The sequence below is a fragment of the Arachis hypogaea genome, chromosome 5 (assembly GCF_003086295.3).
Source record: "Arachis hypogaea cultivar Tifrunner chromosome 5, arahy.Tifrunner.gnm2.J5K5, whole genome shotgun sequence".
NCBI classification, from domain to species: Eukaryota; Viridiplantae; Streptophyta; class Magnoliopsida; order Fabales; family Fabaceae; genus Arachis; species Arachis hypogaea.
This window is the reverse complement of record NC_092040.1, coordinates 113,964,285-114,020,900: the sequence shown is the minus strand read 5'-3', so window position 1 is coordinate 114,020,900 and position 56,616 is coordinate 113,964,285. Positions and strand designations below refer to the sequence as shown.

At 30.8% G+C, this 56,616-nt stretch overlaps 6 protein-coding genes across 10 annotated transcripts in view; 4 read left to right on the top strand and 2 right to left on the bottom strand.

Moving 5' to 3' along the window:
• Positions 1–6,684: 6,684 nt before the first annotated feature.
• LOC112802949 (ABC transporter C family member 10) lies at positions 6,685–13,635 on the top strand. 5 transcript variants are annotated; one of them, XM_025846386.2, is made up of 13 exons: positions 6,952–7,108; positions 7,707–7,777; positions 7,951–10,035; positions 10,155–10,475; positions 10,565–10,651; positions 10,771–11,358; positions 11,458–11,622; positions 11,733–12,027; positions 12,126–12,340; positions 12,413–12,718; positions 12,798–12,861; positions 12,950–13,189; positions 13,265–13,635. In XM_025846386.2, the coding sequence occupies exons 3-13, from the start codon at positions 7,984–7,986 to the stop codon at positions 13,375–13,377; spliced, it is 4,446 nt and encodes a 1,481-aa protein (XP_025702171.1). In that variant the 5' UTR covers positions 6,952–7,108; positions 7,707–7,777; positions 7,951–7,983; the 3' UTR covers positions 13,378–13,635. The 5 variants fall into 5 exon arrangements, with proteins under 5 accessions (XP_025702170.1, XP_025702171.1, XP_025702172.1 ...); XM_025846387.3 differs by lacking the exon at positions 6,952–7,108 and adding an exon at positions 7,283–7,377; XM_025846385.2 differs by lacking the exon at positions 7,707–7,777 and having other exon boundaries at positions 6,685–7,108.
• Positions 13,636–14,192: 557 nt separating this feature from the next.
• On the top strand, positions 14,193–15,929 carry LOC112802950 (uncharacterized). The gene is made up of 2 exons (XM_025846390.3): positions 14,193–14,763; positions 15,627–15,929. Exons 1-2 carry the CDS (start codon positions 14,360–14,362, stop codon positions 15,730–15,732), a joined length of 510 nt encoding a protein of 169 aa, XP_025702175.1. The 5' UTR covers positions 14,193–14,359; the 3' UTR covers positions 15,733–15,929.
• A 1,116-nt stretch (positions 15,930–17,045) lies between these two features.
• Positions 17,046–18,406, bottom strand: LOC112802948 (acidic endochitinase-like). The gene has a single exon (XM_025846384.3). It carries the CDS (start codon positions 18,366–18,368, stop codon positions 17,277–17,279), a length of 1,092 nt encoding a protein of 363 aa, XP_025702169.1. The 5' UTR covers positions 18,369–18,406; the 3' UTR covers positions 17,046–17,276.
• A 1,784-nt stretch (positions 18,407–20,190) lies between these two features.
• On the bottom strand, positions 20,191–24,748 carry LOC112802947 (plastidial pyruvate kinase 2). The gene is made up of 12 exons (XM_025846383.3): positions 24,250–24,748; positions 23,584–23,862; positions 23,246–23,411; positions 22,966–23,100; positions 22,725–22,835; positions 22,547–22,635; positions 22,326–22,388; positions 22,051–22,226; positions 21,752–21,854; positions 21,464–21,612; positions 20,969–21,077; positions 20,191–20,532 (listed from the first exon to the last, which is right to left on the bottom strand). Exons 1-12 carry the CDS (start codon positions 24,484–24,486, stop codon positions 20,425–20,427), a joined length of 1,725 nt encoding a protein of 574 aa, XP_025702168.1. The 5' UTR covers positions 24,487–24,748; the 3' UTR covers positions 20,191–20,424.
• Positions 24,749–30,290: 5,542 nt separating this feature from the next.
• On the top strand, positions 30,291–31,844 carry LOC112802946 (probable membrane-associated kinase regulator 6). The gene is made up of 2 exons (XM_025846382.3): positions 30,291–31,328; positions 31,428–31,844. The coding sequence occupies exons 1-2, from the start codon at positions 30,605–30,607 to the stop codon at positions 31,439–31,441; spliced, it is 738 nt and encodes a 245-aa protein (XP_025702167.1). The 5' UTR covers positions 30,291–30,604; the 3' UTR covers positions 31,442–31,844.
• Positions 31,845–53,327: 21,483 nt separating this feature from the next.
• The window catches only part of LOC112802945 (receptor-like protein EIX2), a 4,205-nt gene continuing 916 nt past the window's right edge, over positions 53,328–56,616 (top strand). Inside the window, exon 1 of the mRNA XM_025846380.3 lies at positions 53,328–56,616. This exon is cut by the window's right edge and continues 510 nt beyond it. Within this exon, the coding sequence (XP_025702165.3) occupies positions 53,773–56,616 (2,844 nt within the window). The 5' untranslated portion in view covers positions 53,328–53,772.

Sequence of the window (56,616 nt, the reverse complement as noted above, 5' to 3'; positions counted from 1 at the left end):
AACTGTTCTTAAGTTTGCCAATTTAATGTTAATAATTTCGCATTTAATATAAAGGACTCGTATCTTTTTTGTGGGTTATTATTATTACTATTTTTATTTTTAGTCAATGGTTAATAACTTCTGAATTGAATATGTTGTATACATATCACTATTAAGAATTGAATTCGAAAATGATGTGTTAGTGACTTAACAAAAAAATAATAATAAACCGCAATTATTATAGAAAATCTTTTCTTAGTCCAAGTGTTTTGAGTGAAAAAAGAAATGACTGCACGTAGAATCTATAAGTACTTAAGTAGTGTAGAGAAAAAATAGCGACATTGAAAGGGATTTTGTCTCGTATCTTTTCGAAGCATCAAAGGGGAAGAAACGTGAAAGAATTTGATTGTGTTTTGTTCCAAAATTAATTACTAAATATGAGATATATATTGAAAATAATATATAAATATATGATGATTAATTTTATATATGTTATATACAATATTTTATATATTTATCATAATTTTAAATTATGAATTATTTATGCACTAAAAATTTAGATGAATGAAAAAAAAAATATTATTCGTCATCTAAGATCACTTTAAATTATTTAAACTTTATAAATGTTTGAAACTTGGTTCTTTCATATTAAACATTAATCTTAGTAAACTTATTAAGATGATCTAATCTCTATCTAATTGTTGTAAAATGTGAAATTGACTTTGAAATTCTTGACATGTTTGTTTCATATATATTAACACAGCAGGTAACTTCTTAAGGCTCATAGATAAGTTTGGATGTTCGAATACTTCTTTAAATATCGTGCAACAAAAATAATATAATAAAAAACAAAAAATAGAAAAGCTCTACATCCATTTAAAAATTATATGAATGATATTCAAACAACTTTCACTCCACGTCCCACTCCCCTGTTTGTTTTACACGCACTTCTTATAACCTATATAATGGATCTTATAACCTATATAACAAATACTTATTTTGTATTATCAACGTTTCTCAACGTAAATCTTTTCACACAACGTAAACTTCTTCTTCCTCTTCTTCTTCTTCCTCTTCCTAATTAAATTCGTTGTTCTCCTCTTTCGCGTTTTTCTTCTTTGCATTATGGATATGGATTGATTTAATTAAATCCGATGTTCTTCTCTTTCGCGTTTTTCTTCTCTGCATTATGGATCTGGATTGATTTAACGCAATTAGCTTCGTCATTCATGTTCTTCTTCGTTTTCTTCTTCGATTTGCACTTTTGAATTAAAATAATGAATAAATCAACTTCAAATCAGTTGAATGAGTACGATTTTGATTATTCTTCTGAAACGCATCAATTTGATGAGGGTTGGATTATTGAATTCTGAATCGAATTTAATGGAATGAAATTGCTAATTTTATTTGAAGTGAATTGAATGGACTGAAGTGATCTACATCTGAATTGAATTGATAATATGTAACTGTGAGTAACTGTAAGGGTCAGTAACTGTGAGTAACTCTCAATATATGTAAGTAACTTTTCGGTTTGGTAAATACTAAAGAAGTGGTTCATCACGTTCATGTTTTCGGTTTGGTCCACAGAAAGGAGTCTAACAAAAATTAGACCAATATGTTCTATTTTTTTTCCTAAGCACTATATAATTGTTTTACCATAATTAAGATTTCGGTTCATCGTAATTAAGATTTTGGTTCACCATAAAATTCTCTCCATATATGCCGATCCTCGTACAGCTCTGCATACCAAACCAAACTTATAAGGTGTGGTGAACCGAAAACAATAACTACCAATGAAAAATCACATTCCAATATCAACTACCACGCACGAACTGTGATCGATTCAGCAGAAAATGAAAACAGTTAGAGACGATGGATGCAAATATCTTATGGTATTTATAAGATAACGATTAATTTATTAAAATAAATTAATAATTAATATTTAATTTAAAAATATAAAATAAATATTTTTTAATATTTAAATTTTATTATAAAAAATAAATTAGATTAAATTTAAATAGCAAGTAATAAGCATGTAAAATTGATCTAAGAATAAATAGTATTATGTCTATTCAGTTCACCATAATTAAGATTTCGGTTAACCATGAGTACTATATTCGGTTCACCATGAGGGTTTAGCATTCAGGGTTTAGAGTTCAGTATTTAGTGCTCGGGTACAGGGTTTAGGGTTTAGGGTTTAGCGTTCAGGGTTCAGAGTTCAGAGTTCGGGTCCAGGGTTTAGGGTTTAAGTTTTAGGGATTTAGGGTTTATGGATTCAGGGTTCAGTGTTCAGTGTTCAGGGTTCTGATTTTAGTGTTTAGGGTTTAGGATTTAGGGGTTCAGTGTGTTTCTACCTTTCGGTTCGTCCAGTGTATTAATTTCGGTTCACTATATTCTTTTAGAGTTTGAATGTATTGGTAAATACAGTGATTGCAATCATTGAGAACTTGGAATAAAACAGCAGCCAGACAGTTCCAACATATATATAAATTAATATCTCAGATGAGTAATCCATCTTGAATCAAATATAAATATTAACAATTTATACAAACATTGATATTAAGAATAGATATATACATTAACATTGACATATATACATTTGAAAGAAGCATTGTTTGGTTCACCATCTTGATTTTATATAATAGATTACGTTTCGTTCACTTAGTACTATACAATTGTATTATATTCGGTTCACCATGAGTACTGTATTCGGTTCATTCTGCACTATTCAAAATTCTTCTTCCTCTTCTTCTTCACCTTCTACTGCTTCTTCACCAGAGAGAGAAAGAGGAAAAGACAAAAAAATATAACAGCAACAACAACAAAAGAATGACGATAAGGAGAACATACGTGAAGAAGAAGGAACGCGAAAAAGGAGGAAAAAGAGGAGAAGGAGGAATACGAACAAGAAGGCGAAGAAGAAAACACTCCGTGCATAAACGAACGTGAGAAGAAGCAGAAAAAGAAGAAGAAGAAGAAAAAGAAAAAGAAGCGCAGGAGAAACGTGATGGAGAAGAAAAGAAGAAGAGAATAAGCGTTTCGTGATGTTGGACGCATGTATTTCATATTTTATTTAATTGTATTGATTTTTTTTGTATTGAAGTAACTTAATTATATAATAATTACATGAATGTCTAACATCTGAATAAAAAAAAAAAGTGTATCTCTTAAAACTTCTCAGATGAAACCAATATCTTCTTTCTGAGATGGACATTCATTATTTAAGCTAAGGCTGTTCGTACATGCTAGAAGTCTAGAATTTAATACGAAAAATAATTAAATATCATTAAAAATATTTGAAGGTTTCCTATTCATCACGATACTAAAGTATCGTTTTGACTTTTTTTGGTAGCCATGATGATATTAGAGCAACTTCTTACGTGTTCTTCCTCTTCCTCGTCTTCGCTTTACTACTATTATCATTATTATTAGACACACAAATAAATTAGGAAAATATTAGAACATCAGTATTTTTAGTAGAAAAACTTTTTACAAATAATTTCATAATGCACTAAGACATCTCTCATGAAGAATGAGAATAGTCAAGATTAAAATATAAATTCATATACAGTTATTTTTATATAAATTTAATTAAATTATTATTTAAAATTATTAGTTATTAATTTCACATAAAAATAACTATACATAAATTATTATCCAAGATTATTCTCCAAGAATAAAAACTTCACCGATTACAAGAATAAAAATATCATCTAACATTATATATACAAAGAAAAATATGAATATATCACATCATTCTAAGCAGAATATATATGTATTATATATAAATCACGTGTCTAGCGTGTAAGATATATATGTATATCATCAGGGATGGATTCACATAATCACATATGATCGTATAGGAGTAATCGTCTCCATTGAATTTTAGACAAAAATGTGTGTATATATTATCCCCACTTTAATAATGTGTTTGCCACTTTGCCCTTATACAAATTTTATTTTAAGTATGTTTTATGGTATATAAAAAATTAATCACATTTATAAAATATATATTAAAATACTTTTTTGTTAAAAATAAGTTGTCTACTTTGATTAATTAATTTTTTATGTGTAAATATTATTTTTTATTTTATTTATATGTAAAAAAAATGTTATATCAACACAATAGAAAAGATTATTATGTTATATAAATTTAATCCATTGAGATTATGAAAACAAAATAATAATAGTTTAATTAACTAATTATTCAAAATAAAGCTTAAATTCTCAAAATATAAATAAGACTAGTAATTAGTATTTAATAGTTTTTTTTTAAATTTAATTGATATAATATATATTTAATGAAAACATATTATGTAATGTTTTTAATTAAAATGAAAAAAATACTTTTAAATTAATATAATTTTTAATATGTTAATTAAATTATTAAAAATATAACTAATATATTTTAAATTTTGAATATCTAAATATACATATTATTTTTTGAGCAATGTTAGGGGCCATCAATTTTTGTGATTGTTAGCCATTAACTAACCATTAATGATAATTTGATGGTGTGAGATTGGTGTAAGATTTCATTTAATGGCTCACTTTTTTCTGCTGGTTACTGGCCAAAATTCAATAAAACTGCTGGCCCTCTAAACTTTTCCTTATTTTTTTATTATTTTTGCATATTATTTTTATCTTCACTATTAAAATTTTTTGAATCTGTATACCATGAACCATTAATCTGAAATCATATATATTAAGGGTCACCATACTTTCCAATCTACTATAAGACAACCATTAGCTCCTACACATTAAATCAGAATTATGAAACAATAATTAAGACGACATAATCCTAATAATAATACTATTGTTTTCGTTTTCTTACTATGATCTTCCACACCGTCATATCCATTAATACATTGTGTTCCATAATCACCGCTTCAATTCTCTGGCCAAGAAAGGAACGTATTATTGTCTTGTTTCTTTTGTGGTTTTCAATAAATCCATGCATGTGTATTTCATTATCAAACAACAGTTTCACACAATAAAGAACTTTTCGTTCTTACGATGAGACAAACACTTCAAGTTTAGTTTCTTAAGTTAATTGTCTCGGGTTGCGTGGTGATCCAACCGCTTTCATTTTTTTTATTTGAATACAATTAAAATAACAAATAACTAAGAAATATAAGATAATAAAATAGTTTTGTTGTGATTTTCAGTTTGATAAGCATATGGGTCACTGGTTAATATCATCTATGATAAAAATTTAGTTGCAGTTGACTTTACGTAAAATTAATAAATAAGAGCAGTTAGATAATTTAATTGATTTGATTAAATTTTTATTTAATAATTATCAATTATCAACTTTAGATAAAATTAATTACACTAAATTTTTAATATCATTTATATATACTTTTTATCCGAGTAATATTTTCTGCCCAATTGATCGCTGACAACCAATAAGATGGAAGACTAAATATATATAAAAAAAGTAGTATTAATGTATTATACTATTATTCAACGATTAGAGTAATGTTGTCAGTTGTCACACATTTATGGTAACTAACACCGAAATTACACGTGAAAATTACTAGTTTAAAGTTTAAACAGCTGTAGTGTAGACATGTAGTGGTAGTATATACTATTGTTTTTTCTTTTTGGTTTTATTTCTCATTTTAACTATTAGATATATGGTGTTAAATTCATAAATAAAATTGTAGGACAAATCTATATATAATTTAGAATAAATGATCAAATTAGTTTTTGATAATTAATTCTTTAAATTAGTTTTAAAATTATTTTAATTAAATTCGTTTTTTAAAAATTTTAAGTTAGTTATTTTAATTTTTTCATCACTTTCATTACTTCGACAATAAATATAACACGTTAAATAATACCATAACACATATTTAGTAGTTTTAATTGGTGATTAATATGATAAATTTATGAAATTGGATTAAATCAATTTTAAATTAAAAAATTTCAATGCTTCAAGTTCTCTCCTCAATTAAGTTTTGATTTGATCTAATTTTATAAACTTACCGGACTAATAGTCAATTAAGACTCCTATATATATTATAGTATCACTTAATATGCATGCAACACTAATAAATTTTGGCGCTGTTAACAAAGAAAATGACAGAAGAACTTACACGATTAGTTTAAAATTTTTTAAAGACAAATTTGATTAAAAAAAATTTTCGGAGACTAATTTAAAAAAAAATTTGAGACGAATTTGATTATTTATCTAAATAATTTATTATTTGTGTACATACACCATTGAGTATTTCATTGGGCCTGGGGTCATTACTTTGGAGTTATTATATTATTACAATTATATTAGCTATATACAAAAAATTAATAATCAAATCAACTACTCATAAAAAATATATGTTAAAATAAAAAAAATATTAAAAATAAATTAACAATATCTATATCTATATACAAATACATAATAATTAATTTGGTTACTAATTTTTTTATTTCTACAAAACATTTTTTTATTTTTATATATTTCTATTCATATTTATATAAAATTGTCGCTAACATATAAACAAAAGTTTAATTAAATAGTCAAACACATCAATCTATTTAATAATTCTTAACTATTATTTGTATACAAAGATATTTGTATACAAGGAGCTATATTACTATTATTTAGTTTTTTTGTTTACACAACCGAAATATCTACTGTTAAAATCTGTGACTTTTTTTTCTTGGGTTAATTTAAATTTCAATGATTGAAACAACTGGTCCAAAATTTTAATGTTGATGTTTGCCCGAAATTAAAGCAATGGGAGACATAATTTTATGGTGGAGTACCTATTGTGTATAGATATATAAAAATACTAAAATTAGTCACTATATATTTGAGTATAAATATATATATTGGTTAACTTATTTTCAATGTGTATTTTATATTTCAACACGTATTGTATACTAGTAGTTAATATTTATAACTAATTTTAGTATACATATAACATAGTCGAGATATATATATATATACACTAGGCAGAGACCTGTAATATTTATTATTGAAAAGGTCTTTGCAGAGAACTCAGAGAAGTGATGAAGTTTTCTTCTTGATGAACCAATTATTAGAAGCTTAGCTTGTTGCTCATCCTGAAGATAGATCAAACCTTGAGACTTGAGTCACAAAGCTGCTTAATAAATTAAACAGGTAAATAAGTTCTTGTTGCTTCATCATCTATCATTGTCTTTCTTAGCACTTAATTAATTATTTTCTTCACAAACTATATATATAAGTATTATTCTCATCATTTCTTTTCTTAATTATGTCTTTCTCATATCATCACTATATATATATAACCTTGATTTTAATAAAAAGAAATCTACTCTCTTTATTCTCCTCCCTTAAAATCAGTTTCTCATGAAGCTGGAAGTGGTTCCCACTTCAGAGAATAATGATTCAATCATTCATACTCTATGGTATTGCTGATGCTTTTGAATGAAGTAGTTGCTCTCAAATATTTAATTTTCCATTCATCAGGCATATCATATCTATGTTGTAATAATGTTGGTATCCTTGTCTCCACTTTAATCATTTTTTATTATAAAGTTTGAGGTGTTTAGCCTCTCAGAAAAAAATAAAATAAAAAGTTGATATGCTAAGTATTTAATAGCTCATAGCAACAATTTTTAATTGTTTCATTTATTTAATTATTTTTATTTTTCACTCTAAGATAGTACTTCATAAGAATTTCAGTTAAGATGCTATGAATATCAAGAAGTTATTAAAGTGAATTATGGCCTTACAGATTGAGACTTTCTCCTCAGTTTCTCAAGAAAATGAGTCAACCAATGAAGCAAGTTAACTTTTTGAAATTATGTAAGCAATTAATGAAACTAATGAATAGAATTTTTTTTATGATGAGTCATTTAATAGTTAATACTGTATTTATTTCAAAGTTTGAAACACGTATATTCTAAATAAAGTTCATTTATGTTACATCATAGAACCGTTGACTTTATCTGCTTACTGAATGTATGTTTTTGTAACAGAATTTAAGCAGAAAAAGAAAATTTACAAAGAAAATGGATGATTTTTGGAGCCTGATTTGTATGGACTATGATTGTTCCAAGGCCAGAGAAACTCCTTTCTGTAATGATTTCAAGTTCTTGCAAGATCATTCCAAATGCATCAACAATTTGTTGATCATTTGCTTTGATATCTTGCTGCTGATCATGCTGTCATTCACTATGATCAAGAGGACTTCATCAACTCCATTTCATGGCCAAACGCGAGCCGAAAGATATTCAAATTTGCAGCTGGTTTCTGCCACAAGCAATGGAGTTCTTGGCTTGGTGCATTCATGCTTAGGAATTTGGATTTTGGAGGAGATGATAAGAAAAAACCACACTGCATTGCCTCTTAATTGGTGGTTGGTAGAATTCTTTCAAGGAATCACATGGCTTTTAGCATCCTTCACAGTATTAAGTCTTCGGCTTAAACATTATCCGGTAACATCATTGCGCCTTTTCGCTGTTCTTCTACTTTTAGCTTCTAGCATACTATGTTCTTTGTCCTTGTTCTATGCAATTAGCAGCAGAGGACTCTCCCTGAAGATAGCTCTAGATGTTCTATCTTTTCCAGCATCAATCTTAGTGCTGTTATGCACATTCAAAGTATGTCATTGCGACGAAAAATGGAAGGAAAAGGATGAAAGCCTTTATGCTCCTTTGAATGGACAGATGAATGAAACTGATTCTGTTGGTGATATAGTCACACCATTCGCAAAAGCTGGATTCTTCAGCAGGATGACATTTTGGTGGTTGAATCCATTGATGAAAAAAGGTAAAGAGAAAACACTTGAGGATGAGGATATCCCAAAGCTGCGCGAGCCGGATCGAGCAGAAAGTTGCTATTCTGTGTTTATAGAACAACTTAACAAACAGAAACAAAAAGAACCAACACTGCAGCCATCAGTATTTTGGACTATAATGTCCTGCCACTGGAGAGAGATTTGGATTTCAGGATTCTTTGCATTTATTAAGGTAGTTACTCTGTCTTGTGGTCCCCTGCTTTTGAATGCATTTATATTGGTTGCTGAGGGTAATGAAAGTTTCAAATATGAAGGTTATGTGTTGGCCATTTCACTTTTCTTTGCAAAGATCATAGAATCCTTGTCTCAAAGGCAATGGTATTTTCGATGTAGACTCGTTGGTATGAAGGTTAGATCACTTCTCACTGCAGCCATCTATAAGAAACAATTGAAGCTATCCAATGCTGCTAGATTGGAGCATTCTGGTGGTGAGATAATGAATTATGTGACTGTTGATGCATATAGGATTGGAGAATTTCCATTTTGGTTTCATCAGATGTGGACAACAAGCTTCCAAATATGCATTGCTTTGGTGATTCTTGTCCGAGCCATTGGAGTCGCGACAATAGCCTCAATGGTAGTAATAATTCTCACTGTACTTTGCAATGCTCCATTGGCAAAGCTACAGCAGAAGTTTCAAAGCAAGCTCATGGTGGCACAAGATGAGAGATTGAAGGCTAATTCTGAGGCTCTTGTGAATATGAAAGTTCTGAAGCTATATGCATGGGAGAAACATTTTAAGAAGGCTATTGAAGGCTTAAGGAATGTGGAACTTGAAATGTTATCAGCAGTGCAATCAAGAAAGGCCTACAACATCTTTCTCTTTTGGTCTTCGCCTATTCTGGTGTCCGCGGCTTCCTTTGCTGCATGCTACTTCTTGGAGATTCCTTTGCATGCAAACAATGTCTTCACTTTTGTGGCAACACTGCGCCTTGTGCAAGAGCCAATCACAACCATCCCAGATGTTATTGGAGTGGTTATTCAATCGAAAGTTGCATTCGCTCGAATTGGGAAGTTTCTTGAGGCATCTGAACTGCAGAATGCAAATTGCAGGAAGAGTTGTGTTGATGATAACCTCAGAGGCTCAATTTCAACCAAGTCTGCTGATTTTTCATGGGAAGATAATGTGTCAAAACCAACACTTAGAAACATAAATTTGGAGGTTAGACATGGACAAAAGGTAGCAATTTGTGGAGAAGTTGGATCAGGAAAATCAACTCTCTTAGCAACAATTCTTGGAGAAGTTCCAAATACAAAGGGAACTGTAAGCTTTCATAAAACTTTCATATTCCTAGAATACACTCTTAAAACCTTGTTATGCTCCAAATTAGCATAAACTATCACATAAATTTAACTCACTATGGTAAGTTTCTTGAATTGCAGATTGAAGTTTATGGGAGTTTTGCATATGTTTCTCAAACAGCATGGATACAGTCAGGTACAATAAAGGAAAATATTTTGTTTGGAGCAGATTTGGATCCACAAAGATATGAAGAGACACTTTATAGGTCTTCACTGATAAAGGATCTTGAGTTGTTTCCCTATGGAGATCTTACCGAAATAGGCGAGAGGGGAGTTAACCTGAGTGGAGGTCAGAAGCAGCGAATTCAGCTCGCTCGTGCGCTTTATCAGAATGCTGATATATATCTCTTGGATGATCCATTCAGTGCTGTTGATGCTCACACAGCCACAAATTTGTTTAAGGTAATCACATCTTAGTCTCCTTCAAATAGTGTTCTTAATTATATCTACAATGTCATTCTCTATTGAAAGATTGCTTCGGAACTTGGCAGGAATATATCATGGAAGGACTTGCAGGGAAGACTGTGTTACTTGTGACTCATCAAGTTGACTTCCTACCAGCTTTTGATTCTGTTATGGTAATTTCTTTCATCTTAATGCAGTGCTATTAATATTCATGTTAATATGCTTGAATAAGAAACAATGGAATCATGCTTGTTTTAATTATCTTTAGCTCTAACTTTCTTTTCCTTAAAAGTTGATGTTAGATGGAGAAATTCTACAAGCTGCTCCTTATCATCATCTATTGGAATCAAGCCGAGAATTCCAAGAACTCGTCGAGGCTCACAAGAAGACTGCTGGTTCTGACCATCAAGTTGACACTCCTTCTGCCAAGAGAGATTCAACTTCTGGCAGAGAGATTAAGCAAGATTTCTTGGAGAAGAAGTTAGAAGCTTCAAACGAAAATAAGTTGATTAAGCAAGAAGAAAGAGAGATAGGAGACACAGGCTTGAAGCCTTACATTCAGTATCTGAATCAGATGAAGGGATACATATACTTTGCTGCCGCTACTCTTTGTCACATTTTATTTGTAACTGGCCAAATAATTCAAAACTCATGGATGGCTCCTAATGTTGACAACCCTCATATCAAAACTCTGAAATTGATCTTAGTCTACTTGTTGATAGGAGTTGTTTCAATTGTTTTTATGTTAATCAGAACTTTTCTTATAGCTGCTTTAGGTCTTCTATCATCAAAACATCTATTTTCACAGTTGATGAACTCCCTTTTCCGCGCACCCATGTCTTTTTATGACTCCACACCTTTGGGAAGGATACTTAGCAGGGTAAGCATATAAAACAACATTTTCTATTGGATTTTTTCTTTCATTCAATGAAATGTAATGTGGAAGTTTTAGTACTCTGACTAATATTTTATTGTGTAGGTATCTGCAGATATGAGCATTGTGGATCTCGATGTACCATTTTACCTTGCATATACTGTGGGGGGTACTACAAATTTTTATTCTAATCTTGCAGTTTTATCATTTGTGAGTTGGCAAGTCTTGTTTGTTGCCATACCACTGGTTTTTGCTGCGATTCAATTGCAGGTGATGAACAAATTCTTCTTTTTACAGCCTGTTCTTCATGGAATTTAGAAGATTATTTTGATGGAAAGTTAACATGCTAAGTACTTTTGTTGTTTTCATTTTTTGAACAGAAATACTACTTTGCTACTGCAAAAGCATTGATGAGGTTGAATGGCACAACAAAATCATTTGTAGCTAATCATGTAGCTGAAACTAATGCTGGAGCTGTGACAATAAGAGCCTTTAAGGAGGAAGATCGCTTTTTCAAGAAGAATCTTGATCTGATTGATGTCAATGCTAGTCCATTCTTCCATAGTTTCACTTCAAATGAATGGTTGATCCAACGGTTAGAAACAATCAGTGCTGTTGTTCTATCTGCTGCAGCACTTTGCATGGTTGTGCTTCCACCCGAGACTTTCCCCGCCGGTGAGGCTTCAGATATTCATAGTTTGTCATACATAACTTCATTGTTCACAAATTATCTTATTGTAGAAGTTTCTTAATTTAAATGTCCATTGTTGCAGGATTTATTGGCATGGCACTCTCTTATGGCCTTTCACTGAACAATTCCTTAGTATTTTCAATTCAATTTCAATGCACTCTAGCAAATTATATAGTATCTGTAGAGAGGATAAATCAATATATGTATATACCAAGTGAGGCCCCAGAAGTTATAGAAGGAAATCGCCCGCCGGTTAATTGGCCAGATGCAGGCAAAGTAGAAATTAGTAACTTGCAGGTAACTGAAACTTCATATTAAATTCTGGAGCATAATGTTGAGAAAGTTATTGGTTTATTCATTTCAAAACAGATAAGATACAGGGCTAATGGACCACTTGTACTCCATGGAATTACATGCACATTTGAAGGAGGACACAAGATTGGTATTGTTGGCAGGACAGGAAGTGGGAAGTCCACTCTTATTAGTGCTTTGTTTCGCCTTGTCGAGCCGGCCGGTGGAAGAATTGTAATGGATGGTGTAGACATATCCTCGATCGGCCTTCATGATTTGAGGTCACATTTAGGTGTTATACCTCAAGATCCTACTCTTTTTAATGGAACAGTTAGATATAATTTGGACCCTTTGTCTCAACATTCTGATGAAGAGATATGGGAGGTATATATAGCAATCACATTCTGTTTATGTCAAAATTTGGTGTCTTCTGGTGTGAACTAATCCTTAACTTTATGTTAAGGTTCTTGGAAAGTGTCAGTTGCGAGAAGCCGTGCAAGAAAAAGAAAAGGGCTTAGACTCCTCAGGTAGAGTTTCTTATTTCATGTTGTTACTTAAGCTGCAAGAAATTCTTTCCTAGTTAATACTAATGACTAGTAACAAAATGTTACACAGTTGTTGAAGATGGATCGAATTGGAGTATGGGACAAAGGCAGTTATTCTGTCTAGGCCGCGCCCTTTTGAGGCGAAGTAGGATATTGGTGCTTGATGAAGCAACGGCATCAATTGATAATGCAACAGATCTTATTTTGCAGAAAACAATTAGAACAGAATTTGCAGATTGTACAGTGATCACAGTAGCACACAGGATACCAACTGTGATGGATTGCACCAAGGTTCTCTCCATAAGTGATGGTAAGTTGAATATTTTTTTTTATCATTTAGTAGTGTTTGATTCTAACTAATGGAGATGTTTGATTGTATTATCAGGAAAATTGGTAGAGTATGATGAGCCAAAGAAGTTAATGAAGAGAGAAGGGTCATTGTTTGGGAAGCTTGTGAAGGAATACTGGTCTCATTTTCAGTCTGCAGAATCTCATTGATGATAATAAGAATGAACCTTTTATGAAATCAATTTTGTCTCATCATTTGGTAAATGAATGAGCCATAAACCAATAAAGTTCAAGTCTATGAGGATGATATTCTTGAACTATATATTGAAATATTTCGATCTAGATGGCTCATGTTCTTGGTATTTGCCAATGAAATTATTATTTTATGTATAAATGTACCACTCTTATTTATGGACTTCAACTTTGAAATGTACTTATGAAAAATCTAAACAACCATTTATAACTTAAGGCATAAAGTCTTAGAAGCCTCACATGATAATAAACAAGAACCTGTCCATTTTTTTTTTGGGCAAGTAGCCAAGTACAGATCTTTTTTTAATGTCTTCGTATAACAAAAATGATACTAATAAAAATAGATTATTTCAATTCCAATAATCTCACAAGTGATATCATTACACAACACATTTTATGAGACATGCATGATGCATATGCTATGACTATCTCCAATGAACCATCCAAGTTAAACAGAAATTTAAGCACAGAAGTAATAGTAGCTGTTAATTATCATCAATCCAATAACTAGTAGATGCACACTTTAGATTGCTAATTATTAATTATTAGATATACAATTGAAAAATGCTTGTTAAAATGTATTTCATAAAGATGTAAGTTTAAAGTCTTTTTTTTTTTTAAGAAAGTGCTCATGTTCCTGGTGGATAACTAACCAGCTGCATTGAAAAATGGAGGGTAAAAGTACTCTCAACTGAATCACGTGACCTGCACGTGGAGCTGAAAACACCAGATAGCAAATTGCCCCAAAACAGGATAACAAATCTTCTGCTCTGTTCAAACTTGCTGCTCATTTCATTTCTCTGCTTAAAAGTTCAACACTTTTCTTTTTCTTTTATCACGATTTTCGAATTAATTTTATTTTTTCTGTCCAGTTCTATCCGAATTCATCACACAATACCCAAATCATCACAGAAAAAAAAAGGGGGGGAAAAACACAAAAATGTCAACCATTACATCCTCAACATTCACAAACTACAATGTTCCTCCGTCTTCAATCTCTTCAAGTTCAACTCAATTTCCAATCTTTCACCTAACCCATTTCCCAAAACACCTTCAATGTCCCAACCCACTTTCTATCTCGTCCAGAAAACCCATCGCCACAACCACCCAAATTTTCTGCAAGTCACCAGAAGCAGAAGAGTTGTCACCAAAAGAAGATGATGAGTGGCTTCAGAAGCTTCCAGAGAAGAACAAGCCTCTCTACTCACATAGCTTGCCTTGCATTGAGGCTTGGCTCAAGAGCCTTGGATTCTACCAGAGCAAGGATGATAGAGCTGTTTGGCTGATTCAAAAAGCTGATTGGCATGCTCATCTCTATTTAGATGTCACTGATCTCTACATAAGGTTGGGTTTTTCTTTTTCTATTGTTCTTATTATTATTTAAAAAATGTGAATTTTGTGATTTTGGTTATTGCACTCTTGGTGTTTGAGTTTATGCTTGTGTGTGTTGAATGTGCACAAGGTGCTATCCACTTTGTGTGGTTTAGAATTGGTAGATGGAATGTGGAGGCTGGATACTTTAGTTGGAAAGTTGTGAAGGGTTTGACTTAAATTGAGTTTTTTTAAGCAAAAAATTATATTTTTAATGTTTGTTATGTCTGTTGAATTTTCCGTCCAAATTGCTTGAACCTAAGCAAGCCAATGCACTGTTATGTTCCCCTGCATTGCTGCAATGCCATCTGTGAGATCAAATTAGGATAGGGTAGATAGTATTATACTTAAATTGGTCCTTTAATTCCTTTTAGACATATATGTTACATCAAGTTGGTGAAATCAAAGAATGGTTAAGATTTCACAATGAATCTTTAATCACTTTCTGGTGGCAGTGTGTTCTTTACTATTGTATGTTCTGAGACACAAAATAGAGGGGTGTTTTTTTGTTCTTATTTTACTTTCAATGTTACCATGTTACTTTTGGATTGAAAATGGGGCATCCTACTGATATGTACTTGTGAATTCATTCTAAAAACTATTATTGAACATGCTTAGTACTTGAAGAAAAATATGTACTAAACAAAATACTTATTTTAGAAGTAAATATCCTGAATGAATTGTTGGTTTTCTATTAAGTTGAAGTTGACATACTTGCTAACTATTCATTGAGTAATCTCATTGCAATTTGTAAAGGCTCGTGATGGATTTTCCCTTGCAACAAGGTAAATGTTTAATTGTTAATAGAGATTGAAGAGTTTATTATATCTGTGTAGGTATTTGAAGAGTGGACCTGGGAATCTGGATAAGGATGTGGAGAGGAGGTTTAGTTATGCTCTGAGCAGAGAAGACATTGAGAATGCTGTACTTGGAGGACCATAATACCCTTTTTACCCTCTCTCTATCTGCCAAAATGCTTGATTTCTTGTTGGAAATAGTTAGTGCATTATTATGTCAAATGTTTAGGTCTCATGTTAGAATCCCTTCTATTGAAAGGGTTCAGAAAAGTGTCTTGTAATAGGATGAGGTTTTGATAAATATTTGAAATGAGAGAATCTGTATTGTGACTTTTTCTATCACTCTCAATGTTCGCGGTGCGGTTTAGATCAGTTTTGTGTCAAAAAATTATTCAATTCAAATATTAATTTTACTTATGATGTAGTTTGGATTGAAAATTTTTTTAGATAATCCGATCCAATTTTAAGCGGTTTAGATTGGATTTGATTAAATTTGCGATTTTGAAAATTAAAAAATACATACAAATTCTAACATCAAATCTTAAATAACAAATAATGACATAACGAATAATATCTTGAAAAATCAATAATAATATAATAATAGAAATAAAATTATAAGTTAGTTAAAATAAATAAATAAATTTTATTTTAAATTTATAAAATATTCACTAAATAATAATAATAATAATACATTAATAAAATAAAAATATATAATAAATGGAATATATTATAAATAAAATTTTAAATATAATAATAAAATAATATTATTATACACATTGTATGTTTTAGATTTAATTGGATTGGTTTTAAAAATTAGATTTAAAATTCGATCTAATCCATGTAGTCCAAAAATAAAATTCAATTGAATCTAAATTAGCGATTTTAAAAATGACCAATTTTAATAATAATAATAATAATAATAATAATAATAATAATAATAATAATAATAATAATAATAATAATAATAATATCAAATTCAAACAAATTAAATTAAAAACCTTTCTCTACCACATAAATATAGAAGAGTGACAATCATGAAGTCACCCTATAGTTACATGAAAAATAAATATTACTTTTTTTAAAGGAAAGGTTTAAGAGCCACTAACTTTATTAAATTCTAACCAGCATATAACCAATAAAATAAAAGTGAGTAATTCTACACATTTGATGAAATTTCACACTATTTAAAAACGATGAGTGTTAGGAAGCAGCAATTTTTGTGATTTGTAGTTATCAAATAGCCATTAATGATGATTTTAATGGTGTGATATTTCATTTAATTGCTCACTTTTATTTGCTGGTTACATGCTGGGCAGAATTTAATAAAGTTGCTGGCCTATAGACTTTTCCTTTAAAAACATCATTAATGGCTATTTAATGACTACAAATCACAAAAATGATTGGTCTCTAGCACTCCTCTTTTTTAAAAGCTCCCCATAAACCCTAGAAGACACCAACTTTAGAAAGATATCACACATGCATGCAAAGTGACTTATTATTCTCTCATTTTCTTGAAGCTTTTGCAAACGGTGAAAAGTCATATACAGATATTTTGAAATGAAGTTGACAACTAAAAATTATTAGATCATTTTATAAATTTAATTAAATTATAATCTAAAAATTTTCAATTATCAATTTCAAGTAAAAATAATAGTAAGTTGTCACCTTTGCAAATATATTATAGAAGCTTCAAACATCAGCCCTAAGTGAAGCAGATTTAGGCACATAAGGACGGTTCAAAATGGAAAACAGGCCTTCATATATTGCACCTCCAATTGCTTTCACTAACTTCAACGCAGATCTCATCATCAAGCTACCCTTAATCTTCTCACTGAAGTTGGTTTGAACATCATAGTATCTGCTCCAAAGCATAACCCCTCCATAGTTTGAACCTTGTCTTATGTACGGAAGAATCTCATCCGCCACAACCTCAGCAGCTACGAACCCACTTCCGGCGGCACGAGGCGCCGCCGGAAGCCCCAAAAGGACAGTGTTATTCGGCAAAACCGACGATGTCCACGTGTCCCAATACTCGAAAAGTTTCTTAGGGTTTCCATTTGAGTATTGGCATGGAGGGTTGTTATAGAATTGAACCCAAATATAATCAAATAATCCAGTTTTGATTGCTTTATCGAGGTAGTGATCTGGGTACGGACATTGCGGCGCCGCAGATAGGTAAATTCTTTTCTCCTTTGTGGAGAATGCATTGATGGCTTTGACTAAGTCATCGTAGAAAAGATTTGACCCTTCTTCGATGTCAAAGTCAATGCCATCTAATGCCACGGTTCCCAGTGGTCCGTGTTGGCCACTGAGGAAGCTTTCAAAAAGATAGAGCGCAACTTCCCTAGCGTCTTGCGGCGAGGAGAGAGAGTAGTGTCCGATGCCGCCGCCGAGGGAGAGGAACACCTTGATGTTTTGGCTCTGGCAGTAGTGGATTTGTGGGGCTAGTTTGGTGCAGGGGCTCCAATCGCCGCAGTGGCCGGCGAAGTTCCATTTCGGAGTTCGGCCACTGCCAAAGACGGTAAGAAATGCGAGGATTACGATTTTGTAGTTGTTTGTGGCGCATGCTTGTTGTAAGGTGCCTTCTTTGCCGTTTTGGCCCCAGTAGATCGCGATACCGGGGCCGGAGCTGCTGGTGGTGGTGGTGGAAGAGAGCATGGAGAGAGCAATGAAGAGGAGGGACAGTGGTGGTGGTTTTGAAGCCATGCATGGAGCTTTAATTTGTTGTGTGTTGAGTTGGATTAAGGTCCAAACATATGTTTCAATTAGAACTAAATGCATGTTAAAAAATTGTGAAATCTCAGGTCTAGTAAACTTTATGTGAAGTTGATAATTTTATATTAAAATTTAGTTAAATTAGTTAAATCATTTAATGATTTTCAATTATCAACTTTACGTAATGTCAATTAAGTTTTTACCTAAAAATAAATTTATACATTTATTAAACTAATAATTTAATAATAAATAAAAAACTTTAAATAAATATATAAGATATAAATAAAAATTATAATAGTGGAAAGAGATAACTTTTTCATTTATTTGTTTATTAATGGTTTCAATTGTACCTCTTTAATTTGGTGAAGGGGTTTGAAACTCATCCAATATATAATTGTTTTCGGACATGAGAAGAAATCGTTAGAATTTAGAGAGTAATTTAGTAAACAATATATATGTTTTACGATCAGTTAGAAATACAATAAAATTAGTCACCAAAATAATATATATATATATATATATATATATATATATATATATATTAAAATATAAAATATATATTTATACTATCCAATCATACAAGTTGCCTCCTATATCATCACTATACATTGATTGATTCCTAGTTCTTAACTAAGTCATCCATAGCTTAATCAACCATGGCAACTAAAGACCAATCTCAAATAATGTCTCTGCTTTTTAAACTCAATTTAAGAATTTGTTGTCGACCAATAGGTTAAACTTACGACACTTGCTTAAGCAGACTAGTGAACTAATCACTAGACCAACCAACTTGGTTAGTTTATCAGTTTTCTTATTTGGTCATGTACAATACAAATGTTAAATCCGTTTACAAAGCTGCACTTGGAATAGTCCTCCAATTTGTTTTTTTTTTTTTTCACTCCTCTTGAACAGCGGCAATATCTTCTTCTTTCATTAGTTTATCAGTTTTCTTATTTGGTCATGTACAATACAAATGTTAAATCCGTTTACAAAGCTGCACTTGGAATAGTCCTCCAATTTGTTTTTTTTTTTTTTTCACTCCTCTTGAACAGCGGCAATATCTTCTTCTTTCATATAATTGAATAATGTAAAACTTCGTAAGAAAAACTAGTTCAAATGGTTAATTTCATGTAATAGTTTAGTTGTATTTTGCTTTGTTTTCATTTACTTTACTGTTCTTTAAAAACATTGACATCTTTAACTTTGAGAAATTGGAGTTATCCTTGTTTCTTTTTTTGAGTATGTGTAATATAAGATAAAAATGACTTGTATATAGTTTATTTTAGTAAAATAAGGTTATACAAATTTTTTATACTATTTTCATGATTCAATAATATGTTAAATTCAGTTTGATTTTGTGTATTTCATGAAGGATCAGTCTCAAATAAAAGATAAATAACAGGAAGCAAATTGGTATTTACTCTCTATTTTTTTTAATTCTCGTCATTCAAGCTTGAAAGTTGAAACCTCTAATAATGAATCTAATATTAATATAAACCTACCACCATATTCAATTATATTCCTGATGATAGACCACAGACTACACCATTCTATATCACTCAAATTCAAAATAACATTATTATTGAGAAGTTCATTTTACACAAGAACATAAATAATGTACCTTCATAGTTTCACGTTAATCATTAAAAAAAGTTCACATTTTCTTTAAAAAAAAAGGTCAGCATTACTATAAGCAACATCAGGCATAAGCATTAAAATCTCTCAAATTATAATTTGCAACTTCATAAGATTTCTAGGGGTAGATCCTCCGCACCCTACCCCTTCTTCGGTGTCACTGAATTTGTGGACTTACTAAATTATTCAAAAGTGATTAACTCTTATAAAAATATAAACAAATTAAGATGATGACATATAAAGTACTAATGTATATTCAAAGGCCTTGATGGCCTATGCCTTATTTCAAAATTTTCACCCAAATTTCAAGAACATATACAGAAGTTTGTTCCTGATAAACTGAAAAACATAAAATGAATAAACAAATTATAAAAGAAAAAGTAAAGACTGACATCAATGTGCAAAGTGTTAAATAAGATGACATGGTAGTGTATATTTCCTAAGACTGAAATCAGTTACCACTCTCCATTATTGTGATCTTATGATCTTACACTTTTCGAACTTGGATATTGTGTGTGGTTTGGGACCTCCATATAGGTTGCCTACCACTTTGTACAAGTGCTACTTCTTCTCCTTCTTTCACCATTCCTTGATTCTGCACACATAAATTATCATATAGGCTAAATTAGGAGCAGCAAGACTTAATAATAATCCCTTTAAAAGGATTAAAAATAAAGTTTAATTTTCATGTAATGACAGTGTAAAACTCGTGCCATCACAACTGTTTTTTTGGATGACCATTCATGCATTCAATGTAAAAGATAGTTATTTTTTGCTAATGTGGCGTTAGTTGATTAGATGCGTGTAAAACGGTTTTATAATAACAGTGCATCAAAATTTAATTCTTAAAAAATACGTCGCTAAATATAATGAAATCGGCATAAGGTCCATGGTTTATTGCAAGCATGAAGAGAAGTGCTAGTTTATCGTGTTAAAGAGGGATTTATGAAGGTTTTATAATCATTTCATGCCACTAGTTATCATCTTATATTACATGTTATAATAAAAGTGCTTTAATTTAAACCCTTTACCTTCAACAAATCCAGGGCTCGTCTAAAGGTCGCTTCAGAATCATCGCAAAATTCCATGTATATAGGGCAGACTCCTTGATACAGTGCCAATCTCTGTTGTACTCGTTTACTGCACAACAAGCAAAATTCAAAACTAGGTAGATACAGTGCCATCTCTGTTGTGCTCTGTTGTACTCCGTCACCATGTGTTTGTGTATAAATACATGTGTTGTTTAATTTATTTTTAACATGTATTTTGTATTTCAACATGTACTCTGTACAAGTGGCTAATTTTTTGTGTACATGTAGCATAGTTGCTTTCAAATACGTCGACAAAACTAAGGAAAGAAATCAAATGTCATGACATTTAATACAGCTCAAGACAATTGCTAGAGGACCATGGAATTCGTAACACCTTACAAGGCCATCACATAATCAGTTTCATAAGATACTATGCAGGAAAACTGTTAATTTTTGAACCAAAAAGATCCACAAATGTTATAAAAGAGAACTTACTCATCAGTAAAGGCAAATATGGTCCCAGAAGGTCGATAGTGGCTCAGTAGGATGCCCATGAAACCCGTTCTCGTAAAGACGACGGTTGCAGTGCCAAGGGTGTTAGACATCATGGTTGCATGGTATGCAAACATCTCACTCATGTGGTTCTACATGGAGCCAAAGAAGGGGCAAAGAAAAAAAAAAAGAAAAAAGAAAAACATAATACACATATCAATGCCAAGAATCAACTGGGAGGGCAATGAATGCATAAAGTAGTCAAGGATACAAAATATATCAACTTCAAACCTTGAACACTTGACCGATATTAGGCGGCATTTGACCCCCTGGTATAGTAGCCTCTGTACGTAACGCAACTGTGTGCATTACTTTCACAGCTTTTAGCGGATACCTGTGTTATAAGAAAAACAAATATATAAAGTACATCATTTTCTAAGAATCAGCCTATTCCCCTGCTTCCTTATAAAATTGGAACATTACTAGTAAAGCTCACTTTATCTTCAAGGCCTCTTATATGCCGCTACAAAAATTCAGCGGCTCAAGATTAGTACTACTCAAGCATGCAATATTCAAAACTATTTACTTACTTTCCGTGGGCAGTTTCTCCAGACAGCATTATTGCATCAGAACCTTCTCGAACAGCAATTGCTATGTCCGATACTTCCGCTCTGGTTGGTGTTGGGTGAACAATCATGCTTTCCAGCATATTTGTGGCCACAATAACAGCTTTTCCCATGCTACGGCATAAGTTGATTATCTCTTCCTACATTTACAAGCATTATGGAATTTAAGATGAGCTTAACTTGATTTCCAGTAAATGATGCCGATTGCTCACATTATCTTTATGTAACAGTTTGTTTACCTGCAAAAGTGGAACCTCTTCAATAGGAAGCTCAGCACCAAGATCTCCTCTGGCAACCATAGCCTGAAAAGGAAGGAATCAGGTAAATGTAAACTCACTGAAGTACTCCACAAAACACATAAAAAAAAAGTGGAGAAGAATATGCATTTACAATATATGCTAAATCAACCACAGAACTTAGCAGCAAGAGTTAAGAGTAATTCAAGGATTAGGTTAAGCACCCCGTCAGACGCAGTGATAATGGAATGCAAATTTGGTATAGAGTCTGCACTTTCAATCTTTACGATGACATGTATATCAGTTCCAGAGTCTGCAGTATTGAATGGAGACTTTATCATTCTTATGATTCAAATATGCACCAAACAACTCGATATGATATATATCTTATAAATGTTTTACTTTTCAAATAATTCTTCAGTTCATGCACAACTTCAGCACTCTTAACAAAGGAGACAGCATAGAAATCAACTTGGTTATCCACTCCAAATTTGATATCATCCCAATCCTTCTCTGCAGTAAATAAATGAGAAGATTATTTCCATTGAAATCACTATATTCTCAATCATCACCATGTACCCAAATACCAAAACACACTAATTGGAAAATCATCAAGAATATGATAACTCATCTAAAGTCTCACCAGTGATGGAAGGAAGTGTTGCACTTTTTCCTCTAACATTTAAATGCCTTCTTGACTTGAGCTCTCCTCCGTCAACAACTTCACATTTAACGGAATCTTCTGTCTTAGATTTTACCATCAACGACATCATACCACCTGGGTCATCATTATATATTTAGTAAAAAATTCATCAAAGCCATCGTATAATTAACCTATAAAGGGGTCACGAAAATAAACCACCTCAACATAATATTTAAACGCTTTACGATAAGTAATTTCTGTCAAATAGTAGGCCCCATACCATCAACAAGAAGCATGTCCCCAGGTTCCACATCATTGACGAAATCATCATAGTTCACACTAACACAATCTGCAGTTCCAACACCTCTTTGGATAGTAAAAGTGAATTCCTGTCCAGTTGATAGCATGATTGGTTGTGGCAGATCCCCACTCCTCACCTCAGGACCCTGAAAATAAAGAAAAAAAGATATTAACATATGACAGTGCACATAATTCAATACAGAAAAGGAATGTTAAAAACATAGGCTAACATAGGCTAACGATAGTAACACTATTTGCACAAAAATTTTAATACATTAATGATAATAAGAAGAAATGCTTTCATGAAGTATAACATACCTTAGTATCAAGCATAATTGCAATTACATTGTCCTTTGCCTGTGCATTATATTCTTTAACCAAGTCAATAACTTTCTGATGTGAAGCATGGTCTCCATGAGACATATTGAGGCGAGCCACATTCATGCCGGCCTCAGCCAGCTTCCAAATCATTTCCTTGGTATTGGTGGAAGGACCAATAGTACAAACTATCTTCGTCTTGCGCCTAAACGTCGGCTTCGACCACATTCCATTCGAAGCATCAAGAAGTTGCGGCACACCACGCAATTGCTCCTCAATCTAATCACCAATACACACCATGTTAAAGTTATCAGATAGTTCTAAAGATGCACCAACAAAGATTTAACAATATTGTGCACATCTCTTCTGATATTTAGTTTACACATGATGTAAACACAGCTGAGAGCTAGCTAGCAAATCTCATAATTTCAAATACACTCTCAGCATGCAAACTACTCAATGCTCAAATCTCAATTAAAAAAACGAGATTCATTTTTTCACAAACATAACTCTATTGTTAAGGGTCACAACCATTTCCATTTTCCATAATTTTCAACATATGGGGTCCTATTCAAAATCTCAAATTCCAATAATTTCCAATCACTTTTTAGCAACAAAAAGAAAGTCTAATAAAAGGGTAGCAAGAGAGAGAAGAAAAGAAGGAACCTTTGGATCATCTTCAGCGGAAACAGGGATAACTTCAACAGATGCAGATTTCCTCGCATTGATCCTGCAGCTTCTGAATGCATCTTGGGGGCACTTGTTGATCCCATTTGATGAGAAAACCTTGGAGGAAAAAGTTGGAGGCTTTAAGAGATTACGCGCTCTTTCATTTGCAGATCCTGAAGTGGGGCACAAAAGGGTGCTCTGAATGGATCGTGTTGTTGCCACAATCTGAGCCATTGAGAGAGAGAGAGAGAGAGAGAGAGAGAGAGAGAGAATGCGTTGATGTTATGAATAGAAGAAGAAGAAGAAGAGTGAGAAGTTTAAGAAGGTGGTGAGCGGATGTTGGAAAAATCAAAGCCAAATTTGACGGAGAATCTCAGAAGAAAGAGGTAGTTGGAGCTTTGGGTTTTGAGAGAGACCTCGTTCGTATCGAACACAAACGAATGGAAGTGTCAAAGTGTCCCTTCAACGTTGCTGCCGTTGCTTTGTCCGCGATGATGTCTCAGCTTTAAAGCGATGTCGTTTTCTTGCATGCATTTGTTTTTTTTTTTTTTTTGAACTAACGTTTCGACGAAAATATGGGCCACAATTTGGGCCTGAGTTTAGTTGAAGTCACAATTTGCATCAGGACTCTTCTTTTGGTCAGGAGAGCATCAGGGCTTTATTTCCATTTAAAGATTCATGGGCCTATAGATGATGCCATTGGGAGGTTTTTCCAATGGTCCAAATGGTTGTCCAAACAAACGAATTTGTTGCCCAAAATTTTCCATTTGTATTATTTAACAATTCACTATATTGCAAGTACCAAAAAAAAATATTCACTATTTTGCCTTGACAAAAAAAAAAAACAATTCACTATATTGACCCAAAAAAATTTCACTGTCAATTTGATAAATCTATTTTTAACTTTTTGTGGACAGAATAAAATTGTTACACTATATATATATATATATATATATATATATATATATATATATATATATATATGATGACAATATCTAACAATAAAAGTTGTAAAATATTCTTTATCATATCTACCAAAAAAATCTCTATAAAAAACTGTATTCAGTAAGAAGCTTCCAATTGGCAAATATTTTAGTAAATTTTGGTGATTTAAAGCTTGCATATATTTCATGGAATATATTATTTTTTATGTGTGCAGTGGGACATATTTTTAAGTGTCGGCTGAGCAAAATATTTTTTTATATATTTTTTTATTTTTTATATAACAGCATGATCGAACATGATCGAAGTGGTTAACAATGTTCAAATTAAACTACTGTCAAAGCATTCATCATCAATATAATTAAGTACATAATAAATAATATACTCACAATTATTCTTTGAGAATAGTACATGATATATATATGCCTTTCATGTTTTCCATAGTTGTATAATTTTTGGCTCATACATATAGAGGAATTGAAGATGTTATATACATATGCATTTGATGATGAAGATATATGTATAAATAATTTGCATAATTATTATGATGAAAAGATCACGTCATGTTGATATATAACTTTCAAATGGTGATTGGTGTTGTTCTTTCTATTTAGTCCTGAAATGCTAGTTGCCTAGTTCTTCCTACTACACCAATAAGCAGTGGTTGTTTTCTTGATTTGTTCCACCATGGATATATATGGGATGAGATTCTTTTTCATGAACTTTTCTTCTTCTATCACTAAAAAAGTAATCTTAGCTTTTATGGTATGTGATATACTACTAGTAGTATGCTTACTAGTTAGTTTGGCAGTGTTTTTGTCTCAATACTTTTAACATTTATTTTAAGCGATATTGTAAAATGTTATTTTTTATTATACACATGTTAAATGAGACTAAAAAAAAATCATTTATATTTATTGAGTGATCAATTCATTCGTGTGTTTAAGTTTTGAATTAGACGGTCTAATTTATGTATATGTAGTCATTTATCAGTCAGTAATAAACATTTAAATGAAAAGATTAATCATTGGTCTCTCACATTAAATGTTAATATTAAGTGTAAGGAGCGTATAAAATTAATCTCACATCAAAGAGAATAAAAAAAATAAAAAATTTATAAAATGAAAAACTTATTAACTTATTATCTTAAAATTTTGAGTTAAGTGGTATTTTTTTCGCTTGGTCCTTTTCCAAAAGTTTTGGTGGCTCATGTGTGGTGGATGGGTTAAAAAAAGTTGTGAGAAATTAATATTATATAGTAAAAATTATACTTAAAAATATTGAGAAAATAAATTGAGAGAATCAATATGCTTTTTCTTAAAGTTCTTGTACAGGCTAGCTAGGAACCATGTTGCCAATAATGTTGTTGCATATATAGTTGCCAGAATGCTTGGTTTTTACATTTCTAGTATCTAGATACTATGAAATAATTAACAATAATAGTCTAGCTATTCCTATCTTTGCATCAACTCTAATAATGTCTTGTGTCAATTGAGTTTCCTTGAATGAGTTTCAAATTTCATATGTATAAAACTACGAAAGGACATTTCATTCACCAAAAATATAAAAGATTTAAAATTCATGAGACTAATTCTTAATTATATCCACTGATAGAGTGATATAACAAAGAAATTACAAATATACCTTTTATACCTTTTATTTTCAATATTTCAAAAATGCGTTTGTTTTGTTTGTTTATACCTTTTATTTTCAATATTTTATGAATAAAAATAATAATTTTTTTATAAAATTATAAAAACAAAAAATAATAGAACAATAAAAACACAAATTAACCGTACCTTAATATTTTTTCAAAAATATATATTCTAACATTTATTATTTGTTACATACCCAACTTCGATAGAAATGAAAATCCAACATATACTACACGCCAAATGTAGACAAAATTACAAGATAATATAGTTCAGGAGTTCTATGGTCTGAAATCTGAAATATGAAAAACCTGAAAAGTGAACAATTAATTAAAGACATATATGTAACAACAATTTAAACTGCACAGAATATTATAGGACTCTGACATATATTATAATCCTCACTTTCATGACCCTGCAATGAAAACTTTTTTGTACAAAACAAACAGCTCTATGATGAGCTAGCTGGCATCATTCTCTACTCTCACTCACAAGTTTATCTAATTATCTAAAACTGTATGTATATGATGGATTATTTTATTCATGAAAATTTCTTCAAAATATTTGTTAGTTCATAAATGAAATAAATCTGTGAATCTTTCAATATATTTAAAATTTGGAAACTTCTCACTATTAAAACTTTGATTTAGTTTTGATACATTGACATTATAAAAAAATTTACATAATCATGGAATCAAATTTATATATTTAGATAACTTTTTAAATGAAATTTTATAATTAATTACTTTAACCGACGTATAATATACAATTAATTATTTAAATAAAATATGTCAGTGCATAAAAATTAAATTCTTAAAATTTTTTTTTGGATAAAATTTATATATCATTATTAGGTGTTGGTAAATTTTTTTTTATTTTTTATTTTTTGCCATAGTTAAGGTTGAATTGTAGTTACATGAATGGTGTAAGGTTGCTATCAGAATTAGACCACATTAATGAGTGTTGGATTTAGCAGCCAATACTTATTGTCTTAAATGGGACATAGAAGAGGGGACCAATTGGTTTCAAGTCACTCTGCTATCCTGGCTTGAAGGCTTTTGTCCTCAAAACCTTTGTTCATGTCTACTTCTTTATCCGACATCCCTAGGGACCCTTGTCTCCTTTCTTTTTAAATTAATAAAATAATAAAAATTCTTGAGTTGTTTTTCAAAACTAAATAGTTCATCTTCAGCCTGAAAATGACATATATAGTTTACTTAATTTTCATCACTAACATTTTAAACTATAGATTGCTAGGAGATTTCTATATGCATCACCACAAAAGGCTTGTGGTGGATGGAAAAGCCTGAGATTATTTCCTTCCCATGAAAACCTCTTGATATTTTTTTCCTCTTTTTCTCTAATATTTCATATTTATGTAGACCTTAATTCTAGAGTAATTGTAATTATTAAGTCATTTATCCATTTCTGTTTGCTTCTATGAAAAAACAATGGAAATTCAGTACGGTTAATTTTATATAAAGTTGATAGTTGAAAGTTGTTAGATAACAATTTAGTCAAAACATGTCAAACTATTTAATGTCTCTCAAATCAATTTCACGTAAAGTTAATTACACATGAATTTCTAGAAAATATATCCATTGTCTTTATGACTTATGATATTTGGTCTTAGAGCACTTTGTAATTGGTTTCCAATTCATGCTTGTATAGTTGTATGTTTGTATTTGGGTAAATAAATATAAATTTACATATTAATTTGATTAAAAAATACTTATAACTTAGAGATAGTTACCCACTAGATGCATAACTACTAATTCAATATGTGAGTACTTAATTACTAAAAAGTATGTAAATATTCATACAATTGGTTGAATAGTTTGTATTTCTAATTTTACAAATAAGTCTCCGATTTTTTTAATTTAAAGACATATAAATTTTTGACTAATTGAAAATATAAAATCATCTTTGATCTTTTAAAAATATAAAACATTTAAGTTTTTTCGTTTAAAATATATAAGAACAAATTGGTCCGTAAAAAAACTTATATGTATCATGTTTTAAAAAATAAAAAATATTTTATATTTTTAATTAATCGATTTATTTATCTTTAAAATAAAAAATTAGTGACATATTTATTGTTTTTTTAAGGACATTCAATGTAGACGATCATTTCTAGATATGTTTAAGTATGTTGTGTCTTGTATAAGACTCTATTAGGAAAAATAATAATTTAAAATATAAATAAAAAAATGCATGACTCTACATACCTATGGAATACCACCACCACTTTTTCTGTTTCTTGAAACAATAATATTGTCTAGAGTATCTCATGCATATAATAATGATCCAATAAAATATACAAATCAAAATCATTTGGGTTACATGCAAATAATAATAGCAATAATAAATGTGGTATAATGGGATATTTAATTTTATCCTTTGTGTTCAACTTGTGGTGCAGTAGTTAGAATGTGATCATCAAAGTGATGAAATCACCCTTCCTATTAAGTGGTCATATCAATCCAAATCCAAATATTAAACAAAACCCAACACAACAAGAAGACAACAACCAAACATAGAATCATAAGGAAAAAAAAATTAACTCAAACTAAAATTTAGAAAAATAAATAATCCACCACATAGAGATATTGTTTTGGAAACAATGGTTTATATATAACAACAAAGTTTTTGAGGATTTGAACTAATTATTTTGTTGACTATTCAGCTCATGAGATTACAAAGATTCCCCTTGCTTACTTTTGATCTAGCTAGTGAACAAAAGTTTATTAAAGGCAACATTCCAAATTAAAGCAGAGGACTAATTATGTTTAATTTTTTTTTTCTTTTAGATTCATAATGTACCTACCTAAACATGAATTGCATGCATGAACCTCCTCTTGCCTTTTTTCACTAGTTAATAATAATTATAAAAATTTAATTTTCATATATTATCAATAAAAAAATTACGTAAAAAACCTAATTATATTACCATATTAATAAAAGTAACTAATTTTTAAGTTCAACTTAAAAATTATCTAAAATTTTTTATTCTCAGTGCATCAAAATTACATAAATTATTTTTAATATGGAAAGAGAATTGGTGTTTTGGTTGAATATTGACATTTGAAGTGTACAGTATTGTAGAAATTATTCAACACGCCCCCACGTGTTGGCTAAGATGCTGCCACGTGTTGGCCAGAATACTGCCACGTGTTCACCACGCCCCCCACGTGTTGCACCACGCCCCCACGTGTTGACTTCTCACAAAAAAAATCCACCCATTTTTAATTACACCAAATACTTTCATTTTCAACAAAAACACCAATATTTTTTCCATACAAAAAAAATTAGCCTCAAAATTATACTCTAGTTATAGTTAGAATGTGATATCATAAACTATTTAAAGTTCTAGAACCCAACCAACTCCTCCTTTTAGTAAAAAATAAAAAAAAATATAAAGCAGCAAATGATTAAAAAGAAAAAGGTGAGGTTAACTAGTGATGCAACAAGACATTATGGACCTATAGTGAGGGCTCACATTTTTCTGTTTCTTTTCTTCTTTTTCTGAATTCCAATTATTAAATTTCATTGTCTCTTGCCAGACAGCCACATACCCAATTGTTGGAGAGAGATTACATAACATAACATATCATATCTCAAAGCTATATATATACATGTAAGTTTATAACATATATATATGTTCACATCTTCAAACATATGCTACATAAGAGAATTAAGCTTGAGATTTCTCAATTAATTTGAGTTATTAGAATTTAGAAGAAGAAAAAGAAGAAGCTATGGAAAGTTCACATTCACATTCTTCACAACCTCTTTCTATTGAAAGCTTCTCTTATAGTTGGTTAGTGAACCTTAAACCTTCACTAGAGAGCTTAGATAGTTCATTGAGAACTTCTCTTGATGCTTATTATTCTGATGAAGCTTCTTCATTCATTGAGATGGATCCAAGAATGCCACCTTCAAAGAGATTCTTCCCAAAGAACAGCAACAACTGCTCTCAAGATTTCATGTTTGATTTCCCAACTTCTTCACAATCACAAAGTGATGCAGATCAATTGTTTTCCAATGGCTACCTCATGCCTCTCTTTGTTCAATCATTGAAGATGGAAGAATATGATGATCATGGGGTCCTAGATTCCAATCTTCCAAGCCTAAATTCCTCTTCGAATGTGTCGAATGGCACGGCTGCGCCTTCTTCTTCGGCTCATTCGAGATGTCCTTCATTGAAAAGGTGCAGAACATTATCAAGGAGGATAATTCAAAAGTATCTGAATTTCTTAAGGCCCTTGTGTAGAAAACTGAGGGGTCAGAACCACAGCAAGACTAGTTCGAAATCGAGCACTGAGAAAGTTGTTAAGAGGAGTCAATCAGTGAAGAATAGGGGATACTATTCTGAAGCATCTCCTAGAATCAGTGTTGCTTATTCTGCAGATGATTGGAGAAAGTCTTGTGATTCTGAGAGCTCAATTTATGAAGCAGTTCTTCATTGCAAGAGATCCATTGGTATGTTAATTCATCAATTCAGAACAAGCTTTTTGTTTTCCCTTGAATTTGATAGCATTATGTTCATTTTTAACTTTGGAACTTGTTTTTTTATTGCAGAAAGAAGAAGCTAATGATGCTGCAAGATGGAAAAATTTGAAGATAGAAAATCAAATAGGAAAAGGAAAAAGAATTTAGGTGAAGAAATTATTCAAGGCCAGAATTCAGCAGCCACTCATTTTCTCTGTTTCTATCTTCCTCTGCTTGGAGAAGGATAATGGAATTTCATAAGAAAAATAAATATGTGGTTGGTGAGGCATAATTTTCAAGAAAAAAAAAAAAGAAAAGAGAAAGAGTACAATTTTGTTTGTTTATCTTGTTAATATGGGGGAGAAAAAAACACTTTTTACTTCAGTTGAGAAATTTTCTTCAACTGATGTTGGAATTAGAAAATTGTGTGCTAAATGACAAAATGAATCAGTATGTATATATATATTATAATGCTGATAATTTCATTAATATTATCCTTTGCCTATAGCTACTTTGTTCTTCTTCTTTTTTTTCCTTTTTCTTTTCCCTTCTTAAAAGTGTTGATTGATTGATTCAAGTGATTGAAGACAGTTTTGATGAGCAAGTTTGAAATTTTAGAAAGCTTTTTGCAAATTTTAAGGTAATGATGAATGAACAACACTAAAGGAGACATATATTTCATGATAACAAATTAAATATGCAGAACACTAGCTAGATTATTGTCTGTGGATTTATGTAACATAAACCATAATTAAGTACTCTAATGATGTACAAATGAGTGAGAATTTAGTGCATTGTTAATCTCAAATTGTTATTTAGAAGAATGCTAGTTAATTCATACAGGACTAGTCAAATTAAATGCAATATAAATATGAATTGATTCAGTAGCTTAATTTTTTATTTACATAAAACATTGTCGTATATATATGTTTTTGTTTGTGATAATAATTACAAAGTTTAGTATTTGTGACAGTATGTTACCCTTTATTGAACAAATTGGGCATTGTAACTAGCCAAGTCACATGCCAAAAGTTGAACCATTTTTTCACTGACAAGTATGAAGGATATTATTAAATGAATGAAAAAGTATGTGTAGTTCTGTGACTTCTGTCTATCATTGTATCATATGTTGCTATACTATGATTTGACATGCCAAGAATGTTTTTGTTCCATGATAATTAAATTCATTTTAATGCTCACATTAATAATTAGAAATATCTGTTGAATATTTCAATTAATAACTTGATTGTCATTATCATTTATTTAATAAGCCTTAGCTTCTAATTTGAAGGTCATTAAGAACCATATATATCTTCATCGATAACGTTAAAGAGACAAAAAAAAGTCAAAATTTATTTTATTTAATTATTTTTAGTTAATTTATTTTTATTATCAAATATTTTTGTATTCTTATTATGGTGATGATGACTTTAAAGTCTGAATTCTTCAATTATTATGTGATTAAACAAATTAAAGGTAATTATGGTTGAATTTAGCTTGATTAAAGAAATCAATGATGCATGTGAGTGATCCCTTATTTGGATATTATCCAATTAAGGAATAAGGAGTCTCATCGATCTTTGTCTGCCAGTTACACTCCCTTTTAAATTGTTTTCTCTAGAAGGGAAAGTAGATAGCTACTAGCAATGAAAATTAAACCTTAGACATTTAATTTTATAGAAAAAATTTCAAGTGAACTAGATATATCTACATTTTAATAATTTTAATCATTAATATCAATTATAAAATATATATTAATTAAACCTAATTATTAAAATTACTGAAATACTAGTGTTCGTTCTTGTTACATTTAAAAAACTTTTCAATTCTATATATATACACACACTACATTTTGACACATGAGATTTAATTTGCCCTGATTAAACTCTAGCTAGTAAGAAAAAGAAAAAGGTGAAATGAAAAGATGTGTACTCATGTTTGGAGTTAGAATTAATGAAGTTGAAATTCCATAGAGGGCCACGTTAAATGATGTATTGTTAGGACTTAGACCTCACTGTGAGTGTGAATGATATGATTCTTGATATGTAAGGACCATATGGTAGACCCCACCTCATGCATTTATCATCACTTATAGAGAATCAACAAAATTATCCAACATCAGAGTTTCTTTCGTGCGTAACTCATACCAATATGTTTGAAAATTTTATCAAAATAAAAAATACAAACAAACAATTTTAAAAAAATAATAAATTTATTATTTTTAACTAACACTTTTAGTTATTAATCTATTTTTTTATTCTAACAATCTAACTATATATTTTTAGTTTACACTTTTAAATATTATTAATTAATTACAGACTAAAAATAATAAATTCCGTTGACTTTTTATAATTCTTCCAAAATTTAATCAGAAAGTTAAATTTTTGGAATCTAATAAAATTTTAACTTTTAAATTGCTATGAAACTACTATTTCAAAAAATTTGTGCTAATATGAGGACGTAACATAGATAAACGATCGAATTCTAAATATTTCGGATATAGAACTTTAATATTATGTCATGGTATTATTTTTTTTAAAAATTTAAATTAAGAGACAACATAAACAATTATATCTCTACGACATAAATTTTCTAAAAAAATATTAAAAAAATATTTTTATAATAAAAAATTGACTAATAGTATTATTTAATTAAAATTTAATTTCCTATATTTAATTATTCAAACATAAAGTATGAAGATAAAACAAAAAATATTACTTCTTTATGTCTGTCCTCATTCTATCTGATTTTTAACACATACGCAATAAACAAGTTTTATTATAAAATAAATAAATGAATAATTTCTTTAAAAAAAAAACTTGCAATATACATGGATGTTGAATTTTGAAATCCCCTAGTACAAATTTTTCGCCCAAATCATATGGTTTTGTTGGAAGGACCACAGAGGAATTAGCATTATTAGTTATAACAGTTATATATACTACTGCCTAATGTTATAAGATGTATGTGAAGAAGCAATTATAATAACAAGAATGAAGAATTATTAGTGATGACAGATTGACATCCATAATAATGGAGTATGGTACTATTATGGTAGTTAGTTGATTAGTTCATCCCCATAGACAACCAACTTCAACACATAATCATCATCATCTCAGCATGTCAGCTTCAAAACTCAAAATTTGTCTCCATAAAAAGCAGATATTTAGGTAGATGCTACATCCTTCATGTACCATGCTGAATTATATCTTCAAAGATACTTGTTCCTTAGTCAAAAAGTTTATAATATACTAGCTAGTATATATATTTTCAATGAATGTTTTTTATGTATTCGTTAATTGGATCAATGGATTTTCATAGGTTAGTGACAGATATTATTATTAGTGATGAAATTATTGGCAGAAAATTTTATCTATCACTCAAATTTAAAAATTCCAGTTCATTCCTATTTATTCTGTCATTGTTTCGGATACATCCGTCATTAATTATTGATAAAAACTTTTTGTTACAAAATTCTGTCGTTAATACAAAAAAATTATTTTATATTTTAAATATTGCATACGATTCATTTACTGTTAACTTCACGTAAAGTTAATAACGAGAGATATTAGATGAAAATTTAGTCGAATCATTTAATCACTCTCAATTACCAATTTCACGGGAAGTTAACTACACTTGAGATTTCACCTTTTAAAAATAGTAATAACGAACGCTTATCATATAAAATCAATAGCGTGGCATATGTTACTTTAGTAATCTACAAGCTTATGGCATAATTATTGAAAAGTATAAGTTCTAAGTACCCCAATATTTTGGTTTAACGTGAGTTTAAAGATAGAGTAATTAAGTAGTGATTGTAATAATGCGGGTAAAAATTAAAGACATGATAAAAACAATAAAAAATGGTCCCCTCAAAGGGAATGGGGTCCAATATATATATGTGTGTATATATGGAATCTTAATGTTAGCCATTGAAAGTGGTTTGAAGAGTTATATAGTTATATATGCATGCTAGTTTGGCTAAGTAGCTAGAAGCTGATCACATGGAAACATGAGTAAGAAGGGGACATAGAAAAGATGTGCTAAGAGAAATGCCAATTCCCTTTGTAAATCTCTCCTTACTTTTTGTTTTCCTCTTTGGATTTTATATGCTTTTGCGGTTAGGAAAGCACAACAATGTATGTCACCACCACTTCCCCTTTTATTTTTTAGGCATTTTAATTTATTAATTATTGTCACACATATAATAATTAATGTTTTTCTCTTGTTGCTATACAACATCATCATCAGCTTATTAGCTAGGGTTTTGGGGGGACCATAAACCTTACACATGATCATGCTTCTTCTTGATATGTATTCATCATTTTTCCACCATGGCTTTTAGCAAAGATTTATATAGTCCATAGCTGCATCTTTCATGCAATATATAGAACCATAGATTCCCCGGCCCCCACTTAATTATTCAAAAAAAAAGTAAAAAATCACATATATGTGCTAGCTGTAACAAAAAATAGTAAGATGTTTTTTTAAAAAAAAAAATTGGTATATATGGGAATAAATAAACCCTCCAGAAATCTTTCCAGTAGTTATTATATTAATTATCCTTCTTCTTTATTATTTTTAAGTATGGTTTTCATTTTGAAAATAAAAACAGTATAACTCTTCTAATATTTAAGGAAAAGTATATGTAGACAATGAAAATACTAAACAATGTAAACAATGGATATATCGGATATTCATTTCACTAGGTGTGCGGATAGTTATTCTAATATTAAAATTTAGGTGGGTAATTTAGAGGTGTAGTATGTTTTGATTTGATTGGTGGTCGTTTATGTTGTTCAAAAAAGTTATTAGTTACTTAACATTACCCAATATTTAAATACGGTCTTGCAAATAAAAAAATAAAAATAAAAATAAAAATCAGCTACCAAATATTTTACATGTTCAAAAAATGAAAAATTACACATCTAAAATTCAAAAATTACATATCTAAAATTCATGTTTCCATATACCCATTTAAATATAATTTTCTATCTAAAAATAAAAATGTTTGCCTTAATTTTATTTATTTTTTATACAGGGAAAACAGTATCTTAATTTGATTGGACAACACAATGCAACTAGAAACTGACCTAGAAATAAGGACAACATGCATCAGTTATCCTTATTATGTCCTACATTTAAGGTTGAAGGGATGTTTGCAAACACTAATTAATAGTACTATTATTCATCCAAATAATTATAAATAAACAAAAATAACAAAACCTCTCATTCAATTCACTTTCACCATAATATATACATAGATCTCTCTGGCCTAGAATGGTTGGTACCTAAAAAGTTTGGGACAACCCACAAAGGAATAGATAACTAAAAGATACCAAATGATATTGTCCTAAAAAGATGGGGATCTAGGGTTTCAAATTTTGAAAACAAGCATAGCGGGACAAAATCAACATTAGTAAAAGTAAACGGCCAAGGTGCTGAAATAGCTCTGAATGTTCCTAATTTCACCAACATTAGGGTGAACAATATGCTTAATAGGATGCATAAGATAAGGATCCTTCTACTGTTAGGGCTTAATGATTACTCGGTAAAATCAGTAATAATTGTCTCAAACCCCATACCTTTGAAACATCAATCTAAACGGCAAAACTTCTATTGCTTGATGCTGACATATCATAATATTTAATATACATAATTCGTGCAATATATATAAAGATATTAGAAAATTTTCAATATATATATAAAGAGGCTATTTTTTTTATATGAGATTGGCATGTGAGTTATGCTGAGTTATGGAGTATTGGGGAGCTATGATGTACGGACACTGACACGGATACGAGACACGACACGACACGGGATATATTGACACGCAAATTTTAAAATCTTATACGACACGGGGACACGTATACATATAAAATATAAAGTATCTTTTAGATAAATCGTAATGATATTTTGATATTTTACTGATATTAAAATATAAATTAATTTTTTATTATTTTTAATGTCTTATTTTAATTATATCAAGTATTTAAAATATTTTTTATTATAATAAATAATAATATATACTACATCTAAATTTATTCTAAAAATATATTTTAAGAATAAGACTGGACACGCTGATACGTGATGGTATTTAGGTGTGTTCAAATATGTCCGGAGAAAAATTTTTTATTTTTTATTAAGACACGGTTTGGACATAGCAAACATGCGTGTCGGACGAGTGTCAGTGAGTGTCGTGTCTGAAATGTGTCTGACACGTGGACACGGCAACTTAACGAAGTGTCCGTGCTTCATAGTTGGGGAGATATACACGGTTGTGACGGCGTTCAATTTTTTGTTTTAGTGGGAAGAAATCGGACCGTCCGATTTCATTGCAGAGAGAGGGACACAAATCCGATTTGTGTGGAGCAGAATTTCGTGGATACTGAAATTGGACCCAGGATTTTCTACCAGTACACAAATCGGACCCAGAATTTTCTGCCAATACACAAATTGGATCCAAGGTTTTCTGCCAATACACAAATCGGACCCAGGTTTTCAATACCTCCGATCGGACGGTGCAATTTGTCTTGCACAATCCTCGTACCCTGGTAAAATATCATATATTTTCATAACTTTGCTATATACCAACCCTCTCTCCATATTAAAATTAAAAAGTTTTATATAAAGAGACAAAAAAATTTTAAATATTATTTCTGAAATACCGATATTTTAATAATTTTAATGGTTGATTTTAATTAATATATTATATATTTTTATAATTAAGATTAACGGTTAAAATTACTAGAACATTAATATTTTAAGAACATTTGAGATTTTTTTAAAAATATATTTTTTGATATAATATTAAGAATAATGTTTAATCTTATCTTAGATTATATGCTGATACGATTGTCGACAATTCGTATTTCTTTTAGACTATTAAGTTATTTTAATAAAAAATAAATACGTTAAATTTCAACTTACCATTCAAAGGAAACTAGCAAATTATAGTATATACAAAATTTTCATGTTATTCTCTACACTAATTTAATTTTTTTTTCATTCACCAGAAAAATTAATTTTTATTGCTCCCTACTTGAGATACACATGCAGATATTCATCATCATCAGTACCATAAGAACATATAATAAATTAACCTAAATGTTAATTGGTGAATAGGGAGTTGTTGCTGAGGGGACCATGCAAAACTATTTGGAGTTGTTCCACACCACATATATATTGAATATTTATATTAATACTATACATTCAATTAAGTGGTTAATAAACAATAAATTGAAAAAAAGAATAATTTGAAAATTATAATAATCTATTATAAAAATTAATTAATAAATATGATTGTGATACGAGAAGATCATTATTGTTATTGCTGTAACAAGTGGACAATAGTAGAAGATTAAGCTAAGATAATATATATTTCGATTTGAGAGAAAAAGTGTGAGAGCAATCTTGAGGTTTTCAGAGTCTTTTTGACTTCATATGTAACATACTCATGAGTTGAAAAGTATATAACATTGAATAATATATATTCCAAGCTGAAACCCTAAAATTAAATATCTGACACTTGGAAACTTGGAGTAGGTTTTCTGTTTTTCTTAACTTCAATTCTATATTCATGTTATGATGATGATGTTAACACACATGGGTTTTGGGTTCAGTATGTAAAGAGACACATGATTCAATATTGTCTTGCTTAGTTTTAATAGTGTTTGTTAGTTGGAACTGCTTTTTAAAGATTAACCAAATAAAGCTTTTTAATTAACTACTAATGCTCTAATAAAGATTTGTTAAGGATTAACAAAATTCATATATATATAAACTTTTATGAGCTATTAATATAAAAGAGTTTTAAACAAACAATCAATCGTATGTTATCATCTTAAAAAATTTAATTTTTAAATTTATTATTTAAAAAATCATTTAAACACATAAAATTTTGTAATATATATGTGTATTTTTTCCCAAAAATTTAATTTTGTATTCTAACCTATCTCTTCAAACACAATTTTTTTTATTTTTTTTTGTATAGGTATTTTCTTATTTTTTAATTTATTTTATACTATTTTTTTCTTTTAAAATCTAACAAAGATTGAATTCTAAATTCTTAAATCATAAAAGTTCTAATATCATATTATAGTTTTATTTCACCTAAAATTTAAGCTTATAAAAAAATGTTATTTATATACTAAAATTAACTACTAAAATCAGTCACCAATATATTTACGTATAAATATATATGCGGTTTAATTTATTTTCAATGTGTATTTATATTTAATTTTATATGTATTTTTTTACTGATAATTGATTTTGGTAGCTGATTTTAATATATTCGTAACAAGGATAAAAAAATAAATGCATATATACGTGTGCGCGCGTACTAGAAATATTTTTCTATAAAGAATTATTTTTAATAAATGTTCTTATAACAAGTTAAGAAATAAAAGCTGTAAAATTGATGATAGCCTTTCATTATCAGAATATTACTCGTGACTTAACTTTAGTTTACCCCTAGTTTAATTACTACAGACACGTACCAAGCTAAGGGTAGGTTAACATTTACGAATCCAACAAGTTTTTTTATGAAAACAATATGTAGGGGAATTATTAATTGATCATAATGTATACTATTGATGATTATGTTCCTAGCTATCTATCTAGCTACCTAGTAGATTCAAGTTAGCTTCTTAGAAACGAATGTATTGTAGCTATATATATCAAGGGGACCAAAACATGGCTACAAATGCCTGTTGTCGGAATCAAATGCCTAGCTAAGATGTTAAGGCAACCTAAAGAATATATCATATCATATCATATAAGATATAACTAATGTATGTTTGTAGTATCACACTTCAATTAAAACGCAACAATTCATTAAATGCATATACACAAGGGTCAGCAACATATGATAATTATTAAGGTCCTCCTTTGAATTTTTTGGATATGTATCATTTTTATATTCATTTATTATAGCTAGCTAGAGAATTTATGCAAAGGAACAAAAAGTTCATAGCCGTCGTCCTCAGTTTAGAGTTATCTCCTTTCATCATGCACTTTTTTGCTCTTCTTATATTTGCATCGGTTTAGAATAATATATAAACATGTCACCACTTTGTTAAACATACCACATACACCACTTTTCTCCTTGATTATAGAATATTTTTTTTTTCTTGTATACACACTATATATTGAGTTAGACTTGTAAGCATGCATTTTAGTAGTATGTAAAATTTGTTTACAACTGATATATACTTCAAGTTATTGACGATAGTATTTAATTTTAAAAAAATATTTATGTGTATCTTAAGTGCATTTAAGTTGAATGTGTACATTATTTAAAACTAGGAGATAATTAATAATTACTAAAGTTTCGAGAACCGAACTGGTCATTGAATCGGTTGAGTAACTAGTTCAATGATTCAACCGGGGTTAAATAATTGAACCGGTTTAATTAAATATTAAGGTTTTAAAAATCAGATCATTTATCGAACCGTTTTAGTCACTGATTTATTAGTTTATTAGTTCAACCAGTTTAACTATGGTCTAATCGAAAAAACCGTTTAATAATAAAATAATAAATAAATTATAAATAAACGCCTAACACATACTTGTAGTATAATACAAACTTAGTTATTCCATAAGAAAATCATCACCATCTATAACAAAATGTAATTCCAATCACTGAATACTATTCAATAGGTCCACACTGTTCAAACAAAATGCAATTTTGTTCAAACAAAATACAATTCTAATCATTTAATAAGTTAATACTGTACAATCTTACAACTGAGTAGCAAGACCTCTTTTACAATTAAGCTCAATCTAATCATCGAACCAAACCTTCTCAAAACATAACAATTATCAAAATTTATCACAATCTAAATTCCAGCTCAACCTAATTACTGAACCAAACCTTCTCAAAACATAACAATTATCAAAATTTATCACAACTAAACTCATCTAACAAACAGTTCAAAACTCCCAACTTGCCACAATGGTGACAAATGAACTCCTTTCTTAACTTGTACTTTTCTCTTGACTTGCTTTGACTCTCTGACTTATCAGAACTGTGAGATTTTTTACTTTGACTTCTTCCCTGTGACTCTGAAACAAGTACTTCTGACTGGGAGGAGGCATTAATCAAACCTCACTCTCTTCTTCTGCCTTATTCATTCAACATGCTCTCTTTAACCAATATTTTGGAGCTGAGTTAGTCAGTGTCCTAACCACTTTCCAACTATCAGGCAAAGAGCTGAACAACAACAAGACTTACAACTCATCATTCAAAGTGATTTCATTATTTGTCAGTTGGTTATCTGTCTCCTGAAAAATGCTCAAGTACTCCTGCATTGATTTACCTTGAATATACTTCATATTGACAAGCTTCCTAATCAAGAATGCTTTGTTTTGCACATTCTTCCTCTCATATAACTCATTCAATTTCTTCCACATCTTCTTGCCATTCGTTTTGGTGTCAACATGTGGATACACGCTAAGATCAAGCCATTGCCTAATCAAAGTAACTGCCTTCTGATTCAACTTCTTCCATTCAGCATCAAATTTTGTATCTTTGGATTTATCCCCCTCTACAGGATCATAGAAGTCCTTGTTGTAATAACTCAAAAAATAATAATAAAACTGAGAAAGATATGCAAATAAAATAAAATTGTGGGCCACTCTTTTTTTTTTCTTTTTTCCCTAACCCTAATCACACACAAACACTATCTCTCAACTTTCAGTCCCTACTAGCCATCCCCCTCCCCAAACCCCCCTTCCTCACTCACACATGGACACAAAACTCACAACACACACACAAATCACATGAACAAAGAAGAGAAGAATGGAAGGAGAGCTGCACTACGAGGGAGAAGAGAGGACCACCACTGCATGTCCTGTCGCTGCCCTCCCCATCGAGCCGCCAAACCCGCCACACCTCGCTGCCAGTTGCCGCCATCATCAACAACGATAGAGGAGAAAGAAAGAGGCGAACGTGAGGAGAGAGAGGGAAGCCTTTGTGTTGTTGTAGTCGTGCTGGAAGGTTGGCTATTGAGGGGAGTTGCTACGTCGAGCTCATTGTCGCCGAAGGCCCGTTGCCGTCCGTGGAGAGTTATCGCTGTCTGGGTCGCTGACAGAGGAAGAAAGCTTGCACAAGGGGTTGCTGGAGTGGCTCGCCGCTATCGTAACTGCCACCGCACCTCTGGCCGCCGGGAAGTCACATTGAGGTCGTCGTTCTTCTGCCGGGGTTTCTGGTCAATGGGTATAACGGTGTTGTTGCTGAAACCACCACGGATGCTGCCGCTACTTGTTTCCCTTAAGTCCGAGTCGTTGTGGTTGCTGAGAAAGTAGTTTGGAGTTGAGGTTGCGGTTGCCGCAGTTTCGGGTTACGAGGAAAGGTTCTGTTGACGCGTTTGGATTATAGTTTCAACAATCGAGAATTATCGCCAACTCCATCTTGTCACTACTACGGTCCAAATTCTACGCTCTTTCATTCCATTCCACTTCATTCCTCCTTACTTTGAATTTGGCACTCTATGTTTGGTATCTTCGATCCCTTGGGACCACGTTGTGAGTAGGCTTTACATTTATAATTGTTCGATTGTGCATCTATAATTATTTTGACATATATCTATTATGATCTTTGAATTATGCTCATTATATTTGCTTTAAACGATTTTAAATTGATTAGAATAATTGATTTATTAGAATTAAATAATTCATTTTTGTGAAGTTTATACTTTCGGAACTATACATGAGACTATATATATTTTTTATGAAGTTTTGCATTATTCCAAAATATTTGATTTTACTTTAATATCCGTTTTTGAAGTATTTGTTGGTACTCACTTACTTTAAAAATTGTGAAATATATTTAAAATCTCTTATGATTGAAAAAGTATGATTGAAAAAGATTTCTGATAAGAAAGTATTATCTGATTTGATTTGATTCAATATATTATATATTTGAAAGATAAAATATTTGTTGTATTTGAAATTATATGTTTTGAATTGGTTTGGGAGGCTTGTATTAGAAAACCGTAGTTAACGGCGGTTATGACGTTAACTTTGATGAGTTTGGAAAACTCTAAATTAATATTTGTGATGACTAAACATTATAATTAAATACAAAATTATTAATTTGATTCTCACTTAACATATATTGATTAATAATTTTGTTGCAGGTTTTAATATTGGGTTGAAAAACAAATTTCTGGTGCAAGCCCAATTACATTCAGCCTTTGGTTTTGATAATATATGATGAGTATAGCTGAATTGATTTTTTTGTTACTTGGGCCAATATAATCCATTATGGTTACAAGTCCAAGTTGAAAATGCTTTCCTATTTGCTCTATGCATGATCCAAAAATTCATCAGGAAAGCAAATGTTACTATTGGGCCAAAATTAAATGATTGTAACAACTAAGCCCAATTTTAATTTGATAAGAGTTCCTCATGCATGATCCGAAACAAATGGAAGAAGGAAAGCAAAATTGCTTCCAACGGATCCAAGCATTTCACCATGTGATGGATTCCAAAATTTATTACATTGTCATTTATTGCATGGGAACTATGAGAGAGAAAGCAAGACACTTGATTTGATTGTAGCACTTATGGCTACACGCTACTCAGCAAGAAAAGAATTTCCTAATTCAATGTTTTTCAAATTTCTCTCTTCTCTCTCTATTTGCTTCTCTTCTTCGGTTATTATCCAGGAAACAATGGAAGCTATGTTCAGCTACCAAAAGAAAGAAAAAGTTGCATGCATCAAGACCATCAAACTAATGATGGCAAAAAAATATAACAAAATAAAAATATATTGTGGCTGAGATTATCACCAAAAGTGGTAAGATTTGGTGAGGTAATCTCGAGTCCTTCATACTCAAAAAGAAAGAAGGAGATTCGGCCAGCAAGGAGAAGATTCTTGGAGGCATGGCTTGTCTTTGATTCTGCTCAACCACCACAGAAAGTAGCTAGAGTGGCGAAGTGATGGAAGAGGCAGAGATTGGAGCAGATGAAGCCATCATCATCATGAAGCATCAAGGGCCAGAAATCCATCATGGAGAGTAAGCCAAGGATGGAGCGCTCGGATTGATGAAGGGTGATGACCAAGGAAAAACTATAGGTATTTGCATGTTAGGTTTTGCATGAGTTACCTCTTCTCTCTCAGTGGCCGAACCAGTTTACGTGTGAAGAAAAAGAAGTTAAGCTTGGTTTTGTTTCAACTGTGAAGACTTATCTTCTCTATAAAAGGGGTGAACAGTCACGGTTTGATTCAAGGGAAGAAAGTGAGAGTGCAAGGCACAGAAGTCTCATAGCTACCTAAACTTACAGATTTTCTTCTCCTTCAATGTATTCTGTTTTGTATTTTTCTTTTTAATTTTGTCATGTCTTGAGTCTCATGGAAAAAGGCAAACAGTGAGGTTTGTATGAAAAAGCCATAGAGCGGAAAAAGGCAGAGAGTGCAAAATTAAAAGAAAAAGACATAGATGTCCTTAGAGTTCCTTTGTTCATCTATGTTGTGTTTCATGATTCTATGGGAATCCCCTTGTAAGTTGGGTTAGTACTTTACAGTTTGTAATCAGGAAGATTATAGTGAAATTCCATCATTGTTGTTATGGAGACTGGATGTAGGCTGCACTGCACTTAGCAGCTGAACCAGGATATATCTGGGTATAATTTTCTCTCTCTTCTACTCCATTTCTGTTTCTGCTGCACAGGAGCCAAAACAAAAAATATCTCGTACCAAGTGACGAGACAAAAATAAAAGTCTCATGATTAGGGACGAGACAAAAATCAAAAAGTCTCCTCAAAGACCAGAAAGTGTAATTGAAAGAAAAAGGGGCTAAGATTCAACCCCCTTCTCTTAGCCACTGAAAACCATCAAACTTAGATGCATCTAACTTAGACTCCAACTAGCAGGGGTATTGCTAGCCTAATGTGTAGGTCACACGTTAGATCTGTTATTCTGTTAGGACACACGAGGAAATGGCTACCTATAGAGGTGGAGCCGCTCAAGTGTGGACTTTTGATTTGATTTCTGTATGAGAACTCCCTTATTGGTTCACTTATTATAATCAACTATTATTTCCTAATTAAAATTACTTTGATAATAATATTTGTATAGTCTCATGTCAATTATAGATGTATTGTCTAGTCACTGAGTTACAAAACTCACCCTGTTTTTCTAAAAATATTTTTCAGAAATAAATATTTGACTATGTGAGACTTTCTATTCAAGAGCAACGGTCTGCAATGAGTACTTATTCTTTGTCGAATTCCTAGAAGTATATGCTCCATATGTCAGAGGCAGGATCCAACCATTCTTAGTTATTTTAATTTTTTGTTAAAAATATATAACTATTTATTTTAGAACTTGTAAAATATTTGTAATTTGCTTATTCAACTTATATTTGACTATGTTAGGCTTGCTATAGGATTATTTTCCTGAGTGCCGGTCATGACTCATTTTGGGTCATGACAAAGTGGTATCAGAGCTTAGGTTTAATCTGTGCAATATGGAGCAAGTGTCCTATGGTAGGATCACAATTGTATAAATAGAAGCGCATCTAATTGTACAAATTGTGACACTATCAAAGGCTTATAAGATTGTCATCCTTGTCCTTTATGTCGTTGTTGTCATCTGATTGTTATCATGAGACTTCTGCCACTTCTTGCCACTCGTTTCCTTCCCTTTGTAACCAATCTCGGCTTATTCTCTAATAGATCTAAAATTTCTGGAATTTCTTCATGGAAATGGAATATTTTGAGTAATGGTATATATTATGAATTGATATTTAACCCCACTGTTATCTACTTTAAGACATTAAATTATTATGTTATTTTAGATTTTGTTCGATCTTTAATTGTTATGATCCATTTGAAATGTGTTTATTTGGTTTCTAGTTAAACAAACGTTAAATAAGTTTGCTAATTATAATACGGATGATGAATAATTGATTTTAAAGAAACTAAGTCCGTAGCATGAGTTTTTTTGAAAAAGTTTTGTCTTTGTCCAAGATCATTGAAATTTCCATAGTTAAAATTAACATTTGGATGTTAACTAGACTGAGTGCTAAAGTTCTATACTTGGTATAACTTATTGTATAAAAAACATGTTTGAGTTTTACTCAGGGTAGGATCTTCTTATCTATATGTTATTATGTGAATGCGTCTCTTAGATTATATGTGATTCTTAATTTTATAGACTTGTTTGCTGAACTTGTGGACTGATCATGGTGATTATGAAACATTTGAAGATTATTTTAAATGTGTTAAATTGTAGCTTGCCTATGAGTATTAGCCACTGATTAGATACTTGTTTGTTGATTCATGTCACTTAATTAGTGATTATTACAGTAATTAACAAGTAAATAATTTTGGTTAATTAATTTTGAGGGATCTATAAGGTTATTGGTTGTTGTTGCTATAAAGGAGTTAATAATATTATTTGTTGCTGAATTGGTGTAACTAGGTGAATTTTGGTTGTTATCTTGTAAAAATTTCTATTGAAAGGAGGTAATGAACACTCTTAATTGCTTGTGTTGTTGTTGGAGATCATATGCCTGGTTTGTAGTTATATACGGTGGATTAATAAATAATTTTATTTCTCTGATATGATGAAAGCTTGATAATTTCGAATTGAAGTTTGTCATGATAAACTTGTGATATGAACAATACTTGTGTGACACACTTGAGCATCTGAATTTTTTTTTCTTCAAAATTAATTATTTTATTGACTAAAAAAATTATTCTAACTCTTTCAGCATGCTATTCTAACTTTTACTCAATATTTTTTTATTAGTGGTCCATTATTACATGATGCTTAACATAAAAGTTAGTTTCTCTGGTGTGCACTATAAGATTTATGTGAAAATATTTAGTATTGTATTCACATTCTCCGTAAAAAGAATGCTTAATGACTTTGCTTTGTTTATTTTTCTTTTTTCCACATTGGTTTTTTTTTAAACTTAATTAATTTTTAACATGTCAAAACTATCAGGTGTTGTGCTTATCGTGCAATTTGCAACTGGACTATGTGACTATTTCTTTTATAAATAGGATTACTGTGTTTCTATTTTCAGAGTGACACATTTTTGACAATTTTCTGATGAATGTTCATTTTGTCTTACTTTGTTTGTGGCTTTAGCTTGTCTGTTCACATCTTGTATCTATTTATTTTTTTTCTCTTTTCCTCTAGTTTAAATTGTTGTTGTACATGCAATCCCTTTTTATGTCTATTATTCATACTCATGAATTTTCATTTTGTTCTGCCTAATTTGTTTGTAAATTTGGCTTGTTTCTTCATTTTTTTCCCTTAAAATACTCCTAGCCTGTAGTTTAAGTTGTTGTGTTACACCTTTTTATTTATCTATATGGCCCTTGCCCTTACAATTATGTTCTTGTATGTTTTTAGAAAGCTGTGTTGTGTTACTTTGTAGTGACACACCTACGATTTTTTTGGTTCTTAAGTAATGTCAAGCATCATGAATGTTTTTGTCAATAAGCTATTTTTGTTATTGTATAATTTTCTTAAATGATGGTTGTGAAATGAATTGAGTTGCGAATGGATGTTTGATTCAAGTCTATCATCGCTTATTGGGCGCAAATACTTTATATGCTTCTGGTGATTGTATGATTGTAGACTATATACTTTAGTGTAATAAATTTATTAGCCTATCCTTTTACAACTTGTTGAGCTTTGATTCGTTTGTTTTAATAGTGAAAGGCAGTGAAATAAATTAATTTTGTGCTTTTGGCTGGATCATCTTGGCTGATAGGATTGTTGATTTTGTTATGTAATTTTAAATTCTAGTGATATTTAGTAGCTGGGTTTGTATTTAGTTACTGCTTCCTACTGATGGTTTTAAAAAAAAGGGGATTTTTCTTTTTTTGATTGTGTTTCATTTGGAGAATCAATATTTTCTATTACCCTATTGGTTTTGTCGGTTATCCAACTATATCGCGGATTCTACTTTGTTTGCCTAATAAGGATTTTAATTTGATTAAAGAGTCCTTACCTTGAGGGTTTTGTGTTAAGTTGTTCTTTTTTGACCAAATTTTTTTCCATAATAATCTCAGTGTATTTTGAATATTGTCTGTTAAAAAATTCTGAAAATTGACTGTTTCATTACTAGTGCTTTTGCCTTGGTTTATAGCCCACATCTTAGCTTGACATTTCTTCGTATATTAAAGGTTTAATATCAGTTGTACTATTATTCTTTAAATTCGCATATCATGATTTAAGTACAATCTATTTTAAATTGTTGCATTAACCATTTTTCTTTCAAAGATATATAGGCTTTGCAAAGCTCTTAACATGATCGAATTTTTGAGGCAGTTATATTGATTCATTTGTCCGTTGCTTAATTGATCCTATGTTGTATGACCTTTTTGAATTGGTTTGGGAGGTTTGTATTAGAAAACCGTAGTTAACGGCGGTTATGACGTTAACTTAGATGCATCTAACTTAGACTCAGCTAGCAGAGGTGTTGCTAGCCTAACGTGTTGGCCACATGTTAGATCTGTTATTCTGTTAGGACACACGAAGAAAGGGCTACCCATAGAAGTGAAGACGCCCAAGTGTGAACTTTTGATTTGATTTCTGTATGAGAACTCCTTTATTGATTCACTTATTATAATCAACTATTATTTCCTAATTAAAATTACTTTGATAATAATGTTTGTATAGTCTCATGTCAATTATAGATGTATTGTCTAGTCACTGAGTTGCAAAACTCACCCTGTTCTTCTAAAAATATTTTTCAGGAACAAATATTTGACTATGTGAGACTTTCTATTCAAGAGCAACGGTCTGCAATAAGTACTTATTCTTTGTCGAATTCCTAGAAGTGTATGCTCCATATGTCACAGGCAGGATCCAACCATTCTTAGTTATTTTAATTTTTTGTTAAAAATATATAACTATTTATTTTAGAACTTGTAAAATATTTGTAACTTGCTTATTCAACTTATATTTGACTATGTTAGGCTTGTTATAGAATTATTTTCCTGAGCGCCGGTCATGACTCATTTTGGGTCGTGACACTTGCTATACAACGTATCTTTCATGAAAGTCTTCCAAATTAAGTAATTTTGGAAATTTAATTTAATTATATTTGGCCAATGAGTATTTTCCTCCATTTAATCAGCACAGAGATAAACAACCAAAGCTCTAGATGCCACTTTATTGGAAAAACTTAAAAAAGATTGGTTCAAACAAGAACCTGTCTAACCGCAAAAGTACCAAAAATAATTTTTCCACAACTTGTGCGATTAAATAGACAACTCCAAAGATACTTTAAGCAGCAAATATAATGATAGAAATTTAAATAATCAAATACCAGAATTTTATTGTAAGAAAACTCCCAAAAGAGGGACAAAAATTCTATGGGACCTAATCCAGTAAAATCTTTCACTATCAAAATAATGGGTACGCAAATAATCTTCCTAATGGCACTAAGACATCTCAACAATCAACAAAATATATTATCAAAACTGATAGAATTAACATAAATCACAAAGTGGTATCTCAAATAAGACAAAAGAGACGACAATATAACTAACAAGTTATATCCTAATGTTTATCTCTACACCAGAAATAATATAGTAAAATTTCATAAGAAATAAAATAAATTTACCAGTTCAATTGAAGGATATTGTAAATGCCATTTTTTCCTTTTTCTTTTTTCCTTCATCGATGAAAACTCTCCTCTCTCTCCCTCACGGTTTCTTTTGTTTTTTGTTTCAAAAATGAGAGAGCTCTCACTCTCTTTCTCTCTCTCTCTCGTGGCTATATGCCACTTTTTTTTTTTAATATGTGGGCCTCGTTTAGTTGAAAACCCACCAACAATTACCAATCAATATTGCGATATATTTAGTTTAGACAAAAGAATATGATATTTAATTTATATTTTTTTATGGGATAATGCCGGCAGGGACGGACCCAAGCTCAGCAATGAGGGGGCACTTGCCTCCAACGGTGTTATTAATTTTTGTTTTAAAAATATAGTTATATATAATATATTCCTATTTTAAATTTTAAATGACCTCACTACAAATAAAATAAATTTAATTAGCTAAAGTTTTAAATTTATTTTTTTATTTTTCTATCATTTTAATTATTATTTAACTTTAACCTAATCAAATTTAATTATTGTACCAATACTCCTTTATTCTCTTAAACCCTTTTTTTATTTTTATATTTTTAACATTCTTTTTCTATTCCTTATTTAGTGGTCATCTTCTTTTTATCAAAAAATAAATTTTAAATTCTCCAATTTTTTTATATAGCTCTCAATGACTCTATGTATCTTTCAGTTTTATTATTTCTCTTTTTTATATTTTTAATTATAATTTTTAATTCAAACAATTATAGTTTAGGTATTAATTTAATATTTTATTTTTTTCGTGACTTTATATATTTTATTTTATTCTCAATCTATTCATCCTTATTACTTATTTTTTTTATCTTTTGTTCTATTATATGTATCTATGTTGCATATAAAATTTTAAAATAAACTGATTAATTTACCAATTTAAAATATTTTTTATTTTTAAAAATAATGACAAAAAATATTTTAATTACAATATATAACTAAACAGATGTATAAAATCTTTCATCTAACATTATATCAAAATTAAATTAAAAAATATATAACAAATTTAATTATTTTAAAAAAATAAAAAAATTATAAATTATGTTTCTATTATTTTATATAAACATACTTTTTATATAAAGATTTAACTTTTCTAGTATTTATATATAATTCTAATTTCAAATTATAAATACTAATGTATCATTAAGCGTTAATATGCCAGTTAATTGACTTAATTCAGTCTTTTTTTATTAAATGTGTATAAAAAAATTAGTTAGAATAATAAGTTATCTATAGTTTAATAAAAATATTTTAATTTTAAGTTTTAGAAATAAAAAAATATTTTTTTATAAATTATATACAATGAATAGTATTTTAAGAATAAAAGTATTCCCTAGCTCTTTCTAATTTTTATATCTCCGTATAATTAATAATATTTAACAAAACTTATTTAATATATATATATATTTTTTTTTTGCCCCCACTCCTAAAATTTTCTGGGTCCGTCATTGGATAATGGTCATCAAATCATTTTTGCATGGCAATAAATTTTTTTGAGAAGCTTGAGTAGCAGTTCAATATGGCTTAACTGAATTCAGCTAAGTAGAAAAAATGGGCTGATGTTAAGCAATCATTGTTTCAGGTGCATCACAGTCATTCATGTGACATAGTTGTTTTGAATTTTGGTGCATTTGATTGTATACCATTTATCTCACATTTGCTCTAAGTCACAAGAATTCTGTTTTTGCCCTGTTTTGAACATCTACAACTATTAGGTGTAACGAGTGCTCGTATCCGCAGTTTCTTTTAAGCTCTTAATTTGCTTTTTAACAATTTTATTTGTTGGATGATCTCTTTTTTAACTATTTATTTTTCACTTAAGATTTCTTTTAGAATCAAGCGTTAGTAATTATAGAAAAGAAAATTTTAGTATAAATTTTGGAGTGATTATAGGACACACAATCCCCACACTAGAGAGATGCAAACGCATGCTTACTTATTGTAGATCTCTCGTTCGAATCCCTCTATCCATCTCCAAATTGAAGCCATAATCATTTACTTCTTCTTCCATGCCTTCATCATTGCTTCCCAGCATGCATGCTACTTCAATTCACATGTTGTGGTTCATCACTTGCCCACCATAGACAAGATCTTAAACACTACTCAATGATAATATGCATCACCTTATTGCATCGAAAAACCTACAATTCTTTTCTTCAATTCGCAGTTGTTGCATCCAAAACATGCGGTGTTATAGTGAACACATTTGAGGACTTATTAGAACCAAGACGCCTGAAAGCAATTTCCGAAGGTTCATGCATACTCATTTTATGGGAAATTAGACACCATTTATAAGGCACTGAAACAATCACCTAACTACGATTAAGTATGTGTGCCACTAATAATTATTTTGAAATAGCACTTGATACTATGTATTGTCACACATTGGATAAATAGCAATACAAAGTTGTAGAGAAATCATGATGTACCATTATCTTATTGTAATGGATATAAATATCTTTTGTATTTGAGGTGCAGTGGGTAATGCTAATGCATCATTCAAGTATATTAAATGGATGTGTACAAACTTAATTATATAAAATAACAGAGTAATGTTATACATTCAAGTCTTTTTATAAATCAAGTTTAACCAAATTAAACAATAAGACTTAGAATAATGTTAGTAGTCCGAAATGATTTTTATTATGTTAGAATAATTTAGTTAACAAAAAGATTTTAATGTATAGTATTATTTATAAGTAGTAATAAGGGTCAAAAATAAATAAAAACCCAGCTGTAGATATCAAGAGTAGAGATATATAATTCAAGGTTCATTGTGTGTTGATGCACTCACTTCAGAATTTCTAGTCAAAGCAACTTGACGGTATTATATTGTTGATGATAATTATGGGTTTATGACCATTTTTTTGGAAAATAAAATAATAATGGTATTAAATTTATTATTAGTTAAAAGATAATGCTAATTAATGTTATTAGATGAGGAAGGATAATAACAAAAACAAATTTAAAATTCTATAAAAGTTACAATTTGACATGAGAACTTATGTGGCAATAAAATAAGCAGAAGAGATGTTATTTTCTAATTACAAAAAAATATAAATATTAACTTTTATAAAGATAAATAAAATAGAAAGAGAGTTCAAATATCTTAAGTTACAAATTAGATATAGAATTCATCCATAAAAATTATGATCTCATTTTTTTACTTGTAGAGCAAATAGAAGTAATAGGAATCGGTAAAATTATTCAAATAATAACGACACTTTCTTTACAAGGATATTGGCTATCAACATCATATTGTGGAAAATGGTGTCATTGAATAATTCAAAGTATGAAGTTTTCTGCTCTGATTTCTACTGATACATCAATTGAACCAAGTATGAAGTTTATAAATAAATGAGAGTTCAAATATCTTTTAAGTTACCAATTAGATATATAATTTGTCCATCAAAATGTTCATCCCTTTTTTTTAACTCGTAGAGCTAATAGAAAACAATTAAAATTATTTAAATAATAATAGTTTTTCGTTACAAGGATATTGGATATCAACATCATATCGTGGAAAATAGTGTCATTCAATTCAAAGTTGCATGCAGCTTGGAGTATAGAATGGATCGTCCTCATTGTTCAAGCACCCAATTGAAGATACTCTCTATAAAGATTGTGGTCCTCCTCGTACCTTCATTCCGTGGAAAATGGTGCAAGAAATTTAAAAGTTGCAACGTCAGAAATACTATGGAAATTTAGTGAGACATGATAGTGATAGTAATTCATAGCAACGAATGGAGGTCCTCTACTATATATTGGATCCATATATGGTGCTATAACAGGCACATTATTGAGTTCATAGTTCACTTGTGATGAGCGTAGTCATGATGAGGATGAATAATCTGATTCTGATTGAAGCTGTTTTACTATTTGTTACGGTGGACCTTCTTCTTGTTTGTGCTACTGCAGCAGGAGGAAAGGTCAAGTGCCCAGAGCGGGAGAGGCAAGCACTGCTGGCTTTCAAGGCCGCCATGGTTGATGACTACGGCATTCTCTCTTCGTGGAAGGGTCGTGATTGCTGCCATTGGAACGGTGTTCGCTGCAGCAACCTCACTTCCCATGTAATCAGTCTCGACCTTCACGGTCACTCCATCAAAAATGATTATTATTCCTACTTAGAAGAACGATTTTTGAGAGGTAAGATTCCCAGCTCGTTAGTGGAATTGCAGCACCTCAGGTACTTGAACCTCAGTTTCAATCCTTTTGAAGATTACCATATCCCTGAATTCTTTGGTAACCTCACCAGCTTGAGGTATCTTGATTTGTCATTTTGTCGCTTTGGTGGAAGAATTCCAACTCAATTTGGATCTCTTCCTCATTTAACATACTTGAATCTTAATTTCAATGACTTAGAGGGTTCAATTCCTTATCAACTTGGAAATCTGTCCAAGTTGGAGTATCTTAATCTCGATGTAAATGATTTCCAAGGAACAATACCATCTCAACTTGGGAACCTTTCAAGCTTGCACGAGCTTTACCTTGACGGTACACGTGGTTCTCTCAAAATGAATGATGATGGACAATGGTTATCCACTCTTACCTCTTTAACCAATCTTGACTTGACCTCTATATTGAATCTCAACAATTCCTATAACTGGATACAAGCCATCAGTAATATCTCCACACTAACAGAACTCAGCCTAATCGATTGTGCACTTTCAGATCATTTTATCTCTTCACAAACACTAAGACTTTCCAACTTCAAATTTCCTAATTCTCTTTCCAGCTTGGATCTTTCTTATAACACCTTCACTCCTTCCCTGTTATTCCAATGGTTGTCCAATGTCACTTCCAACCTTGTTGAACTTGCCCTTGATTCCAGCCTCTTAGAGGGTTCCACACCTGCCACATCAAATCATTTTGACATCACAATGCAATCACTTGAGCGGCTTCACATATCTCATTATCAAATCACGGCCAGGGATTTCAAATCCTTTGCGAATATATGCACCTTATCTTCTTTGTGGGTGTTTGATAGCGAGTTGACTGAAGATTTGGAATCAATTCTTCATAATCTCTCAGCTGGCTGTGTCACTCACTCACTTCAAGAGTTGTATTTGGGCTATAAACAGATGACTGGCTCAATACCTGATGACCTTTCAATATTCCCATTTTTAAAAGAGTTGTACCTCTTCCAAAATCAGTTAAGAGGAAAAATACCTGACAATATCAGGTTGCCATCTCAGTTAAAGGCTTTGTCCATCAGTTCGAACTCTATAGAAGGTGGAATTCCAAAGTCCTTTGGAAATATATGTAGTCTCGAATCATTAGACTTGTCCCACAACACTTTGACGGCAGAGCTTCCAGTTGCAATGCAACACTTGTCTGGATGCTCAAGTCTCAAGTACTTGGATCTCAGAAATAATAAATTCAAAGGAACCTTGCCTGACATCTCAATTTTCCCATCTTTAACACATTTATATTTGTCTGAAAATAAGCTAAATGGGAAGGTTCCTGAAGGAATTCAATTTCCGTCACAGTTGGAAACATTGACCATGAACTCAAACTCTTTGGAAGGGGTGATCACAAACTCTCAGTTTCATAATTTGTCTAAGTTGAAGGTCTTGGGCTTATCTGGCAACTCATTTGTTTTGGAAATTAATCGTGACTGGATTCCACCTTTTCAGTTGCAAGCGATAATGTTGCAGCACTGTAAATTGGGTCCCTATTTTCCAAAATGGTTGAAGACACAGAGAAGATTAATGCAGCTTGATATTTCCAATGCTGGCATTTCGGATATCACTCCAAGTTGGTTTTGGGCTCTATCAACAAGGCTAGTGAGCATGAACATTTCATACAATAATCTCAGCGGTGTGATTCCAGATTTTCCATTAAGATTTACAGAATACCCTTCCATATCTCTAGCTGCAAATCAATTCGAAGGCTCAATCCCGCTTTTTTTACGAAATGCTGTGTCCCTGGATCTATCCAACAACAAATTTTCAGACTTGACTTCATTTCTATGTGCCAATAATTCAGCTGAAAGATTAGGCCAATTGGATATTTCAAACAATTATATATCTGGCCAAATCCCTGATTGTTGGGGTAATTTTAAATCATTAGCCTATATAGATTTAAGTAACAATAATTTCTCTGGAAAAGTTCCTAATTCAATAGGACTAGTTCTTGAGCTTCGTGTATTGATGTTGAGAAACAATACCTTGACGGGGGAGCTTCCTTTCTCGATGAAGCATTGCAAAAATTTAGAGATGCTGGATGCAGGAGAGAACAAATTATCAGGAATCATTCCTTCTTGGATTGGAAGCAGCTTACAACAACTGCAAATGTTAAGCTTGCGGAAAAATCACTTTTTTGGAAGTATACCATTATCTCTATGTTCTCTAAATGGCATTCGTTTCTTGGATCTCTCGGTTAATCATCTGTGGGGCCCAATTCCCAAATGTTTCATTAACTTCACTGCAATGACCACCCAAGAAAGGTTCTTAACGGATTCCAATTATTATCATTCTTATATTGTCAACCGCACTCGTGGAAGGAATGTGTATAATTATGATATAATTGCTTTGTTGATGTGGAAAGGTGTAGAACACATATTTGAGAATGATGAGCTGCTTCTAAAAGGTATTGATCTCTCAAGTAATCACTTGTCAGGAGACATTCCATCAGAACTTGAGAATTTGGTGGAGCTAGTTTCA

Coding starts and splice junctions, on each gene's coding strand:
- LOC112802946 (XM_025846382.3), top strand. CDS start 30,605: ATGGAAAGTTCACATTCACATTCTTCACAACCTCTTTCTATTGAAAGC.
- LOC112802949 (XM_025846385.2), top strand. CDS start 7,984: ATGGATGATTTTTGGAGCCTGATTTGTATGGACTATGATTGTTCCAAG. Junction 10,652..10,770: donor CAGCTTTTGATTCTGTTATG/GTAATTTCTTTC, acceptor TTTCCTTAAAAG/TTGATGTTAGATGGAGAAAT. Junction 12,862..12,949: donor AAAGGGCTTAGACTCCTCAG/GTAGAGTTTCTT, acceptor AATGTTACACAG/TTGTTGAAGATGGATCGAAT.
- LOC112802948 (XM_025846384.3), bottom strand. CDS start 18,368: ATGCATTTAGTTCTAATTGAAACATATGTTTGGACCTTAATCCAACTC.
- LOC112802947 (XM_025846383.3), bottom strand. CDS start 24,486: ATGGCTCAGATTGTGGCAACAACACGATCCATTCAGAGCACCCTTTTG. Junction 23,412..23,583: donor CAATTATGCTTGATACTAAG/GTATGTTATACT, acceptor CTTTATTTTCAG/GGTCCTGAGGTGAGGAGTGG. Junction 22,636..22,724: donor ACTGAAGAATTATTTGAAAA/GTAAAACATTTA, acceptor TCAATACTGCAG/ACTCTGGAACTGATATACAT.
- LOC112802950 (XM_025846390.3), top strand. CDS start 14,360: ATGTCAACCATTACATCCTCAACATTCACAAACTACAATGTTCCTCCG. Junction 14,764..15,626: donor GTCACTGATCTCTACATAAG/GTTGGGTTTTTC, acceptor ATATCTGTGTAG/GTATTTGAAGAGTGGACCTG.